This window comes from Sceloporus undulatus, chromosome 4, assembly GCF_019175285.1.
Source record: "Sceloporus undulatus isolate JIND9_A2432 ecotype Alabama chromosome 4, SceUnd_v1.1, whole genome shotgun sequence".
NCBI classification, from domain to species: Eukaryota; Metazoa; Chordata; class Lepidosauria; order Squamata; family Phrynosomatidae; genus Sceloporus; species Sceloporus undulatus.
The window spans coordinates 33,060,062-33,132,150 of NC_056525.1; the positions used below are offsets into that span (position 1 = coordinate 33,060,062).

A 72,089-nucleotide genomic window follows, 5' to 3' on the forward strand; every position below is an offset into this window, starting at 1 on the left:
TAGCAAAATTAAAAAAGAAGGACATCAACTAGCCTTGCTTTCTCCCTGCTTTTAAGCCCAGCATTTCCAGACCCATGGTTTGCAAAAACGGGGTCCAAGCCTGGACATGCTCCCTCTCTCTGCATCCCTCTCCCTTCCCTCAGTAGCTCCTTTTAACTCCAGCTGTGAGGGAAGGCTGAAGGATCTCTCTCTCTCTCTCTCTCTCTCACACACACACACACACACACTCTTGCGGAGAGAGGAGATGCTGCCCGCACCAGGACTCAAACGGGGAGCTGTTTACTTGGCCACAGAGGAAGGTGGGCACTTTTTTTATTAACCTTATCAGCAGTAGTAACCTATTGACCCTTCTTCCATAAGTCGATCCTTGATTTTGGAGTCCATTTTGGGGCATAAATTTCTCAACTTATAGTCGAGTACATACGGTAAATGCTGAAGCGTAGGTATTAATAATAATTTCTTTGTAGCTGTTTCTCAGATATTTTTCTTAATTTTGTTTATTTATATCCCACCTTTCTCTCAATATAGGGACTCAAGATGGCATGATAGACATAGTTCTATCTGCCTGCCTTTAAGTATCTCTGTTTTTTCAGTAGTGATACCATAAAAATACAGCCTTGACACAATGAGTTAGATTGATTGACCACCGAAATGGCCAATCAGTTCAAGTATATACTTTTGGGGACTCTAAATCACTGAATCCCACATTCAGCATGAGCATAATGCTGGCTGGGGGTTGTACAACTAGGAGTTGTAGCCCCAAAAGTAATTTTTCCAAGTTCTGCCACTGAACTATGGTCCTTGTCTCTTAGTTTTTTGGATACACAGGTCCAGTGGAAAGAGAAGCACAAAAGTTTCAGATACTCAAAACCTTTATTTCCACACTTACATTATATTTAATTCCCATGAAATATAGAATGACAGATTTATTGCAAAATAAATAGCTCCTAGAACCTGTGTGACACAATCACTTGAGTGCACTAATGGTCCATCTTGGTTCAGCAAAAGGATAGAAGTGTATGTGAAGTAGAACAAGAATTGTTCTTTTGACTTAAATCCAAGTCTTTTGTCTTCATCTAATTTACAACAATGTTGCTAATGTCCACTGTGGGCAGGAAGCAGCAGAACAACTCCAAAATACTGTATCCCAGAATGTTTTGCCGCCCTTCTTTGCCTGCTGTCATTTACTTCTCTTTTGCCTTTTCCATCCTAGTGCTAATTAGCAGAATAAAAATTTGCATGCTTTCTTCAAATCTCTGGTGTCTTCCCATGCAAAACATGGCCAGCTCAAACAGAACATACAGTGACTTACAAAGTCAAAAAGACTACCAAGTGATTGCCTAAGAAAAAACATGGCTCCGTAAAACAGTGCATATGAGGACACAACTCATTAATTAGACTGTTCCAAACAAGCACTGAACCTCTAAGAAGCAAAACATGAGAAAGATGGTCACATGTCACTATGTTCAGGCCAGATAAGAGTTGAAGATTCAGAAGACACAGTATTTTTCAAATTCAGAAGTATCAATGGCACACCATAAACAGCTTCAAATAAGGCACTAGACATGTCTCCCTAGAAACCAGATCTTACTGGAACTATATAAGGATGGGTAAAGCAATAGTTCAAAGAGTGTTGAAAGTGTTATGAGTAAACATAATTTCTTCTGATCTACCATCATCTCTCCTCAAACAAAATTTGCCTGTTCAGTATGAAACCTGTGATCTGAAACGATAGTGGGGGAAGTGTGTTCTCCGTGAACAACACTGCCTCAGCATATCATCTTCAACTCTTTGAGGAAAGGCAAAACACAATCACAATCTGTTTCCAGCTGTACAGAGCAATTAGACTCAGACACACACTCAACATACATGCATGTAGATTAAAGCCTTCATCTTTCAAGCACATACTAATAATGGTATTAGTAATCTACAGCCATTATCCTGATAATAGTCATCTGATCAAGCCAGGAAGTAATTATTATGCAAATTAATAACAGACTTGAACTTGGAAAGATTCATTAACAGGATGCTAACCTCTTGTTTCCCTTTCCAAAGCCTGTTGTTTTTCTGACATCTGCAATTTAAACATATCCTAAAAATGGCACAGTAGATGATCAGAAGTTATGAAAAGTGGGGAGGCCACCCAAGATCCATTTTTAATATTCAGCCAAGTTTGTCATCGACTTTAAGAATGGAGGAAACAATTCAACTGTTGAACCTCATAAAAGCACTCATCTTCCAGTGGGGAAATGCATTCATTCATGTGGCATAAACAAGTGTTGTCAAATGGATTAAGAGACTTTCTCACATGCTCTAATGAAAGTGAAGGGGGGAAGTACACCTTTTAATAGTCCCTATTCAGACAGCCTCTCTAAACACCAGGGCATTCACATCATGTGGAAATGTTGCAGGGAGCATTCACTGCCTGTCAATCCAACCAGAGGACCAATTGTTAAAGATCCATTGGGAAGGATTTTGTTCTGTATCTTCAGGCAAAATCTTCAAAGTCAACAGGAAGTAGTGGAGCTCTCCAGTAAGAGAACTGGCTGAATTCTGGACAAGCTAAAGAAATGCTCACATTGTTGCCGATAGGGGGAAAAAGGAGCTCTACCACCTCACCCAACCGATCATACCTAGAAGAAATAGGAGATATTAGATTAAAAATAGCACGCCTCTTTCTTTCATCCTCAAGAATTGTCCTACCTCTAAAGCCTTTGTGGACTTATTGGATGTATACAAATCCACACAGATGCAGGGTTTTAAATATTTTTTCAAGCTACTTCAATCAATTTTAATCAGTTTCCTTCTAACCCAGTTACATTCAGGTTTTTTTTTAGCATTTCAAAATCATTTTATGTTTACATGATTTTAAGTTGGTAAATTGTTTTTATGTTACACTGCCCTAGGATATTTAGACAGAGGGCGGGACATCAATATTTAAATAAATGAATGAAACTCACAGATGTAAGCAACCATCTCAGGCATCAGATGCTGGAAGGGAGCAGTGATAGCTCTTCCGACCATTCCACCTGAGATCCATGGCTTTTTCCCTCTGTTGAAGGACATTGGTATGTGTGCACCCTACGGCCTGTCCTATAACTTCAAAACTAGCCTGCTGCCCTGAGAGGAAGTACATCATTGCCAATGTTGAGCCAAGTTTCTGCTTCCAGTCCAATATTTCTTTACATGAAAGGACAGGGGTCCATTTTAATCTTTCCTTCAGGCAGCAAAATATCTTGAGCTGGTCCTATATACTCTCATCCACTTCCCTGGAGTATGCTTCTCCCTTTAATTTTATTAAAGCAACTAATTCAGTTTCCTCCATTCACCCTACACCCTACTTTTATGCCCTTCATTGTATTTACAAGGTTACACACTGGCCCTTGTCTCAGTTGTCAGGATACTTGGAGTCCTGCTGGATGATCACTTGTCTTCACACTCCTTTATGGTGGCAACTGCTAAGGCATGTAATTTCCATGTTTTGAACATCCATAAGATCTGTAGGTTTTTGACTGTTGAGACTGACCATTTGCTTGCCCAGGCCTTGGTTATTTCAAGCCTCGACTACTGTAATAGCCTCCTGAAAGGTTTGCCTTCTCACTCTGTTATTCCTCTGGTGTTATCCAGAACAGTACTGTTCAGGTTGTCTTACATTTCCCCAAATACTCAAATGTCTCTTCTCCTTACAGATGCCACCACTGGCTACCAGTTCAGGCCAAGTCTCATTTCAAGCTTTTGATCCTGGTATTTAAGGCCCTGCACCTTAACCTCCCCCAGCATCTGGCAGCTTGGCTAGCATGATATGTTCCATCTAGGAATTTAAGATCTACAGGCAAAGGATTATCAGCAATTCCAACAACGTTTATGGCTCTATCAATATTATTATTATTATTAAGACTGCAAGCCTTTCAGGACCTGGCTCCGTATTTGTGGAACAGTCTTCCTTTGCACCTCCAGCTGGAGGAGGATCTTACCCACTTTCATAAAGGGTTCAAGACCTTCCTTTTCGATGTCTGATTGCTGAGTTTCTGAGTGTGCCTAAGGTCATTGAGATGGGTAGTGACTGTTAAGGAGTTTATTTTCATGTATTAGCATAGTATTTTTAGCATTTTACCATTTTATAATGTTGTGTTTTATTGTCTGTTTTTGATTATATATGTTTGATGTTCCGCCTTTTGGTGGAAAGGGCTTTATAAATGTTGTTGTTATTGAAAAAAAGTCAATACGCTTTTAGTGGTGGATCAGAACTAGTGCAAAGTTTGGAAGCAAACACCTCATTCACTCAGGGAAAATCCCATCTTTGTAATGCCTGTTACTTTGGAAAATCACTCCATATGCTTTAGTAATATTGTTTTGCAAGCTTCAGCAATTACTGTACCTAGGATTGGCTAATTGCTGTTGGAGGAGAGAAAATTTCTAATGTGGAGATTATCATCATACGGCAAGTGTTCTTGTATATTACTAGGGAGATAATTATTTTTGCTATTGAAAAAGAATTTTGATTGTGTATTTTAAAAAAGTGCTAGGTATATATTGTGGCAAGTAAAGAGCTTGACATAGTACAAAAAAAACCGCTCTGAACACATTTAGTAGCTTACGTGGATTTATGGATTTTTATGAGTTCTTGTTTCAGTTCCCCCTTGGGGTTCACAGTGAATATACGGGATTCTGGCAACTCCACTTCCTTGTAGGCATAGACATCCTGCTCAAAAGTAAACCAAACAAGAGAAATGTCAAGGGAAATGCAAATACTCTAAGAATAAGACTTTGTCCCATCACCAACATCCCTGCACTCACACTTGGTCTGTTCCCAAATGCAGCATGGAAGGGCTTCCTGTCGGAGCCAAACAGATTCCGGATATCCATTAAGCAGGCAATTTTGAACACTTCTGGCTTCTTCTCAATCACCTCCCTAAAACATGGTGAGATGAGCATGTTACAATGGTGGTGGTACTCCTCACCTACCCCTTCCCTGACTAAAGATTTGAATGGCCCAGTTATAATAATGTACTCATTATCCAGTTTAACATCCCTTCATTCTCCCTACATTCTGTTATATTAGTGTGACTAAAACATAAAAGATAGTGGTGATGTCATGATGGCTAGGTAACTAGGAACTGAAGTTAGCTTCACGCTGTATTGATAATGTACAAATGTACCAATTTATTATCTCCTAGAGAACTGAATGGCTGCTATGAGTTACTATGCAAACACGTTAAATGCTGCTTTTCAAGAAATTTGTGAATGAAAGTCAATTACGGTATTTAGTGAATATACTGGAGGTATTTGTTAGTCAATTTAGGTTAGGTTTGGGCAAATATGGTAGGTATAGGGACCAATTTTGCCCTATCTAGGAATCTCAACCCCACAAATATATCACTGAAATTCAACGTAAGGAAGACTTTAAAATGTCATTAATATTATTTTTTGCTCATTTCAATAGCAGTTTGTGGCTCCCATATCAGTAGGGTACTGAATCCCCTCCAGATTTTAAAGGAGTTATCCAAAGTGCTGGATCATTTACTGTAAACAGGTTCAGGGCTTTGGATTATTCCTTTAAACTACTCCAAATCTGGTGTGGATTCACTGCCCCATTGGCATGGGAGCCACCAGCTACCACTACCTTGTTTTATATGAGATTTATTTTACCTTATTTTATTTTATTTATGCATGCATGCCCTTCATACCAGCAGCTTTAAACTATTGCAGTCAAGTTTGGGTAGCACAGCACTAAACTGTGGGGATTCCACAGGCCACAAAACAAGCCACATGCATCCCATGAGCTGTAAGTTGCTCACTACTGATTTTCTGTGGGACATTTTAACAGCTTGCAACCAAAACTCTATTTAGAATTACGGACTTCATAATTTGAAATTCTCCTACTTGCAAGCTGATGATTCTCATATTTCACATGTGTGATGGAACATGAAAATGCAGGAAGGAAAGTAGAGTCTAGCCCATAATATTTCCCAAATAAGTATCCCTGTGCTACAATCAACTTCCTGTCCCTCTATGTACTGAAGAAGATAAAGGAAGCATAGGCTCCAGTCCAATCGCTAGTCTCACTAGAGTAGACCCATTGAATCAATAGAATTTATCTGTTTGTTGACTCATCAGTTTACAGTTGTTTTAGTAAGTATACCCTAGTTGGACTAACCAACAGAATTCAGGCCAGAAATTCCTGGAAACTCTACACTGTGGTTGCACAGACCAGAAAATAACTAACCTGCATGTTTAAATGGAAAACTATACCTGTGCAAAGCTGAAAAGAGGCTGCTAGGTGCCAGCAGGATGGGCCCTTTGGGGAGCATCCATCCCTGGTCATTGACACATTCAAGATATCCTTTGGTGATGTGGGCCATGCCAATGGCCCTGGCAGAACAGTAGAGGAACTTGTATCCATTCCTACAATGGAAGAAGCAGCACTAAATAAAGCAGTACTTTTTGTTACACTCATCCCTTCCTTGTGTTCCTATCTCCACCTCCAACTTCAACAAGAAAACTACATATGCCCACATTCCTTTACTATTAGGGCCATGGCCATCAGTTGGAGGGGTAGGGAAAGTTGGAACTAGCTAGTGCTAAATTGCTTCCCAAGGACCACTTTACATCCAAGAAGATTCCTTTTTCACAGTCACTGTTCCCTTTTCCTCTTCCTTCAGTGCTCTCTTCTCCTTTGCTTAGAACTATTATCTCCATAATTAAATGATCCCAGCCAATCAGGGATCACATGGTGAATGTAATTAAGACACAATATAATACAGCCAATCTAGTTTGACTATGAGCCAGTGTCACACTCACTGTGAACAAATGAAGCTAAGTTACACAGAAAGCAAATACTTCCTTCATTGTTTATTTTCATGTGTAGGAACTGTGTAGCCATCCAGATTTCCACCCTGGATATAGGTGGAGGGCACCAGCAGTAGCACTCTACTGAAGGTATTTCTTTCCATTGCTGAAATGGGATAATTTGTAATGCTGATGAATTACCCATGACCTCATTTTCCCTTTCATAGAAAGTCGCTCTAAGTATCCTACACCATTGCTGGTCTCTCTTGCAGATTTCCAGTTATTTCTCTTCATTACCATAAGAAAACAGATAACCTCCCAAATGGTAGCAACCTGTGCTCACTACTACTTGGAACAGGTTACTTACCATCTACGGTTGATGGCAATTGTAGCCTGGCAACCTTTGGAGGGCTGCAAGCTGACCGCTCCTGCTATCTATTCAAGCCAAGTAAAATCCCAACAAAAGTGACAATTTAGAAACAATAATCTGTACAATAATGCTCATGAAGAAAGTAAGTGCAGGGGGAAGTTATGGCAGAGGTACAGAAACATCAAGAGGATACAAGCATCCCTGGAGAAGCCAGGAGTTGGGAGAGTGGCTTATGGTAAAATATTAGTTAAATTTAGGCCCTTTAGGTCTGCTGGCGCCTCTGCTTGCTCCGCGAGGGAGCCGCAGCTTCCATACTGCGGGGCTCCCTCACGGAGCAAAAAGGAGTTGGTAAAAGCGGCTTCTTTTTGCACTGCGGAAATGATGCCGCAAGGTGCCAATGGCGCACTCATGGCGTCATTTCTGCCGCGCGATGTGCGGACGCTAGGTGTCCGTGATGTCAAAATGGCAGCGCCCGTGTAGAACGGGCGCCACCATTTTATACGCGCTCAGTGCATACTAGGGTTAGGGGCGTCCGGAAAGGACGCCCCTTTCTAACCCTAGTACGTGTTGAGCACTTACTAGGGTGCTCATCTGTAAAGGGCCTTAGATACTGTTTTGCAGTAAGGGAACAAACTGAAAACTCATTTTGCAGTTAGCAGGAATAAAAAAGTGGAAACAGCAATAGTTTGTTCTTCACCTAGTTTTGCAAAAACAACAACAAATTAATATTACTGCCAGAATCTTCAGCCAGCATGACCAGTGGTGTTTTGGAAGTTTTAGTCCAAAAGAGTGGAATTGCCGAGCTGTGCTTCTCAACAATTCTAAGAGGGTCTCCTCCGATGTGCCCTCCCCAGCTGCATTAACACCTTTCTCCTGGGAACCTGATTGACACAAACATTGGCTTCATTTCAGTGCCAAGATAAATCTTGGCTTTTTATTAAAGCTTTTGGAGCAGAGTGATCATGTTTTAGTGCACATGGTTTTACCTTAACTTGTTTTTAACTTTAGAAACTTGTTTTAAGTTGTTGTTTTGCACTAGCCTGTTTAAATTTTCCATGCTCTCTGTTCCCTAACCCAATTTTTTTTTTTTTTTGATACAGTATGGGATATAAATAGTGAGATAGATAAGAGACAGACAAACAGAAAGACAAATAAATAGATAGCTTTTAATCTACTCAGTAGTTTCAGCACACATCTGAATAAGACGGTACACACTGCCCTCCAGTGATCACTGTAGTGATTCACAGGGGCTGACCAGCAAGTATGCCCTGTTCTTGCCTATGGGATTGTAGCAATCTCATTCCCACCTGAAAGCTCTCAAACATGCCCAGTACCTACAGGTGGATTTTGTGGAATAATTTAGCAATGCCTTGATGGGTCCAGTCTTTCCCCAGATGTGGTAAGATGTGACCTAGAGCATCAGACCTGGTAAGAAAGAAATGGACACATTAGAAACTATAGGAGTCACCTGAAAGTACAACTTCTGCGGTTCACCTCAAGATGGATGGTCTACCACAGAACAGCTGCTGACTATTATACATTCAGAGGAGGACCTGCACCAAAATGTTGTGATATACTATCTCTTTCTGGTCAGGGTTCCAACCAGCCAAGTATGCCTTCTTCTACAATCTGATAAACTGTGAAAGACTCAGGCAGGCCAATGCACCCTCTCCCCACCTGTTGCCACTGCAATCATAGACTTCATTGGCATGATTTGGAAAAAGATCCCCCTCCAAACCTATACAGTGGTGCCTCGGGTTACGAAATTAATTCGTTCCGCGGCCGCTTTCGTAACCCGAAAAGCCTTCGTAAGCCGAATTGCCATAGGCGCTAATGGGGAAAAGCCGCGATTCCGTGTAAAATAGCGCCGAAAAGCACCAAAAGTTTTTTCGTAACCTGAAAAAACATTCGTAACCCGGAACAATAATTCCCTATGGGATTTTTTCGTATCCCGAAAATTTCGTAACCTGGGTATTTCGTATCCCGAGGTACCACTGTATGTGCTTTCCTTCTTAAACTTTTGAAAATTTTCAGCATTCCCCAGGGCATGCAATTCCACCCTTGTTTCTCAGTGGCTTAGTCTTAGCCACTTTTGTTTGCAGAAGGGCACTTAGTTCAGGAGGAGTGGTGTCAAAGAGAGTTACCTGGTAATGGTCCCATCAATGTCAGAGATTACAACCTTGTCATACCAGTTCCATAGGTATATGGTGGCTTCACAACGGCATGTGCCCTGGTACTGAGTGGTGACACTGAATACTACTTCATTAGGCCCATCTCTCAGGTGCAGACTTTTCTACAGTGAAGACAGATTCTTTTAATCATTATTACAATCAACTACAACCACTTTTTCAACATCTCAGTAACTATGGATTACTCAACAATTACTCTGTGTTTCAGATCCTGCATTTTTTCAGAAATAAGTTGCCTAACAATCAGTGGTAAAAAAGTAAAGAGGTTTATTCATTCTCCATTTATATTTATATCCTGATAATCTCAGGAAGACATCCAAGGCTCACCTCTCTTTCCCTCTCCTGTCTCCTTTCTCCTTCTCCCTTGAGCATGACAACTCCTCTGGGGGTCAAGTGAAGATGAGAGATTAACTTGCCCAGGGTTACCCAGTGAACACAATGATTAATACATTCTACCATCATTCTTTATACTCTCAGCGACAAGGCATATGAATAGCATCCCATTCATCTACCTAGATGCTGAGTGTCTTACTTTTTTTGGCCATATCCTCAGTAATAGGCTTCAGCCCCTCTCCTGCCCTTGAGTACAAGAAAGGATGCCCAAATTCTACTCACTGCCCCCAACTAATTCAGCCTAAGGACTGGAGTGCAGCTTTGGTGTGGCTTTTGGACCCTTAGGACTCATGCATCATTGAAATACCATACCTCCAAAGTGACTCGAAGCAGCTTTATTTTGGCCTGTCTGTAACAGGCCTATATCCCTCTGCTGTGTTGCTCAAATAATGAAAGGACCCATAATTAAATATTCCATGTCACTGGGAAAAGTGAAGCAATTCTACTCCTTTGTTCAAAAATGTGTGGCTGGGGTAGAAGTCAGGTGAACTTAAGTACTTTAAAGGACATTGATTTCAATCATCTTTTAAAAAATCACATTCTTTCTCACTGACACCAAATTCTTTCCCACTGACACCAGTGGAGTCTGGAAGTATTTAACATTTTGTGCTTCTGGTGACTGTATTTCTGCATGTTGGAGTTAAACTAGATGAGCACTTGATGGTACATTCCAGCTCTATTATTCTAACAGAGATTGAACCAATGGAAAATGTTCATCTTTGGTAATAAATTTCTGTATCAACTTCCAGGATCTAAATCATCATTTATTTATTTATTTATTTATTTATTTATATACATACATGGGAGTAAAAATTGCAAAGGTTTTTCTCCCTGCTACACAGGATTGTGAGAGATTTTTAAAAATGATTCTTCACAGTTTGGGTCTTTAAAATTGAAATTATTTGCTGCTGTAGCTGTGTGTCATCAAATAATTTCCAACTTATGTCAACCCTATGGCCAACACATCACAGGATTTTACTGGCAAGAATTTCTTGTTGGGGTTTGTCACTGTCTTCCTCTGAGGCTGAAAAATGTGACTTGCCCAAGGTCAGCCAGTGGGTTTCTATTGCTGAGTGAGGATTTGAACTCTGGTCTCCAGAGTTTTGGTTCAGTTCTCAAACCACTATACTAAGCTGACTCTCTTAATTGCTTCCTAAATCATTTCCCCCAAAAACAGAAAATCAATTTTAGATGTTTACACAAACAATCTTTAGTACAAAAAAGAAAATGAAAAAGGCCTGGTTTTCTCATTTTTGTGCAGGAGTGAAAAATCTGACACTGGACTATTTGGGTGGGGTATTTCAACATGTCAAATACACTTTCAACTGAGAAAGAAAAAAGTGCACTGTTCTTTCCATTTTTAATCTGTTTATATTCTTCCACCCCCATTTTAAAAAGTATCAAAGCCTTTAAAATGGGTACACAGCAGTTCCCACTCCATGAATCTGTATTTCTCTTAGTTTGGCTTAGAGAAATGAGTCCCTTTGGACTTTGTACTCCTAAGCATCATAGCAGGATACCTATTAATAACCGAGGCAATCATTAAATGCTTAATCTACAAAAATTCACTGCTTATGGCATAGAAACCTTTCATTTGAGCAGCCACTCAGACCTGATACTTCTTAGCTTCTAAAGACCAGTTTTTAGAATCCTCTGGAGTCTGCAACTCATCAGCAAGCTGTTTGAGTTGTAATTGCAGAGGACCCACTAAAAAGGGTCAAAAAAATGTTTGGAGGCCTATCTCTCTAAATTGAAAAATATATGACTTATTCAATTTATTACACATAGTACTAAATCAGCAAAGATGGGAGAAAATCCTCAAACCCACATACAATTTGATCTGAAGAGAGTCTTAAGGATTTCTTGTAGGTTGGAAGAAACTTTTGCATGATAGCATCTGGTACAGTTGTTTCCCTTTGGCCTAAGGATATAGACTCATCACCACTGGATGAAGCATCTTCTCTTCTGTGGTACACAGGAGCAGAATGAGACATCAGAGTAAAAAGGGCACTGGAAGTGTTGGATAAGTCACATTCATTACTTGGGAGCGGGACAGAAAGGTGCAGCACTACACAGAACCTATGAATTTGGAAGCAATTAAGAATGGGCATCATGGGTATGTCCAGATGTTGGACAGCTGAGGATGATGAAAGATGATGGAAGCTGCAGTGCAACAACATCTAGGGGGTTACATGTTCCCCAGTGCCTAGATTGAAGCTATTGCCAGGAAGCATAGCAATGCCCAGATGTAAGGGATAACATATTGTTACGCAAAGGAATCTGAACCGTGAAGCCAAGATGAAATATCCAGCATCACCTGTGATCTAGCAAGCTTAGCAATGTTCTTGAAGAACAGAAGAGAAACAAAGAGAACACAACTATTCCATAAGACTTTTGATAGACCAGTTTCCATATCAAGGAATGGAAATCCCCACCCATAAACCCCACACTGAGTGATGGTTATGGGGCTGTGAAGGCTAGCCTTGCCAACAAAAAGGTTTTTCTGCACTGACTCAGTGTATTGGAGAAAGACCCTCATATCCTCATGCACACCTGCAGAATTCAGACATGCAATGCAAGAACCTTGATTGAACTTATGAAGTTACTTTGAAACCATAATTCATTTCCATGCCTTGCTATAATGTTTCAAAAACAATTCATTGCAACTTGTTTTATAACTTAATGAATTGCTCATAACACAACTCTTCTCTTATTGGAACCCAAGCATTGTCAGGCCATTTTGTGTTTTTTATTTCACTTTTGGATTTTGTTGTACAAGGCTCAGTACCATATTCATTTAGAAAACAATGACCTTTGTCCTTAGAAACTTGGAATTCTGCTTTATATCAAGATATTATGAGAGTATGACAGCTTACCTCTGAAGAGAGGAGTCCCCTGGATGTTTGCCTACTGTATCAATTTTCTGCACACTGGATTCATGCTAGGGACACAACAGATTGGCAACATTAAAGCTTTCTTAAATGCCAGTATCAAAGTAAGACTTTATCCATGCTACAAAGGATGATATACAGTGTTGTTGTTGTTGTTGTTGTATACCTTCAAGTAATTTCTGACTTAGGGGAATCAAACAATGAACCTATCGTGCAGTTTTCATGTCAAGAATTGTTCAGAGGAGGGTTGCTTTTGAATTCCTCTGAGTCTAAGAGCATGTGACTTGCCCAATGTTACCCAATGTGTTTGCAAGGCTGTGATTTGAATCCTGGTCTCCAGAGTAATAGTCCAATGCTCAAACCACTACACCATGCCAGCTCTCAACATCCTAGTACAGACACACATATCAGAGGGAAGCTTATTTTTATTTAGCTCATAATATCCTGTCTACCATATACATAGAATGTTTCTGGTTAAGTCACATAGGTAACTGGCCTAGAAAAGCTGCCTATCACGCTAAAGAAGATCTGTTTCTATTTTTCTTCCAACCTTATTAGCCACCTTCTACACTGATGGTATTACTTCAGTTAAAAAGAAAGTAAACTGGAGAGGAATGACATCACATAGAACAAATAATCTTAAAATTAAATTGAGTTTGTTGTTGTCATTTGACCCTCAGAAAATCATATCAATTTAAAGCATGCTAAGGAAGCAAGAATCATGTCTTTTTGCCTTCTCTTCATTACCATGAACACACACACTTCAGGTCCTTTTGAGTGTTGCCTCAACAGCAATGAAGAGAAAGCAGCTTTATCTCCTTTCCACATCACTGAGGTAGAGCCAGCTTCCTAAGGCACAAGTGCCATTCTGACACTAAAAAATGTACCTTGCATTACTTGCTCCTCCCACATGACCATAGGCTTTTAATTGTTTCAGAGAAACTAATGACAATCCCTCCTATGCCCATATTAAAATATATTCCCAGATAAAGCTTTCTGCTATCCACTATTGTCCACTTTCTCATCCATGCTGACCACTTGAGTTGAAACCTAGCAACAATATTTTGGTATGGGTTTTTGAATGCCACATCATGGCTTCAGACAATGTCTCAGTGCATGTACCTCCTCATTAGATAATTCTCGCCGCCGCCAAGAAAACCACCACCTGCCACCCTTCTTGGGCATCTTTTCCTTCATTAGTCTGTCAACAGTACTCTGAAAATATAGAGAAAAGAGACTCAGTAGCAAGTTATGCTCATTTCCAAAATAGCTTACCTACACTAGTTCGTTAGTGATCTGGTAGTAAGAGAACTTCTGTGCCAAGGGTCCATATTTCAGTAGCAGAGGACATGCTTTGCATGGAGTCCCTGATTATCTCCATGGAGAGCTAAGAAAGATCCCCGCCTGAGAACCTGGAAAGTTGCTGCCAGTCAGTGTTTCTCTGAAGATGCTGGCAAAACGTCAGGAAGAAACTCTCTTAGAACATGGCCACATAGCCTGAAAAACCCACAAAAAACTACGGATGCCTGCCATGAAAGCCTTCAACTTCACAATGTTGATAATATTGAACTAGATGGACTAACTCAGTATAAGGCAGCTTTCCATCAACCCTGACAAGATCAAATGAAAGGATAGAGAGAGATGGGTCGTTGTTGTTATTACTACTACTACTACTACTACTATTAATTTATATTCCACCCTTTTCCCAAAACTGGGACTCAGGGCGGTTTGGGACCGGAAGTGTTATGGACTTTGGATTTTTTAAAGATTTTGAAATACTTGCATATACAAATTGGGATTATCTTGGAGACAGGCTCCAAGTCTAAACATGAAATTCATGTATGTTTCATATACACCTCATACACATAGCCTGAAGGTAATTTTATACACATTATTTTAATAATGTTGTGCATTAAATCAAGTCTATATACACTAAACCATCAGAAAGCAAAAGAGTCGCTACCTCAGCAATCCATGTGGACAATTTTGTAATATTTTGGACTTCTAGATAGGGGATATACAAATTGTAGTTACTTCTCTTATTCTGTGATTCTTTCCTATATGAATGTCTTATTTTCTAACATTACTTTGACAAAGCCTAAATGGAACATGGTATCTCACAGCTCATTCTATAATATATCATCACTGGCATTCAAGTCTCCTACACTAGTGCATTCTGCAACAGACCTGATTTATTTATTTCTAGATGGTGCAACACAAAGCCTAGGACTGGGTTGAGCAATCATGCCAGAACTTCCAGTTCTGGAACCTGACACTTCTTAGTGGCAATTTGTTGTTTTTATTCTTTCATTTTAAGTTTGATAAGTACATTACACCAGAGAACAATGAAACATAAAGATTTGTGGTATTACACAGAAAAGAAATCATCTTGGTAGTCTACAGATGTGAGAGCATCCAATGGCATTAGGAGTACAGCTGGACCTTGGTATCCATGGGGATCTGTTCCAGATACCAAAATATTCAGACCTCAAGTCCCCTTCTCCCTAATGGCATTGCATTGGAGACAACGGGGGCTTGCTGTTCACAGATGTTTAAATCTATGTATGGCAAACCCGTGGATAAGGAGGCCCCACTGTATTAAAGATTTCGACAGAAGTATAAAATGCTATTTCTTGGAACATGAGGCTTTCCGAGAGATATTGCCAGCTTGTTCACTGTTGTAGTATTTCATGCAGATTTTATGCTAGAGTCTTCAAAACTAGGAGTTCAAATGGGATATTACATAGAATTAGAATCTCAAAATTGTTTGAACTTACCTTAGGAAGAGTCTTTTGGAAAGCTTGTAGGGAGAGAAGCATAGGTGCAGCAACTGCCCAGTTGTAATATCTGCAAGTACATATATAACCATGTATATTTTGTATATGGCTACATGTACTGGGTAGCAAGGCACCAAGTACAGAATGGCCATTAAAGCCACACACTGGAATGACATAGTACAGTATACTGAATATATTATTACCTGGAGACATATCTACACCCAACTGCCCATTAAGATTCTTCTACAAACAGAAGGCTGAAATTTCATACACACATCAGAGACTCAGGGGGAAGGGATCCAAAAATTGCCATTTCAATCAATCGCTCCCTTAGAAAGTGTAACATGAAGAAGTGTACTCCATAACAACAGCCCAGCAGATATTAAGCCAAGCAAAGCCAAACTACACCATATTTTACTGTTGTCAGTGTTGCTGAGTTTACAACAAGAGGGAAGGAATGTAGACCTGCTCTTCACACACATTTGCCATCTTTGAATCATACTGGGGTATTATTACAGTCACACCAGAGCACCAAACACACTGGGGGGGAAGGAAAATGGGGAAAAAGAAGAGAATCTTCCCACTGCAATCCTTGATGAGGGCAAAGAAAAGCCTGTTTCAATGAATTAATAAGTATTTTCTGCTTATATGAGCCTGCCCAAGTTTTAAGATTCTTAGGGGAGAGCATTCTCTCATTGTCATGTCTTTGATGGCTGCTCTCAGAAAGTCGAATTCCCTCCCATGTGAGAGTCAATTGGCCCCGTCCTTGCTCTCTTTCCACCAAAAAGGCAGAATATTTTTACTCTGAAAGGCCTTTGGCTCTTACCTGGCTGTGGTAGAAAAGTATATTATCTTTTATCATCTTTGATAAAAGATTTTTTAAGCTGTTTTAAATTTTTGCTTTAAGAGGAGTGCTTATTTAATGGATTTTTTAAAAATAAAATTTAGGTATAGTTTGTTTTAATCTTTGTTCTAATCCACTTTGAGTCTTATGCTGGAAGAAAGGTGGAATGTAAACTGAATGAATGAGCAAACAAACATATGAATGCACTCTGAAGGTACTAATGTTTATATATACATACACGTACAGAAAGCTGGTATAGGGAATACAAACATATCAGAGTAGAAAGTGACTTTTCTACTCACTTCTTGTGGATCTGTATCACCAAGTTTGGGTCCTCAAGAATTGCTGGGTTCTCTGCAAACTCTTGATAGGAAACTATATGCTTCATAAACCTCTCAGCTAGAAATGGAAGTGAAATAAAAAATACAGGCCAGTTTGCCAGAATACCCCACCATGTGAAATTATTGGTTTCTGTTACCCAGAGGACAAAAAAATGTAAGGTGTTACTTCATTTTACCACAGCAGCCATACACACACAGTCCTGTGTTTCACACATCATAAAAAGATCTATACTTCATACATTTATTGATGGCATGCTAGTTTGATTGTCATGTTTTCCCCAAGGAACCCATGGAAGTATACGTTGACCAAGATAACACAAATGCTATCAGAGCAATCTAGCTGTGCTCACAAAAATAGTTTCCTACGTGACAGCCTTAGCCAGCATACCCAGTAGTGAGAAATTCTGGGAACTGCAATCCAAGAACATCTGGAGTACTGCATAACCAAACCCTGATCTAGTACCTGGTTAGATCAGAGAACAAAAGACGATGTTCAAATCTCTTGTGATGTTTTTAAAGATAATGTTAAACAGAAGGTGATTTAGGTTGGGACTGTAGCTGTGAGAGAAATTTTTTAGTGCGCGCGCATGCGCGTGCACATACACACACCTACTTCTTCTCAAACCAAATCACCCAATGTGTGGGAAACCATACATTATCTGTATATTTTGTTTCACAGAATACATAACAACTTTGGAAATAATATTTTAGAAGGAAAAATAAGAAGATGGAAGATTAACCCTCCTTCCTCCACCTCCATGGCTTCAGTCTGTGGTAGGGCTTCCTATACTGTATTCACCGTGTAGAATCCATGGTAAATCCAGTCATAGCTCTCTTGTCATATAATCTAGTTCATCCCTCTACTTCTAAGACTATGTGGTATGGGGGGATGGCAATAATTGTTTTCAAATGTTTCAAGGACCAGCACTATAGCTGTGCCCACTGGTTCCAAATATACCTTTTTCTAACCTGGAAATTTGTCAGGGACCTACAGCTTAGGGACTGGAATTAGTATCGGAACAACTGCTTTGGGTAGCACTGAATTAGTTGCACCCTAAGCATCTTGTTACATCTCTTTCTTCCACCAAGACAAGTAGACATAATTTTAAACAGGTTTAATCTGCTAGCATTGTAGAAGATCAGTACATGCCCATGCATTCTCTCACACATAGCCCTTTGATTGAACACTCTAAGTCCCAATGCACAGTTTCTTCCATTTATTTGGACATACCATGAGAAAACTCCCCATCATCCCCAAGACCTCCGCAGACAGACAGGAGGATATGGGGTGTTTGGTTGCATGATGAGTGTTCCAACAGATTATCTGAACTGCAGTCAACAGTAGCATCACCCAGCCAAGGGGCATGAGAGAAATTGCCAGGATCAGTTTGCGCATCGCCACTCAGCTCAGCATCACTGACAACAGAAGAGAAAGAAGAACAAAGCATCGATGCCAAACCAGCCATCAAGTTACCGCTATGTCTTAAGTTATTGAGAAAAGGATGAGAAAGAGGAGAGTCTTTGATTCTTGAAAGAGCAGCAAGAAGATATCCTTTTTGTTCTAGGAAGTTATCCCTCATGTCTTATTGTTTTTGGTGGAAGCAACAGTGGTAAGGATCACACTTATTTTATAATGTTACAGTTATGCACATATTTTTAAAGAACCATCAAGGAACATCCTTTATTATAATATGCCTCTTCTAGCCACACTGCCACTATGGTGCCTGCTGTAATTCAACAGCAACAGTAGCAGCTCTCTAAAATGCTGGAGGGGGCAAGAAACCCATCCACCCCCATATTATAGAAGCCTGATGGTCTGAATGACAGAGTGTCTACGTTTCTATAAAGGCAGGCTAAGAAATCTGGGGTTTTATGCCATCATTGATTTTCAGAAACATGCTTCTGTTGATGGTGGCCCCACAGATGGGGGTGGTGACAGCAAACTGAAGCATCAGGACCAAATGTGTCGCATTGGCTACATGCTGCTCACACGTGCTTCATATATACACACACTTTTATCTATATAGGTGCAGAAACTCCTGACGTTGTGCCCATTTGGTTAATATTTTAAAATATGAATGTCACCATGTTAGCACTGTGGTCAATGAGCTGGTTTGCACACAACAATAAACTGTATATATAGATTTAGTGTTAAATATGTGGAATCTGATAATTCAGTTTGCATGTATCCCTGTCCTCTGGTGTAACCATAAAGAGACCAGAAGCATTTTCACTTTGAACTAACTGCAGTTCATCACTAAGTCCAAATTGGCATAATTAGTGCCTTGTCTTGAACTTCACTTTTTAAGAACAATGAAGACAGGAATGTGTATATAGGTGACCAAGTACAAAGGGAACCACCCTGGGCAGAGGCAACCAGGTTGGAGATGAAAAGATGAACTCAGAGGTGTAGCTATGGAGGGACAAAATGGTACTACTCCCCAATAAGAATTCACCCCCTATGGAATTTTCCTTCAGTTCCCAAATTGATAGCATTCCAGGGAGAGACACTGAAAATCAGTCATACTTAGAATTCTTGTATTTGCTGTGTGTGTCCACATTCCCTTGGACACTTTGACTGCCCCTTTGCTTCGGATGCCTAAACTCTATTTCTAAATGCTGAATTTCTAAATGCTTAATTGAAGGTTTAAATTATTGCAATGCTAGAAATTTGGAAACTGAAGAAAAAAATTAATTGGGGGCAATGTCCTCTTTTGGCCCCATCCTTCTCATAACTACAGTCCTGGTTGGAGTGAGTGAGACAGGATAGCTCGGTCAGAGAAAGAGCTGTCACACAGAAGAGGGAGCAGACTTGTTCTTTTCAGCTTCAGGTGACTGGACCAGACCAAATGGCCACAAACTGCTAAGAAAAAGCATTATGGACTATACATGGTCCTCAGTGGCTTTCTGAAGCCCCCTAGACACCTGGGCCTCCTGCCCCTACAGGGACAGCAAAATAACTCACAATTTGCCAGTCTATATTCCTGTGATCAATACACCTGAACATCCCATTCCCACTCTACTTCCAAAGCAAATGAGCCATAAGTAGAAAACAATTTAATTTCAGTTTGGCCTTTGGCTGTTTTTGATTTTTGGCCATTTTTAGAGGTGCAGCCTGGCATGAATAGGGTGCAGTGGCAAAATTTGTTCCCCTGCATTCTCTACAATTGTTTCTCCATTTTTTAAAGCTTCCTGCACTGTAGATCCTTCATTAAGGTATATAATAGAGAGGATAACCTGCAAACTCTCTTCTAGCTCTTAAATTCTATGAGTCCAGTTAAAAGTTTGCTTTCCCTGAACAAACCAGGAATATGAACAGTACCTTTTAGGGAAATAAAGTGCTAATTCCTCTGCATCCAAATTCGAGAGGTCCTCTAAGTAAATATCAGTAGGTCCTAGGTGGGGGCTTCTCTTCACATAACCTCAAAGAAATTCAGAAAGAATTATTAACAGTCCCCCCTAAATACAAGTGTTGCACCCCACTCATTTTGACAACATTATTTGCTTGATTCTCATTTTATTCCTAATTTCATTCTCTTGACAGGAAACTCTGGGTTCAGGCTGAACTCCAGTTTTTGCTGCTTATGGTTGAAAGCTAGGGATGCAGAATCTTAGCCAATTTTTGGGAATAATTTCATAAGTTTCTCCTTTTGGGGGCAAGATTACAATTGTCTTTGTACGTTTTTTGGACTGTAGGATTATTTGGCAAAAGAAAATCATTTGTACAAAAAACATTTTTATGTGAAAAAGAATAATCTTTGCCTAAGGAAATATAAAATAGGCTGTTTTATGTTGCAATTTTTTTCATTAAAAAGTTCCCAAATAGAAGGAAGGCTGGAAGGAAGGAAAAGAAAAGAAAATCTTTTTTTTCCTTTGATCTATTTCTTAACAGGGTGGCTCACTGTATCATGATACCCTCTCTCACTGAGGATGTGATAATATCCAAATGTTCTTTACATCCATGTTCAAACACACTACTCCCTTGTTCCATAACTCATTCCTGGCTATGTTAAAAGCCTGGATTTTTCCATAATTTTCCATAGATAATTCTCTATACCTTCTTAATAAACTGGGACCACTACATGAACAAGGGGCAAGGGGCAAGGAGAGGCCTGGCCTGAAGACTAAGAGCCCTCCTTCTGACCACCATCTTGAGGGGGAGAGAGGCCTGTTATGTTTGTTTGTTTGTTTGTTTTTTGTTTTACTTTGGATATTGTATTGTAATTCCTGTTGTACACCGCTTTGATCTAATTTGGAAAAGCAGTATATAAATAAACATTATTATTATTATTATTATTATTATTATTATTAAAAATGTTTTTTTTAAAAAAGCAAGACTCTCTACTTCTATGCTTTCATGCCCTCTAACATTTCACAGATTAAAAACTGGGTCAAATGTGGCAAAGTAACAACATAGGATGGTGAAGATGGCAAATGTTATTAACTGGGAAAAAGAGGCAAGCTAAGGGTGCATCCAGACTGACTGCAACATCCCACATTTTGTTCTTGTACTTTCCTATTTTAGACTGGATTAAAATAAATCAACCTAGAGAGATAGTATAAAAAGTCTCCGAATGTACCAGGAGCTGGCATAAAATATTCTGGGATGAGCAAAATGCATATGGATTTCCAAAATAAAACCATAAAAAACAGGAATAAACTCTGAGACTTTCTGGCCTTTTTAATCAATCTGGACACTAAGAGGGACTTGTAGCAGTTTGTGTTTGCCTGGACCAACAGGGAAGGGCAAAATTCTGCACCCTCCTTTCCTCTTTTCTGCCCCCCTCCTGAGTTAATTTACTGCAAACTAGATTTGCACTTTGAACTTAGTTTGCAGCATTTGAAGTAAGCTGACAACACTGGAATATTTTAAAAGAAGCTGCAAAAGTGGGATGACAGAGAATCAAATGGGACTCTCCCTGTCAAATCGGGACAGTCAGAGAGATAATGTGCTTTTCTTCTGACTTTAATCCCTAGTGAGAGTGATGGGGAACCTTTTTCAGCTTCCAATTTAGGAAGCTTCTTAGGGCCTGCATTCCAACAATGAGTAGGCTGAGTATATGGGAAAAAGTCAAAATAAAATGAGTAGTCTCAGATATAGTTCTTATCAATATGACCTATACTAGAGATGCATAAAATATTCCTAAATAGTCCCACATCAGATGAGAAAGGGTTTTCCTTAGTTCTGGAATTCCCAAGGAGAATTCATTGGTTTGACAGCTTCTGCTGAAGAGGTTTCTGAAGTTTGATTCTAAATGGGTAGGTACAGGCCACAGACAAAGTACTAATGCAATAATGACTTCATACAATGTTACATTATATATAGTCATATTATATGTTTATGTGTTGTATTTTTATCTTTAGCCCTTGAACAAAGCCAAAAGAATATATACAGGCTAAAACACATTGGTTTTTTATACCAATAAAACACCCTCCTGTTCTAGGCTGACTGAACTTCTGAATAGGAACACTACTGTTAGAATGCTGGGCCACACTGAAACATTTTATTGTGGGTTCCCATTTGTATGTTATATTGCATAGCTTTCATTCTCCTCTTACTTTGTTTATCCTGTTTCGGCTCTGGACTCCTGCAAGGCTCGTTGTTTACCAAACCAGTTTGCCCAGAAGATTGCACTTCTAAATTCTGATCCTGAATTTGTTCAATGGTTTCCTTGATTGCCTTGGTTCCTTCATTCTCTGTAGGTATTTTTATGTCTTGTACATCTTCTGGAAGGCTGGGAGTTGTCTCTAGATCACTGCAAATCACTTGAATGGAAGGACACAGCTCTTCTTTATTGGGAAGGCCATTTTCAGTAGGAAAAATAGGGGCTGGCTTAATAGGAGTGAGTGGAGAACACAATACACCATCAGATTCTACCATGTCCATGTCACTTTCTAAGCCTGCAGTGATGGCCACAAAGTGAGTTTTCTCACACACGGTAATGGTACTGGCAGTGCTGATGGGGGTACTTGGGGTGATGGCTACTGTTGTGGAGACACTCACACCAGGTTTTGTTGCATCTGTTCGGTCTGATCTGCTTACCTTAAAGAAAAGAAAAAGACTTGAGCTGCTATGAATAACAATAAAAAGCAGAAATGTAAGAGGAAGTGTATTTGGGTTCTTTTTGATGGTTAGATGGTTAAAAACAAAAAGTCGAAATCAGACCAACAAGTGCATCCATTTTACATAGCACACAAAATGGCGACACTCACCACTGCTTTCCTCTAATTATGCTCACCTCAGGCAATCTTCCCCATGACCACTGCACATGAGATTCAGAGTCACATGGTAGTTCAGGATTTCTGAGCTCCAGTTCAGAGTCACTTTTTGGAGCTGATGAGGAGTTTGGAGAAAGGCTAAGAAAGAGAGATAAAACAAAATACTTTCACTACTGGTAATGGAAAAGACCACTGACCAAACTTCTTGCAGACAAATTGCATGATGGTCACCTGAACTAAGAAACCATAACAAATGGCAATAATAATTAGAAAAAAGCAGGAAGACACCTCCATCCTTATAGACCCGGTGTGGATTGACCAGATGTTGTAGGACTGTAACTCTCATCACTCTGCACCATTGACTATGCTTGTTGTGGCTACTGTAACTTGCACTTCCACACTATCTGGAAAGCAACACAATTCCATCCCCAGTTCTGTACCATGGACATAAAAGCATGCTTCTAGACATGACACAAAAATCCTCAAGAAAAGATATCCCATTCCCAGAGCCACTTCTCTTCCTGCTTTCTAAAGCTGTCCCCTTCTCTGGAGTCCCATGGCCTTTTCTGTACTTCTTAAAGCAGTCTGCTGCTTTCAGGTGTAGTGAAGGGTCCCTATCCACTATCAACACTGAAGCAAGTTTCATGGCAAGTCTTATTGGTATCAAAATAAGACACAGCAACAGCAATAGCAATAGCACTTATATTTCTACAATCTTTAAGCCAACAAACTGGGCACTCATTTAACCAGCCTATGAAAGGATGGAAAGCTAAGTCAACCTGGAGCCTTGAAGATTGAACTCACAACGTTTTGGCATTTAACCACTGCACCACCAGGGCTCCTTGATATGATATGGGGTGGGGTGCCATCTTTGCCTTGAGCATCAAAATAGCTTGCTCTAGCCCAACAGACCTGGACACTGGGAGCAAGATAAGTAGGCATGATTGCAATCCCTGCTTCATTCACCCTAGCTGTTGGGATTGTTTGCCTTTGGCATCATTTACTATCATTGACCTCTGCAGAGGAGTCAGCTCTCCGTCAGAATAGGGGTAGGCTTCTTGAGCTTGTGAAGTCCCAGCTCCTTCACACTGAACATCCGTGAATGAGTAATAGGTTGAATTGCTGATAAGAAAAGTTACATAAAAGAAAAATTAGGTTTAACAGAAACATTCATAGAGCAGAGGTCTTATTCAGAAGTTTCATTAATAATCTGTGCCTATTTGAACAGCTGGTGTTAAGACCCAAAATGGTTCTATATATCATGGTGACTGTCTGACAATGGAATGCTCTATGAGCAGCCTTTCCCAAGATAGGGTCCATGGGCACGGTAATACAATCCCTATCAACCCTGGGAAGCCTGCCTAATGATAGGCATTATGGACTTGCAGATTTCTAAAGACTGCTAAAGGTTAATTCTTAGATCATACCTCTAAACCACTTTATTTCAAAACATCATTGCAGAATAAACAGGCCAGAAAGTTACTAAAGATGTTTGCAGGCCATGTTGGGAGACAGTGGTGGACTTTAAACATGGCTCCACAATTGAAGCTGCAATCCTATGTATATTTATGTTGGAGTGAAATTCATAGAACACACTGGGCCTTATTTTTGAGTAAATATGCATGGTTAATCTGTCAGAATAATAGATGGAAGGACTTTGATCATTTAAAACAAGACACAACCAATTAAGAAGCATGTGATTTTAAAGAAGTCATTAATTTAAAGCATAAGAATTATGGCAAGCAATGTCTAAGACCAAGACATTTCCTCATTTGCATACAGAAGAGGATGCAACTCTTCTACCTACTGCAAAATGTACACATATCACATAAAACTAGGAAAGTAGCACAGTACTTTTATGTCATGACTTGCTGCAATTTTTAGCAGAAACAGTGTTTTATAGCCAAATGTGACATGGCAGCAGTACCAATTTTCAGCAGCTCTCTAGGACATTTACTGCTCTGCTAGTTAATTTATATCAGGTGTGGCCATGATGTGGCCCAGGGGATACATGTGGCCACCTCAGGGTATTTTTGTGCCCATTGACAATTCCAGAATCCCCAGGCTAGCCTTTTTCTTGGCCAAACAAGAGGATGAACTCCTGTTCCTGGAAGCCTCCAGCTGCACCTATGCTGCAAGGCCTCCCTGTACTGTTTTAACATTTTTAAGAAAAATTCCCACTTTTTGAGAATCAGAAATGGGTCCCTGCACATTTTTTCAGTAATCTATGTGCTCTCAAGAGTTTCTCAGGGCATAAAAAGTGACCCCCTGGACCTGTCACTGTTATTCAACACTGAGCTACAATTTACTTTCAGGTATTAGTTGCTGATTCATCATCAGAAAAATCATAGAACAACCTTTCTTGAATTAACACCCTCCAGATGTGTTGGCCTCAAACTCCCAGCTAGTGTTTTCATGGTACTGGGAGATGGAAGTTGTAATCCAATGGATGTGGAATGTACCAAGTTGGGGAAAGGTAACATAGAAGGAACTTAGCCTGCAAAACAAGCCAAGATAAGTGTTTTGTTGCTGTATTGTGCTGATATTGATTTTATCTTAGATCTTTCCACTGATTTTTGTACCAAACAGATTGTTCTCAAATAAGCACCAATGTGTCTTAGGACAATATCACACTACACGGTTATAGTGCTAGTATTCCACTTAAACTGCTGTTGTTTTTTCTGTGGAATTGTGGGACTTGCAATTTAGGGAGGGGCATTTAGAATTCTTAGTCAGAGCTCTCTTAGGTCTCATTAAACTACAAATCCCAGAATTCCACAGAAAGCGGTCACAGCTATAAAAGTAGAATAATAGTGCTATAACAGTGTAGTGTGATATTGTTTTTTACGTAACAGCATGTTCTGGGAACAGCAGAAGTTATAATTGTGTAAATTTATTCTTCCTTAATCAATTGGCTGATTTAGCAATTTAGATTTCCTGACTCCATTTACAGCCAGAATAAAAAGTGTTCTCAACATGTTTGCAGAACCAACCGTCACAGATGCACAGGCTCAAGCCTGCAAATCTCATTAATACAAGGAATTTATACCTTTAGTGAATTCCCAGGATGGCTTCAACTAAAAGTATAGTAAACAATTTTTAAAAGGCCCTAAAACACCACACTTAAAAGCAGTCACCAAACACAAATAGAGAAGAGAAGCATAAAAAAGGTTACAGATTAATCAGATCAGATTTTAATTGGGAAAAATAAAAATAAAAATTCTTTGCCTAATTCCATAATGACAGCAGGTTTGATGTCAAGTAAGCATCACTGAAGAGAGCACTCCACTGATGAAGGCCCCTTTTTCTGTAGTTATCCATTATACTTTAGGTGGGATCACCCCCCCCCCCCAGAAAAAAAATCTCTGATTTGAATACAGCCTAGTAAATAGGCAGTCACACATAAAGTCTTGCTCCTTCCTGCTTGCCCAATGCCAATGCCTATTCTTCTGCCAAGGGCAAGTTAACAAAAACAATCACACACATGTTGGCCAAGCTAGACATTAAAGAAAATGCTTATTCCCAATGATTACTCTATTTTTCATTCCATGACATATAAGTGCCTCAGCAATCAGAAGTGAACCAGCATGCTGTAGCAGTCTGAGCGTTGGATTACAACTCTGGAGACCAGGCTTCAAATCCTCACTTGGCCATGGAAATCCAGTGGATGACCTTAGGCAAATCACACGCTCTCAGTCTTAAAAGAAAGCAAAAGTAACCCCCTCTGGACAAATCTTACCAAGAAAACCCTCAGAAAGGGTCACCTTATGGTTGTCATAAGTCAGAAACAACTTGAAGGCACACAACAACAACACTGTTTGCCACTGGAACTCATAGGAAAAGGAACTAGAGGCACATATAGACAATGGGAAAGTCTCTATCATAGTCAATTTTGTCCATTTAAGTACCGTTAAGGCTTATATATAAATATACATTTGAAAATAATGAATTGCTTTTAATTAATTTCAGCTAAAATTTAATATATTTTACATATATGAAGCTAATTTTAAACTGGAAAAAAGTAAACAAAAAAGGGTAGCTCTTGAGCACTTGGCCAAACTGAAAAATGGCCACAGTTCCATGGAAATTATCAACAAGTCCAGTAAAGAATTTCAAAACAATCTTTCTGGCTTTATTAACCATCTCGCATCAGACGCTCACATACAACACTATCTATGAATGTTGGTACCTGTAATCATTTCATTCATTCCGGCAGCTCAAGTTTAGATTATAGTGAACTCACTTGGAAGTCAACCATTTTCGCTTTTCCTCTAGGGATTGCTCACTTTCAGTCCCCTCTTCTTCCGATGTTGATTCTACCGACCGCTCCCTTTTTTTCGGCTTCTTCTTCCGCCATCTTTTCTTACGGAGGGCTGTGTCTGAGCCCAAGGCTGCAGGATCTGAGCTTTTCTCAGAAGGGATGGGAGATGTGCACAAAGAAATGGGAATGGTCTCCTGAAATATCAGGGTTGGGTGTGTGTGAGAGAAAATGGACACAAAATGGCTAAACATCTGAACTGAGTTAGAATAGCAGTGTCTCTCTGTGTGAATGCCTGACTTCAAGTTACCAATCAACCTTTGGAGATCCCATAACTGTCATAGTGTTTTTAATGGCAAGCAATACTCAGATGTGGTTTGCCATTGCCTTCCTCTGAAATACAGGCTACAGTATCTGGTATTCCTTGGCAGTTCCCCATCCAAATAATTACCAGTCCTGATCCTACATAGCTTACAAGATCAGTCAAGATCTAGTGAATTCAGGGTATTTAAGCTTCAGGACAGAATTAAAATTATACATCAGGCAAGTCAAAAACAAATTGGGTATTAAGGAAAGCCAGATTATGTGAATCTAGTGAAAACTGAATATTCAGGACTCCAGAGTAGAAGAGAAGCTTCTTCTTCCATCAGAAAGAGAACTAAGACATGCTGGGAGATTGCATACACTGCCTCCCAGGGAAAACGTCACAACAAGGGGAAAAAACTACAAAGTAGATTAGAAACCTACTCAGTCCCTATCCAACAGCAATATGCTGATCATGCATGTGTATAATTGCAATCTACCGTTTTAGTTACACTAAAATATAAATACAAATTAAGGGCAAACTGAATCAGATTGTGTGAGTTGCATTTTAGGTTAACTTTAGGTTAGCTTTAGGTTAGCAGTAGCTTTTTTCTCCTCTCCTCTTGCAACCAAAACAACTACACACAAAAAGCATTTATGTTTCAAAACATACAAAGTTCTAGACACCATCTCAAAGGTGTTCACTTCTTGTTGAAAATACAAGAGCAACAACTTGGGGCGGGGGGGGGGGCATAGAAAAGTCCAGGTTGGATTTCATGGGGTCAGGAAATGAGACTTCAGAGATGAACTGAAGCAGAAAGGAAGTATGTAAAATAAGCAGACATGTGCTGGTGCTCTCAGTAGTGTGACTCCAGAGAATTGCTGCCTTCTTAGACAGAATTTTGTATGTGCATACAATCATGATTCTCAGTAAGAAAATAAAAATTGTGAAGTTAGAAAAAGAGGTCAAACACCAGGCACAGTGCACCTGTAGTGTAACAACTGGTAGGTTAAGTAGTGTGGTGATTAATGTGTTCTGGTTTTTAGTCTCAACTTTTTTGTTACAATTTTTAGTCTTTTAAAAAACTAAAGGGCTGAACTCTACCCAAAAGTAGGTTCAACACCTTGGATTGCTTTAGATTTCAGACTAATTCTACAGTGAGTTCCCTACTTCCACCACCTTATGTAGAAGCCATCACCTGATGCTGCCTCTGAAACGTCCAAGAGACTGAGAGTCATGGGGTGGAAGGAGTAAGAATGGCCTCTATAGTGAGATGCAAGGCAGCAGAACTTTAGAAACAAGACAGGAACAATACCTTTAATCTACCCTAATAGCTTCAATATATACTATTAAAGAACATGTCTGAAAAACTCACAAAATGTCATCCACACTACCCAGTTACAGCCATTTAGGATCACTTTAAGAGGCATGGCTCTATTCTACAGAATCCTGGGATTTGTAATTTCATGAGGTACTTAGAATTCTCTTAAATTGTGGAACCAATTGGATTCCAGAAAGCCCTAGAGGGTGATTCTGTCAAAGCCTTGGTGAACACATGGAACACCGATCTCACCAGGGCTATTGACACAATTGCTCCCAGGTGTCCTTTCCTACCCACTTCTAATCAGAAACCCTGGTATACCAGTGAGGGAACTCACGGTGATGCCATCTACCTAGAACCCTCTACTTAACCCAACAACTGCCTGCTGTAATGCATTTAACAACTACTTTGCAGGTAAAATCTCTCAGATAAGAGCCCACTTGGACGCCAATGTTGGGGCAAAATCAACTGATGAGGTATCTAGTCAATCCATTTATAAGATTAGACTGGATCAATTTGAGCTTGTGAGTACTGATGACGTGGACAAGATCCTTGGAAAGGTGAGGAAGATGACATGCCCTCTCGATCCCTGCCCATCATGGCTGGCCGTCCAGGGGGGTGATGCCTTGATGGCATTTCTCAGACATGTCATCAATGCATCCCTTAGAGAAGGTTATGTACCATCCTCCTTAAAGGAAGCGGTTGTTAGACCACTCCTGAAAAAACCTTCCCTGGACTCCTTGGACATGAAAAAATTACAGGCCTGTTTCTCATCTGTCATTCTTGGGCAAAGTGATCAAGAGGGCTGTCGCTCTTAGCTCCAAGTGGTCTTGGATGAAGCCAATTTTCTAGATCCATTTCAAACTGGCTTCAGGATGGGATATGGGGTGGAGACTGCCATGGTCGCCTTAACTGATGACCTTCATCTAGGCATCGACAGAGGGAGCATGACCCTGTTGGTGCTTCTAGACCTCTCAGCGGCATTTGATACAATAGACCATGACATCCTCTTGGAATGCCTGAGAGAGTTAGGAATTGTAGGCACTGCTTTGCAATGGTTCCGTTCCTTCCTCTCAGGTAGATTCCAGAGGGTGATGCTCGGGGACAGTTGCTCTTCAAAAACACAGCTTAATTGTTGCATCCATCAGGCACCATCCTGTCCCTGATGCTATTCAACATTTATATGAAGCTGCTGGGAGAAATCATCCATAGACATGGAGCAGGGTGTTATCAGTATGTTTATGACACCCAAATATACTTCTCCATGTCTCGGTCATCAGCAATGACAGCAGATGGTATTTCTCCCCTCAATCAATGTCTTGCAGCAGTAATGGACTGGATGAGGGAAAACAAGCTCAAGCTGAATCCAGACAAAACAGAGGTACTTACAGTAGAGGCCCCTAAACCAGGTATTGGGCCGCAACTTCCAGTCCTAGAGGGGTTCATGCTCCCCTCAAAAGACTGTGTTCTCAGTTTAGGGGTGCTTCTCAACTCATCGCTTCAGATGAGAAATCAGGTGAATGCGACGGTCAAGAGCGCCTGCTATCAGCTTTGGCTGATACGCCAGCTGCGCCCTTTCCTGGAACCGGGGGACCTTGAAATTGTAGTACATGCACTGGTAACCTCAAGACTTGATTTTTGCAATGCGTTCTACATGGGGCTAACCCTTGTGCCTAGTCCTCAGTGGTACAGAATATGACAGCCAGATTGATTACAGGAACAACTAGGAGTGACCATATTACACCAATATTGAAATCACTCCACTGGCTGCCTATTAGTTTCTGGGCACAGTACAAGGTGTTGGTTTTTACCTTTAAAGCCCTTCATGGCCTGGGCCCAACCTATTTAAGGAATCATCTTCTTCTGTATAATCCGCCCCGTGCACTCATATCCTCTGGGAGGAATTTGTTGCAGTCTGTAAAGACCAGATTGACTGTGACCTCCCAGAGAACTTTTTCTGCAATCGCTCCCACCTTATGGAATGGCCTGCCGGACGAGATCCTTCAAATTACCAACATAGATAGCTTTAAGAAAGCTGTCAAGATGGACCTCTTCTGGCAGGCCTTCCTGGAATAGCACCCGGCCACATAAAGATCCCCACACAGACATATATATGTGATGATTCTGCCCACTATTGTTCTATTGTTTTTAGAGTTTAGTCTTTGTAATTTTAATTGCTAGAACAGTTTAATCATTTTTAATGGGGGGATTGTATATATTATTGTATTATTTTAATGTTGTGCGCCGCTTAGAATGTCGAAACAAAAAGGGGGATATAAATAAAAGTTTTATTTATTATTTATTTATTTTATTTATTTAAATTATAACCCTGAATTACTTTGATAGCATTCTCTCCTAATGAGTTCTAACTACTTTGGGAAACTAAAAATCCCAGGATTGCAGTCTTTATGGTTAAAGTGGTATCAAAGTGATATAACTGTGTAGTGTAGATACACCCCCAGTTAGATCTATCTTTCTTTCTTTCTTTCTTTCTTTCTTTCTTTCTTTCTCTGTATTAAGCTCACCTTTTGTTCTTCTGACTCTTGGACAAAAAATGCTTCACCATTGTCACCCAGCTTCATATGCAGATTGACTGGCTCCCCATTGATTTCTATGTCAACCTAGAGAGCAAATGAGAGAGAAAATTACCTTTTTAAAAAACCTAAGGAAGCCCAGAAGAGATCTTTGTAAAGTTAACAGAAGAAACATTCTAAATATTTTTTGCCATGGGAACAAGAGATGCTTAAGGAATATAATCTTTTCAAATGCTGGTACACAACAAAACTGAGACATTTTGACACTGTACAGTTATAGCACTATGATTTACCTGTAGTGGTTCCTTCCATATTATGGCATTTGTAGTTTAGGAGGAAATATTTAGAAATATCAACCTGAGAGCGCTTCTTGTTGTTGTGTGCCTTAAATTTGTTTCCAACTTATGACAACCCTACATTAAACCAATCACAGGCTTTTCTGGGGCTGAGATGTGTGACTCATCCAAGGTCATACAGTGGGTTTCCATGACCAAGCAGGGAGTCAAACCCTGGTCTTAAGTGTCACAGTCCAAAAATCAAACCAATATACCACACTGACTCTAAAGGGCCTTCAAATCATTTCTGGCTTATGGAGACCATAAGACAAGCCTATCACAGGGTTTTCTTGCCAAGATTTGTTCAGAGGGGTTTTTACCAGTGCCTCCTTCTGCCACGTGCTGTAGGCTCTATTTCAGAGGAAAGAGCTGGTAAAACCACCTCTGAGTATTGCTTCCCTAAGAAAACCTATAAAATTCATGGTGTTGCCCTAGGTCAACAGGCAACTTGAGGAAGCATGTATACACATATATATAAATGATCAACCTATTGCCACCTTCCATTTGGGTTGTCACCTTTTCTTTGTTGTTGTTATATGATATCAAGTCAGTCTTGACTTATGGTGACCATATGAATGGAAGATCTCCAGAGGTTCTGGTCATCAACATCCTTGCAGACGCAAGGATGTATCTTCCTTTTTTAAATCAATGCATCTGTAATGTAGTCTCCTGTAGTGTGGTATTCCTCTTTTCTACTGCCTTCCACTTTATCAAGCATTATCGTCTTTTCCCTCACAATGTGTCCAAAGTACAATACAGTGGACCCTTGTTATATGCTGGGGTTTGGTTCCAAGATCTCCCGTGTATAGCAAAATCCATGTATGCTCAAGCCCCATTACATATAATGACATAGCAAAATGGTGTCCCTTATAAAAAATGGAAAATCAAGGTAAATTTATACTTTTTTGTAACATTTTCAAACCGTGTATGCTTGAATCCGTGTATAAAAAATCCGTGTATAAGAAGGGCCAACTGTAGTCTCAGTTTAGTCATGCTGGCTCCTAGCGAGAGTTCTGGCTTGATTTGCTCTTAAGACCCCCTTATTTGTCTTTTTGGCTGTCCACAATATATATAAAACGCTTCCCCAGCACCTTATTTCCAATGAGTTGATCTTTCTGTCAGCTTTCTTCTCAACTCAGCTTTCACATCCATATACAGAAAAAGCCACTTCAGAGATTGATCCCACCATTTTGTTCTCCACATACACTCTCTCTCTCTCTCTCTCTCACACACACACACACACACACACACGTGCGCACACACAGAAGGGGGGAGGGAGGAGAGAGAAATGTTGATGATGATGTTGTCTGCCTTCAAATCATTTCTGACTTATGGCAACCCTAACGCAAAACTATCACAGGGTTTGCTTGGCAGAATTTGTTTGGGGGGGGGGTTGCCATTGCCTCCCTCTGAGGCTGAGAGAGGTCACCCAGTGGGTTTCCATGGCCAAGCAAGGATTTGAACTTTGGACTCCCAGTGTCCTAGTCCAACACTCAAACTACTACACTACACTGGATCACACACATTTGTACCACACATTTATTTAAGAGAATTTGTACCCTGTCCTGCAGCCAAAAAGGCTCCCAGAATGGATAACAAGTGGTTAATTTCACTGTTCCCTGCCATTAGGCTTACCCATCTAATTAAGACAGGACACAAAAAGGAAAAGGGATGACAATGGTTGAGCAGATTAAATACAGTCCGTCCTCGCCTTACGCGGGGGATCCGTTCCGGATCCCACCGCGTAAGGCAAATTCCGCCTATGCTCGAGCCCCATTGGAAACAATGGGGCTCGTGCACGGTGGCGTGGTGGCGCAACGGGCGCACGCGCCCATTCAATTGAATGGGACGCGCTGCCCCTTCCGCCCCGCGGCTTGAGCGCGTATGCTCAAGGCCGCATATGGCGCACCCGCATATGGCGCGGGCGCGCTGTATAGCAAATGCTGCCTCTTCATCTCTCCCTCATTGGCCACACCAGTGGATAGAGGGAGACCTTTCATCACTTGCTGGGGCCCTTGCCCACAGGGCAGATCATGCTCTCAAGTGACATTTCCTGACATAAATATTATCCTCTCTTATGTGCCTCTTTCATCAATGAAAGTTCCATCTTTTGAGATATCAGGAAGAAGACAGAAAGGTTAACAGACATATTGTACCTCTTTAAGATATAAATGTCAGGAATGATGTGAGATGAGATGGCCAAAGAAATAAACATGCATCCCCATAGAACAGATGCACCTTTGTGCAGTGTAGGTCACTTGGCTGAGCTATGCAGTATTGTATGTTCAACCTAAAAAAAAAGGAACTTGGCAATATGCAGATGGTACAGGTACTTGTCTCATAGTGTATCAACATTATGAAACTGGCAGCTATGTTTGAAATTCTTGCAAACAGAACTTGAGCCTCACCAAATTGTGCAGTAATTGCTTGTTATTTCGGAAACCTGCTTGTTATTTCAGAAACTCCTACTCCTGCTCTTACTCCTTGTTATTATGCACCTTCATGTCAGTTCTGACTTCTGGTAGCTCTTATCATAGGGTTTTATTGGCTAAATTTATTCAGAGGAGATTCACAGTTGCTCTTCTCTGAGGCTGAGGGAGGGAGACTTTCCCCAAATCACTCAGTGGGTTTCCACTGATGAATCATAGGTCGTAGAGTTGGAAGAGACCACAAGGGCCATCCATTCCAACCCCCTGCCATGCAGGAACTCTCAATCAAAGCATGAACAGCAATTTGAACCCTGGTCTCCTAGAGTCCTAGTCCAACTCTCAAATCACTATATCCTAACTTGCTATAATTTTAAAAATAGTCTGAATGTTGAGCATGATTCCATGTTGAATGGAACATTGATTCCATGTGGCAAGGTGTGAGTGATGAGTCCCATCTAAGGATGAGTGACAATCTTAGTCCAGTCTTTCATAAGAATTTAACAAAACATGCAAATTTCTTCAGAAATTTTAAAATATAAATCTGGAATAAAGCCCATGACCAGAGCCTTCTGGATTTAACTCTTAGAACTTAGATGCTTGGGTACGAATCCCTGATTATTCAACCATGTTTGTGGTGTTAAACATGGGTTGGTATCTCTTTTTTTCCTGACAAACTCCACAATGCTAACACCTGATTATTAGGATTACTGTTCTCTCTCTATGCTGGGAATAGCTATAACTATTGAATGTGGCCAGTGCAAAGTAGGGGAGGATTTAATTTCAATTCATATAGAATCTAACTACAATTTTGCAAATAACCTCATACCAGGATGAAAAGAACTTGGAAAGGTTTCAATAGAAGACAAAGTGAATGAGCAGATTTTCCCCATCTGTAGTACTATTGCCACACATCTGGGATCACTTACCACTTTCTCACTGGAATGCAGAACACGCAGCTTCCCAAAGCGCACATGGAAAGGTGAACAGTTGAAGGAACCATCTGGCTGCCTCACCACAATGACATCAATGCAACCTGTCAGAGTAGCTGGGTTCAGGCCCTTGTACAGCTCCTTCACAGTGCCAAACACTGTTTCAGCAATCTGGCCCACATAGTTCATTGTCTGAGACTACAAGCACAAAGAACAAGGAGAAAGACCCAGATTGAATAAACATTTGACTGAACTAAACACTGAACTAAAGAATAAACATTGGCTTTGTGATGAATAAACTACTGTATATACCACCTTCAGGCAGTAGATGCTGCTGCAACATTTACCTCAAGAAGAGTCAGGGCCTTCCACGGCTGCATCTGCATGCCAGAAATCATGCAGTTTGACACTGTTTTAACTGCCATGACTCCATCCTATAGAATCCTGGGATTTGTAGCTTGTTGTGGCACCACAGTGCTCTGACAGAAGGCCAAATATTTCACAAAACATAAAAGCATCGAGTTAAAGTGTTGTCAAACTACATTATTTTAGCAGTGCAGATGCAACCTCAGTTAGAACACCAAGGGTTTGGATACTGTTTCCTGGAAAGCTTGCTTTGTCTCTTTCCCCCCTTTTTTAACCACTTCATTGAATGGTTTTGATGTTCTTATTTTGCCAAGCTTTATGACCCTTTAACATTTGCTACAGTTCATTTATTTCTGTTTTGTTTACTCTCTGTTTTTCTGTATTTTATTGTACTGTTAACATGATTTTACTGCATTTGTTTTTCATCTCTCCCAGAGACAGGAATGGTGTAGCTCATGAGTATCTCCCTCCAAGGCTACTTTAGGAGACTCCTCCAAGATCTCTTTGGTCCCCCACCCATAGGCACAATAGAGAGAGAAAATGAGAATCACCTCTCTGGAAAGCCTCCAGGGACAGTGATTCTTATCTAAAGCAAGGTATACGGTGTGCCTGTGTAATATTCTTACATGGCCTGAAACAAAGTGAAACAGGAAAGAGAAATTTGGACCACACGTCTGTCTTTTATTATTCCCCATAATAAATTTAGAAACAATTGCCCTCATTTAAATAGGAAAAAAATTACATCTCACATAGCACAGACCTATGTGCCTATTCAGTCTGTTAGCCAGATTCTAACTAAGGACAGCTAACTTCCAGGCTGCTGTTCTTAACGGTTCTTTCCTTTAAAAAAATAAGAATTACAAGGGTGGGAAATCATGTGACTCCCAGATGTTGTGGCACTGCAACTCACAGCATTCTTCACTGCTGGCTATGCAACCTAGGGTTTATGAGAGTTGCAGTCCAGCAACATTTGGATGGCTTACCAATTTTAACTGGACAACTCTTCAGCTACTAGCAGATAGTCCTTTGGCAGCTCTTCAACCAAAAGACTGTAAAGTAAGACATGTGGTGTTCCAAGAGCTACAGTGAAGAGCATTACATATACTGTATCTTGCAGTCAGATTTAATCTCCCTACTCTATGCCTTATGTTTTCCAAGGATATCACAGAAATGGATGGTTACTGAGAGGAATGACAACCAAAAATAACAATCTAGCCAGTAAATTACTGTAGTTCATTTTCAATGGAAGAAAATGATACCTCTGAAGAAGCATGTTTTAAAGTTTGGATTACACACACATGTATTGTAACAGACATTTTAGAAGGTATTCTGTTAAGGGAAAGAAGAATATCTCTTAAAGAGAATATCTCTTAAAATGGGTGCTTACCACCTGCAGTCTTTTGAAGAAAAACATGTTTCAAAGAAGAAGAAAAAGCTCTGCTGACAGATCAATCAGGGACACATTTTCAGTTGAAACATTTTACATGTTAACTTATCCAACAAATTCAAAATAATGTAGTCTTGCAGCCATGTGCATCAGCTGAGTATCCAGATTAAGCATTAAGTATGAACTTTCTTAGCAGTGGCTCTCTCACTGCTTGGCACCTACAAACGTATACCTGAGAGGGAGACTAGAACAGCTGGAAAAATAAAAGGTCTTTAATTTCCCAGGTGTTCTAATCTCAACATGAACCTCTTTCAGTGGTTTTCAAATCTTGTTTAGCTGGTATTCTCTGTTTACACTTTTATATTCTGATACTTTTTCTGTTTGTTCAAGCTACATTTTTAATTGTTGTGAAACACCTGGAGAATTTCTTAATCAGAGGTATCCAAACCATGCAGATAAGAGACCAGGAGTCTCTTCGTTCCTAAAAGATAATTCTTAGAAGATAGGAATAAATTGTACCTTTGACTGAACAAGCATTTTATCTAAGTGGCCAGTGTTACAGCCATGTTTTTTTTTTAAAAAAAATTAGAGGTAAGTGTTAATGCATGCAAAGAAATATGACTCACACAAGCTTGCCCTTACTCTGGCAGTGAAAGACTCTTTGGCCTGTTACAGACTGCCAAAATAAAGCTGCTTCGGGTCTCTTTGGATTTATGCTGTTTAAATGATACGTGCATCCTAAGAATCCGGAAGCCGCACCAAAGCTGCACTCCAGTGCTTAGGAATGGAATGTGGCTTTGGCGTGACCTCCGGACTCTTAGGACCCATGCATCATTTAAATAGCATACCTTCAAAGAGACCCGAAGCAGCTTTATTTTGGCAGTCTGTAACAGGCCTTTGAGTCTTATAATTAAGTCACCAGACACTTCAATAAATATTCAGTGTTTTCTCAACAAAACTGATGTCCCTTGGCTGCCAGTATGCAATGTATCTTTGCAAAGGAAGTAACAAAGCACTCCGCTTACACTGAATAATATACAGGGTTCCCAAGCTTTTTGACTCATGGAGCCTTTATTTCTATGGCTGAACCCCTAAGAAGCATATCCTATACCTTACAAGTTAATGGTGTTTAGGAGTATATATAAGAATATATTCTTATTCTTTAATTTCATTCAATTCTTATTTCTTTCATTTTCCTAGAGCAGCCACAGAGCACCTGGGAATTGCACATGAAGCCCTAAAAGCTCCATGGAGAACAGGTTGGAAACCGCTGAATATATTAGATAATTGACCATAACAGCAGAAGGGTTAGGAATAGCAAGTACATTTCTATACCACTTATCAGTGAACGAACACTCTTTAAGCAGTTTATAATGTGTAAGCCAATTGCTCCCAACAAGCTGGTTACTATTTTACCAACAAGATGGAAGGCTGAGTTGATGGTGGGAGTAGTAATAGTTCAACAGTAACTGAAAGGCCACAGAGTGTTCAACTGAGATTAGAAAGATAAGAATTTGTATGATCATGCTCCTGCATGCAATGCTGTAGGGGAGCAAGAGTTTACTAGGTTGAGGTCCCAGGGCTTTTTGATGAGCAAAGTCTATGGGTGCATCTACACTGTAGAAATAATTCAGTTTGACACCATTTCCAGTGTTATAGCTCCATCGTATGGAATCCTATGATTTGTAATTTTGCAAAGTCTCTGCCAAAGAGCCTCATGAAACTATAGATTCCGTAGGACAGAGCCATGGCAATTAAAGTGGTGTCAAACTGCATTATTTCTACAATGTAGATGCATCCTATGATATGATCTGCAATCCCCCTTCCATATTCCCTTGGAGTTTAGCTCCAGTCCTCAAAGTACATAGTTGGAGTGGAAATTAATTTTCCTAGTGATATATTTGGCTACCTTGGTCTTGAGTGGGAAAGCCCTATTAGCATCCTGAAAGACTGCTAAAATTGCTTTATTTTGCACAGATCAACATATCTACCTGTTTTTAGGTTATGTTAGACCTTTGTTGTAATTTACAGTGCAAGTGTACATGCCCAAAATGAACAAGTTAACCCACAAAGCTCTCCCGGTTCTTGGCCCATAAATTGCCACTTCTGCTATCAGTCCTTTTCCGTAAAGCTCCAGTGTACTGTGAAACTGACATGCGTTTCTTTCTATGTGGGGAAAAATGAATACACATGTAATTCTAGTTCATTAGGAGCAGCTACATGTTGTTTGTTCCTCCAATACAAGAGTGACATTAGTGAAGGAAGGTGGAGCATAAAAATAACTGGCACAGAGACAGTTTCTTGAAAACAGAACTAAAGACACACTACTTCAACTGTTCTGATTATGAAGCAATACAATACAATAGCTAAACTCCCACTTAGTAAAGAATATAATATACAAGCAAGCAAGCCATACCATGATGAAATAGGGCATCATGTAAGAAGATAAAGCAGTTGCCAAAATGATTAACAGACGAGTGTCCAATCATATTTTAAAAACATCAGTTAACCCTCAATATATGGAAATTATTTTATTCTTGTCTATGTTATTTCTTTTTTATAGGCCAGTGGCATGAGTATTTTAAAAGAAGTGATAAAGGGTCAAATTAAGGGTGGTGCTATCTATATAGCCTTACCCTTCTATTTATTCAAATCCTTCCATCTCAGTCTTGCAATTAAGCAAATGCACGTACAGAGAGAAACATTTAGCTGCTAGTAAGATACATGCCATAGGAAAGCTACCCACATGGTTAAATATGAAATAATATAGACAGGTCTCAAACATTTGCCAGAAACTAATTTTCAACAGCATCCACACAAAAAACAGGTGTCCCCATCAATCACTAATGCACATCAAGAGCATACTATTTCTATGTCTCATCAAAACAAACCCATTTGCTCAGAAGCCTTAGATTTATATGGGTCTCCTATAACCCTCGAGGCCTTGACTGGTTAGCAAAAGGGCATGAATCAGGAAGCGGCTTCATGGGTATTCAACCTAAATGGAACACAATGTTATTTAGCACTGAACATTTAAGACATTACCACACATTTCCGTATTTGTGTGATTTCTTTAATGTGATTACAATAGTAGCAATAACAATATGAAAACACTTACTTCTGCATTATCTTTTAATAGCACAATAGTCTTTGTTTTGTGATTAATATTTCTGGTCCTGGTTTTCCACATAACGTAAATCATCCAGCTTCCACCCTCACTTTTTCCCCCTGCTTTGTGCAAGCATTTTTAAATTGTTTTTTCTTCCAAAATCTCGCAGTAAGATCAGACCAGTAATCACAAGATTGTTTCGGCAAATCATTTCCAATGATTCAGGATTCTAGAGTTCTGTGTTGTTAAGGAGCCCTGGTCTCGCAGTGGTTAAATGCTGGTACTGCAGCCATAAAGTTGTAAGTTTGATCCTAGAGGAGGGCTCCAAGTTCCACTCAGCCTTCCCATCCTTCCATAGGTCAGTAATATGAATACCCAGCTTGTTCAGGGCAATTGGCTTACACATTGTAAACCGCTTAAGCGGTATAGAAAAGTACTTACTATTGAGGGTGTTTATCTCTCTTAATCATCAGTATTTCACAAAACCACATATCCTGTATTCATTTATTCTGTAAAGCACCTACCATACCTTAAAAAGCAAAGACATGCCTTCCAACAGTTCACAGATGGAAGCTAGGATACATGTGGCCAAGCAACATCAGAGTGTGGTCAAAATGGCAAAAGGTATTAAGGCAGAAGAATGCACAAGCTAGAAGAGGCAGAAGCACTTGACTTTTGCCTGAGACTATTTGGATGGAGCTCAACACTAGGAAATTCTGGGATTTGTAGTTCTTCCAAGGACAGAGCCAGGGCAGTTAAAGCAATGTCAAACACCATTAACTCTGCAGTGTGGCAGCAACCTGAGACATTGTACATTAGCAAGTACAGATATATATCATTTTGAAAAGCACTGGGTTAATTTAAACTGATCTGTATAGTAGGAATAAGAAATCCTTGGTAGTGCTGGGAGCTCCCAGGAAATACTTTTGGGATGAAGTAAACATTATATGAATCACCATAAAAATTTTAAAAACACTGGTACAAAACCTGGTGCTTATAGGAGCCTAATAGGGCAACCCAATTTACGGCACGTACACTTAACCATCTGCACTCTGCCCCAGCTCTGTCCTCTCACTTCTGACTTTTTGGTACACAAATGTAATACAGTGGTACCCCGGGATACGAAAGCACCGCCTTACGAAATTTCCGGGATACGAAAAAATCCCATAGGAAAAAACTGTTCCGGGTTACGTTTTTTTTTTTCGGCTTACGAAAAAAAATTTTGGTGCTTTTCAGCGCTTTTTCGCACGAAACGCGGCTTTCCAGCGCTAGCGCCTATGGCTTTTTCGGGTTACGAAAAAAATCGGGTTACGAACGCCGCGGCGGAACGAATTAATTTCGTAACCCGAGGCACCACTGTACAGTAAAAATACACATGCCAACATCTTCAAACTGAGCAAATGAGCCATGGGCACCTAGATTTTAAATCCACTTGGTACATAGAAATTTTCTCCTCCTCCTGCACTGCTTGCCCTGAGATTTGCCTGCCTGTCTGGAAACCTGTAGAAGCATAGCAATTGCATAAAACTTTCATAGAATCATAGAATCATAGAGTTGGAAGAGACCGCAAGGGCCATCCAGTCCAACCCCCTGCCATGCAGGAATCCAAATCAAATCATCTTTGACAGATGGCCATCTAGCCTCTGTTTAAAGACGTCCAAGGAAGGAGACTCCACTACACTCCGAGGGAATTTGTTCCACTGTCGGACAGCCCTTACTCTCAGGAAGTTCTTCCTAATGTTGAGGTGGAATCTCTTTTCCTGTAGCTTGCATCCACCATTGCTCCTGGTCCTAGTCTCTGGAGCAGCAGAAAACAAGCTTGCTTCCTCCTGAATATGACATCCCTTCAAATATTTAAACAGGGCTATCATATCACCTCTTAACGTTCTCTTCTCCAGGCTAAACATCCCCAGCTCCTTAAGTCGTTCCTCATAGGACATGGTTTCTAGACCTTTCACCATTTTACTTGCCCTGCTTTGGACACATTCCAGTTTTTTAACATCCTTTTTGAATTGTGGCGCCCAGAACTGGACACAATATTCCAGGTGGGGCCTGACCAAAGCAGAATAGAGTGGCACTATTACTTCGCTTGATCTAGATACTATACTCTTACTGATGCCGCCTAAAATTGCATTGGCCTTTTTAGCTGCTGCATCACACTGTTCACTCATGTTCAGCTTGTGGTCTACTTGGACTCCCAGATCCCTTTCACACGTAGTCTCATTCAGCCATGTGTCTCCCATCCTATATCTGTGCATTTTATTTTTCCGCCCTAAGTGCAGTACCTTGCATTTCTCCCTGTTGAAGTTCATTTTGTTAGCTGTGGCCCAACTTTCTAGTTTATTCAGGTCATCTTGAATGTTGATCCTGTCCTCTGGAGTGTTAGCTACTCCTCCTAATTTGGTGTCATCTGCAAATTTGATAAGAATGCTTCCAATTCTGTCATCCAAGTCGTTGATAAAGATGTTGAATAGCACTGGGTCCAGGACAGAACCCTGTGGGACCCCACTGGTCACTTCTCTCCAGGATGAAAAGGAGCCATTATTGAGCATCCTTTGCGTTCGATCAGTCAACCAATTACAAATCCATGTAACAGTTGCCTTGTCTATCCCACATTTTATAAGCTTGTTAACAAGAATGTCATGGGAAACTTTGACCACTGTCCAACCATTACTACAAAGTCAAATTTCCGTAAGGTAATAGGTCCAGTCTTTTGTTTGCAACTATCATAGCACAATTGAATTAAAAGACCCAAAACAAGCAATTAATCAACATGTCCTACATTCTAAAAGAATGTGCCAATGCCATACACGCCAATACTCTCCCAGCCTGAATGGATATTGTTACTGAACATCATTGGTATTACATGGCACCAGCTGTAGTATGATACTGATACAAAGACAGTTCTGTTATGCTGGAAAGGTAGGAGTTTATAACACAAGAGGAATTTCTCTTAATTCTGAATGAAAAGAAAATGGGGCTAGAACGCATTCACATGAATTCACTATTTCAGTGAATTTACACAAATTCGAATTACATTCGAACTGACTTCCCATTGCCCGAAAATAGCTTGCCATTGCCCAAAATTGCATGTGATCACCTCTCACGCAATAACGTGAAACCCCATGATTGCATTCAGACTGACTTCCAGTGCCCGAAATTGCTTGTGGTAGTCTATTACACAATAAACCCCATGATTGCATTTGGATTGCCATTGGATTATACTTCCAATTTCCGTTGTCTGATAACGTCGGTAGTTAATGTTTTGAAGAAAGGGAACCCATCTGTAATGAAACATGACACTTGCATAACTATAATATTCACAGCCCTCCAAAAGGCAGTGGTGATACCACCTGAAAGAACAAACAAAGCAAGAAAATACAACTATTTATGTCCAGGAAAACTCTCACCATCACCTTATAATGTGGAAAAATTACCTTTTGGATTATGACTCCCTTTATCCCATGCTGGCCATGATTGCTTGGGGATTCTTGCAGCTGTGGTACCCTAAAAATAACTTTTTGAAGCTCTGCACTTATGCGCTCTCTGTGTGCATGCACGCTTGATTGTCACACAGAAACAACAATTGGTATCTGTTGTGTGTGAGTGCACAAAAGATTCTCACTTGTGTGGAAAGGGTCACACAGGGATGTAGCCAGGATTTTAGGAAGGGGGGGTCCAGACTAAGTGCCACCATTATAATGGGGCTTGGGCACGGCGGCACAGCAGCACACACCATTCATTTTTCTAATGGAAGGGGGGTCCGGACCCCAAGAACCACCCCCCCCTCTTGGCTATGTCCCTGGGTCACATACAGATGTATGATGCAATACACACACACACACGAGATAAAGTTGCTTTTTACCCAGCAAGAACAAGGCAGTTTGACCTTGCCTCACTTTCTAGAAAGAAACCCACCTCTGCTGAGCTGTTTGATGGAGCTGATCTTTCTCCCCAGCATCTCACAGACCCTCTGGATTCTACAAGGAGTCAAAACATCTCAGGAGGGACATGGTTCCCATTCCTAAGCAGAGAGGACAGCTCCATATATTTGGGTTTTCTATCCTATGAATGTCAATGACAATGCAGCTTCTAGAGGGGTGAGGGGAGGCCCATGCTGGCGCTGGAAGCTTCAGTGCCCCTGTCAGCACCATGCTCCATGTAGCTGAAAAAAGCTCATGAGACTGTCCCCTTGCCACGGTAACCTGCTGAGCTGAGCATTCTTCACTGCTGTTTAATTGGCAGCTAGGATGGCAAGTTCACAACCTGCAATTGCATGACTGCTAGAGCTCTTATCTCTGTTCCCTATTTTTTTTAAAAAATGATTAGGGTTTTTAGGTAATATTATAACACATCTAAAAATATTGTTCTTGGGTATGTTTGCATGTGCAAGTGTCGCAATAATGTTATGGGTAGATGTTCTGGATCATTGCAGTACAGGCAAAAGTCAGCAGGACAAAGGGTTTTTTAATGAATTTGACAGAGGCCCAAACCTTGTGCCCATAGGGAAAAATGGCAAATATAATTACGTATTTAAGGCAAATACAGGCCTCTCTCACAAACGTTTTTTAGGTCAAGGATAGGGAACGTCTGGAGCCTATCCATATATGTCCCACAAGCATCTCTCCACCCAACCAGCAAGCGTCTGTTGCAGTGATAACAGGCTGCCTAACACAGTAAGGAAAAGCTATGTAAATTTTCTTAGGAAAGCATGGACAATTGCCAAGGAAATGGGGGAAGGAAAGGTCAAACACTTTTGCCTCCTCGCCAAAATCTGTTTTGTGATTTTGCCCAAATCATGTTATATGAGGGTCACTCAAGATGTAGTTTGTCTCCATAAAAGATTTTTGTACTTGAGTTGAATGTAGTGACATCAACTGGTGAAACTTTACACAACATGAAGGTGGTCCCCAACATCCACTAGCATTCACACATCAAGGCAGCGTAAGACATAATGTCCTGATTTGGCAGAGACAGTCTCAGTTAATCCTCTACTGTCCTATTTTTATAATGTCCCAGTTTGTCTCTCCTCCTCTGTTTTCCCCATTGTACTCGTCTTACTTTAGTGTTCAAAATGCAAAAGTAGTTTATATTCTGTTAACTCAGCAGTGGGGAGCTGAGAGGAAGGGAAGGAATGTGAAGCCAAAGGCTTTCATGGCCGGCATCCATAGTTTTTTGTGGGTTTTTCGGGCTATGTGGCCATGTTCTAGAAGAGTTTATTCCTGACATTTCTCCAGCATCTGTGGTTGGCATCTTCAGGGAATCTCTGTAGATTCCAGTCACAGATGCTGGTGAAGCGTCAGGAATAAACTCTTCTAGAACATGGCCACATAGCCCGAAAAACCCACAAAAAACCAAGGGAAGGAATCTTGCTCTTCCCTGTAGACACAACCAAAAGCCAACTGCTCAAGCCTCTCCTAGCTTGTATGTTATTCCTCATTAATAACTTTTCTTCTGATGTTGTTTGGCCACTTGTTTCCTGGTTTTCATCTGTGAAATGCTGGAAGGTATACAGTACAACAGCCAGCTAAGAAACTAGCAATCCTAATTGAAGATCAGTGTTCAATGGTGGATGGGTCTGGAAAAAGTAAAATACTGCCAAGTTATAGCAGAGAAGGAGGGACATGTAATTTCTATCATTTGAACAAAGTTTCTGTCAGCATTGCTAGCATGGTCAATGATGAAGAATTCTGGTATCTGCAGTACATCAACATTTACAGCAGAGGTGAAAATCATGCCATACCCAACATTGCTGAACTGGGACTCTCAGCATTCCTCACCTTTGGCAAGGGCTGGTGGAAACTGCAGCTTCTTTTGGATGACATAGGCTTTCTCACCCCTGGCTACAGGATCTCCACCATCCAAACACCATCCAAACACAGACATATGGAGGGTAACATGCTAAAATATGGTGCTGGTTCATATGGGAAGAAAGGAAGGAAGAAGCTTTGCCCTCTGTTGTTATGAAACAGGACGATGTAGGAGGTAGAATAGCAGGCACGTACACTCACTTATCTTTGTTGAGAAAGCCACCTCAGCCTATTTGATGTGTGACTTACCAAAGAGGCAGCTGGTTATGCTATAATGAGCTTATCAGTGACTAAAGTCTCCTATCAACCCATAAATAAAAAAAATGAAGGGAAGAGTTTCAAAAAAGAAATGAACAAATACCTCTAGTGAGCTATGAGGTCACTCTGTACCACATTAATTAATGTCAGAGTGGCAGCACTTTTTGGATGGACTTTAGAATATTTCCTAGACTTCAGCAAATTGCTGTGTACCAGTCAAAAGCAGGTCAGTCTTTTAACTGGTAGAAACAGCAGATGATATATGCATTCAAACGAGGAGTATGCTCATTAACTTGTCTGAGCAAAAATAAAAATCCTCCTCCCCCACCAAAATAATAATAATAATAATAATAATAATAATAATAATAATAGTGAGGACTTTTGTTAACTTAAAGACTGACCAATGACACAAGCAAACATGGGTGGCTCTGTTCATATTCAGCCAACCATACACTTTTGGACACAACACTCTGCTCTCAATGCCAACAAAATCCCTACCATAATATGGAGGGCAACATAAAAGTGGCTACCAATGCAAATTCCTGAAGGGTATTGCTGCCTGCTCCAGATCAACAAGAAATTAGCCATTGCTTTTCTACCAGGGTTACATGACAAAAATGCAACAGATTACCCTCCAGATTACCTCCCCCTAATTTAATTTATTTTCTTCATTCTCACATGGCCTTTCTGTAGGATACAAATTATTAAATAAGGTTTCCACCCTTGTTTGGTGTTTTAATTCACTAAAATTGCTCACAAATATCTTCAAGTGACTTCCTATATGGCGTAATATGAACATAGATAAATGGCAAAAGTATGGGAGGAGAGGCCTGTCCTGTGCCAACACCTCCTATAGGAAGAATGCGCTGCAGGTGGCTTTTGCAACCTTTGATCCAACAAGCCACACAGTCAATGAGGAGGTGGTGAATAGACTTCCTGGTTTTACTGCTCATCCAGGACTGCAAAAATATGGGTCAGGTATAGGGTTGCCATAACTGTCAACCTCCAAACCAGGACAAATGTAGGACAAAATTCAGCCCCAAATGTAGGACATATTTTTAAATGGAGGACACACGGAAAAATTTAAGAATTTTAAAAAGTGTTAATATAAACACATGTTTCTTAGGCATGCTCAAAATGGAGGACATTTTGGCATTATTCCTAGACAGATGGATGAACTCCTCCTGCTTAGCCACTCACCTCGGCCAAAGGAGCGGCCGCGCGCAACAGCAACAGCAGCCGCCACAGTGGCAGCCTATCTGACCCGGGGCAAAGCCGGGTCAATGAAGAAACCAGGACAGGACCTCCCCGCCCAGTTGAAAAGCGGGAATGTCCTGCCCCCAGGTGGGACATGACAACCCTAGTCAGGTAGTAAGCAGGCCCCAGTACATATCTTGTTTCTGTAGGCTAAGATATCCAGAGCCTTGAAAAGCAACTTTTTGGACTAGAGTCTCCAAAATCTCCAGTGGCCATTTTTGTAGTTGGAGTGTCAAAAGGTAATTTGCACACCCTCCAGCTGTCCCTAGTTGGCAGGATCAGTTTCAACTAATCATCTGCTTTTTTTCAGCTGCTTTAAAAATGTCCCAGTTTCCTGGTCTCCCAGTTTCTCCTCCTTCGAATTTTCTCTTTTGCCCTCAGCTTACTTCAGTTGCTGCAAAATGAATTTAAAGTACAAAAGTAGTGTGATCTGAATTAACTCATCAGAACAAGAGAGGAAGTGTGGAAATTTGCCATTCCTAGTAGGCTCAGGCAAAAGCAAACTGCTGCAGCATATTCTAGCTTGTGAGTTCTTCCTCATTAATAACTTTTGCTTGGCCACATATGTCTCCCTGTTTTCATCTGTCAAATGTTGGAGGGCATTTTCCCAAGCTCTCTGTATCAATTTATTTACATTGCAATCTGTAACAACAGTGAGAGGTGTGTTCCTTCAAGTTATTTCTGACTTATGGCCTACTTTAATACAATGGCATTATCTGAAACTAGTCTAAAGGTGGGTTATACTGTGACATGGGAGAAGCAACCTTTTCTAGGTGTTTTTGAAGGGAGGCAATCTATCTGCATAGCTGAAGCTAGCATTAATATTGCAGAGGGGAACATAATAAGATGCAGTGAGACAAGACAGAAAGGCTGTGTACCGGAAAAGGATTCAGGCTAAAAGAGAGGTAACTCAACAAGGTTCAGACATCACACAGCAATTCACATCTTCCCACATGCCAGTGCAACAGGGAAAGAATGAAGAAGGAGAAAAGTATAGGTACAAAAGAAATTTCAAATTCAGACTGAAAAATCAAAAGTTGGAGGGAGATGAAGAGGATTTTGTGGTCCATTTGTTTGTCTTTGACCATCTACAATATCCTTAGCACTCCTCTCCAACACTGCATCTCAAATAAATTTATTCTCTTCCTTCACTGCCCAGCACTCACATTCATACATAGTGATGGGGAATACAATGTCTTGGGCAATTCTAACTTTGGTGCTCAGTTGTATATCTTTACACTTTGGGGTTCTGTCTAGTTCTTTCATGATTGCCTTTCCCATTCCTATTTATTCTTATTTTTTTACTGCAGTCTCAATTCTGATCAATGTTTGATCCAAGGTAAGGGAAATCTTTAACTATTTAGATTTTCTCATTGTCTAGGTTGAATTTGTGTATATTCTCCCTGGGCATTATTTTTGTTTTCTTTATGTTCATCAGTAAGCCTGCCTTTGCACTTTCTTCTTTTACCTTCCCTAGTAATTGTTCTAAGTCTATGATGTCTTCCACTAGCAATATGGCGTCATCCACATATCTTAGATTATTAATGTTCTTTCCTCCTATCTTCACTTCACTTCTTCCTCTGAGCCTAAACCTGCTCTTTGTATTATACTTTCTTTGTACAAGTTGAACAAGTAGGGGGATAAGATGCAGCCTTGTCTGACCCCTTTTCCAATTGGAAACCATTCTGCTTCTCCATATCCCATTGTAACAGTAGTCTCTTGTCCTAAGTACAAATTTCTCATCAAGACCATCACATATAGTGGCGTTCCCATATCTTTAAAGATGTTCTATAGCTCCACCACCTCCCTACTCACTTCATCCTACACAACCACTCTGTGAATAGGTTAGATTATGGAAAGCTGGTTGGCCTAATATTTGAGGCAGAAGATGGAAAGTTGTTTTTACTATAACTCCCAGAATCCCTCAGCCAGCATGACCATTGGGGAAGAGTGGTAGTCCAAAAAGTAAAACTTCTAAGCTCAGCTTTAAAGCTCCATTGGTCAACCGTGGACCAGATACTTTCCTTCAGTCTAACTTATCCCACAGGATGGTTGTGTGATGACAAAATGAACACAAGATATGTATACAACTCTGATGGGTTTTTTGTAATGCATGGATATATATATATATATATATATATATATATATATATAGACAGAGAGAGATTTCAATAAAATTATAAGTATTTCCATAATTACTAAACAATTATATAGCTTTCTACCTAAAAAATTAAATCATACAGTCCTTTAGTCTCACTGGCATTAAGAGCACTCCAAATTTTCTAATAAAAGAAACTTTAAGGCCTAATAGAATGGTACCAAATTATGCATAGGAGAAAGATACCCTAAACTAAACTACTTTCTCTTATAATATACTGGAGAACACAGTGAAATACTTTCTACATACACAAATCTAGCTCCTCAGTCCACACATTGCACTGAAGCATTTCAAAGAAGAGAGCTAATACTGATCACACTAACAGTCTCTAATGACTACATCTGAACATACAGACAACACCTCAATAAAAACATTGCATTTGCTGCTACTTGCCATTTAGCTGAAATTACCTGGAATGTTTATAATCTCACTTTAGCAGTTCCTGGACTTTGAAGCAGACACGGAGTTTAGTTCCAACAAGCTACTACCTTACAGATACATCTTTCCCCAACTCCACCCACTTACCTGATGTTTCCTGTTTTCCTCATACCTGAATGAGAGGGAGGAGTCCGTACAACAAGCATCACCAGGTTGCTGCACTCTGAGCCTATGGAAACATCAGGAATTTAGGCTACCTTTGGTTATAGCAGGCAGTGTGCCTGAGAGGCAGCTTTTCGACACTTTAGCTGAATTGGGCTGCCTCTACATTGCACGATTAATACAGTTTGACATCACTTTAACTGCCATGGCTCAATGCTATGAAATTCTGGGATTTGTAGTTTTCTAAGATAATTAGCTCCTGTTAAGAGAGCTCTGGAGTCACAATGAACTATAAATCCCAGGATTCCATAAAATGGAGCCATGATAGTTAAAGTGGTGTCAAACTGTATTAATTCTGCAGTGTGGCAGCAACTAGTGTTTCTATATGCATACACATCAGATCTAACAAATGTCACTACTTTCTAAGTGAGAGGCTCCCTAATTTTTTTAAATAATTCATTTTAAGTAACAGAATTTTTTAAATGCAGCTTTTAGGAGCTAGAATTTTAGAAGAAGCACCAAAATTACTAGCTTGAGACATCGCAAGGTGACACAGAGTGGTCTGTCTATCTGTTGTTGTTGTATGCCTGAAGTCTTTTCCAACTTGGCAACCCTATAATGGGTTTTGGTTTGGTTTTTTGTTTTGTTTTGTTTTGTTTTGCAAGATTTGTTTGGGGTGGTGGTGGTGGCCTTTGCTTTCCTCTAAGGCTGAGAGAGTGTGACTTGCCCAAGGTCAGTGAGTTTCTGTGGCTGAGCAGGGATTCAAAAAAACTGCCTCCAGAGTCATATTCCAACATTCAAACCATTACACCATGCTGTCTCTCTGTCTGCCTTCATAGAATCACAAAGATAGTTTCTCATGATATCTCTGTCAGAGATAGACTAATTTCTATGAGGAGTGCAATCTTATGCTTGTGCACTCAAAAGTAGATGCCACAGAGTTCAGGTGGACTTACACCCAGGCAAGTGATTATAATAGGAGTGGGAATCCTTCCAGATACTGCATCCTTCCAGATACTGTAGGACTGCATGTCCCAGCAGCTCTAGTCAATATAGGCCTGTTACAGACTGCCAAAATAAAGCTGCTTCGGGTCTCTTTGGAGGTATGCTATTTAAATAATGCATGGGTCCTAAGAGTCCAGAGGTCGCACCAAAGCCACATTCCATTCCTAAGCACTGGAGTGCAGCTTTGGTGCAGCTTCCAGATTCTTAGGATGCATGCATCATTTAAACAGCATACCTCCAAAGAGACCCAAAGCAGCTTTATTTTGGTAGTCTGTAACAGGGATAGTTAGGTGAGGAATACTGGGAGATGCAACCTATCATTATCTGGCACACCACATAATTCTACAGGATTGCACCCTGTTGCAAGGAGGACTTGATATCCTATTCCATCAAGCAAGAAGGTACTTTTTGTTCCATTTCATGGAAAGGAAAAGGATCAGCATGCTGACAAGATGGGAATGCTGGCGGTGTAGGTTGCAATTGCTACCTCTTTAATTTTCTTAACATGGTAACCCATTGAAATATAGTGATAGAAGATTGTTCGCTCATTTAGCATCACTGAGAAAAGCATTCACCTGTTTAAATTTTGCAAGACAAGCAGCCTTTAAAGTCACAGTCACATGAACAGTGTTTTTAAAAAGGGGATGACAGTTCAGATACCACTTCTGCTGCTTTGGTCCAATTTCTCATTGACCGTGCTTCTATTGTTGCTTCTCCCTATCTAGATTTATCAAGAGTAGAATACAAATTGAACCTTGTTTGGGATGCTCATTCTATTCTGTTCTTTGCCATTCTTATTCTTCTTTAATGTACTGATGTTATGTCCATAAGCCACACATTTATAAATTACTCAGAAGCCCTGTCAAATTCTGTGTGAATGAAACCCAGACAAAAGAAGACATGGCCAGTCCATGAACTCATGTTCTATATGTGTATCCCTAAGTTAGTCAAAATGGCACCATCTGTGTGCGAAAAGAAAAATATCAGTGTGTCAGAGAAACAACAAGGTTCATAGAAGTATGTTTTTGAAAGAGCAAATAACTAAGGTGGATGAACTCTCAAACTAGCCCAGTGATGTCTAAGCATGGATACTGGTGGCAAAACAGTAGAAGTTGAATAGAATGGAGTACTGTATCCCGCAAATGGCATGGCAGGCTGTCTTACTCTTAAACCATGGGAAGAGGTGTTTTCAAGCAGCTCCTATTGCTCTTCCAGTGTAAGCTAAAATTGGAATTCTAATTGTGTGGCAATATGGCAGGGGAAATGGTTATTTTATTTATTTGCTGTAAGCATTTATTTTCTTTTATTCAGTTCCATACAGATGCCACATACCTCTTTTGAAGTATGTGCTTCCCTGCACCCTTTTAATACTCTGATGTGTATATATTTGAGGAGGGGTGTTAATTTTTAAAAGAGTGTTTGCAGACAAGTGGATTTCAGCTGTGCTGCTGAAAAAATATAGCACTAAGGTTCTAAATCCAGAAATACGTGTATAGTTTTACAACCAACCTAGGAAACTGGTTTATTTGCCTGGTTGTTGTTAGTTTTTCTCTAGAGAATTTCAAACTTGCCCCCTATTTGTTCTGGCCATTTTTTTAATCAGACTGCAAAACTGAAAAAAATGCTGTTAATACCCCACAAAGGGGTCCTTAGAGCCTACTCACTGAAATCAAGACAGACCAACTCGGGACTGTATTATGAATACAAAGTATTGAATCTATTCTCTGAGTACTATTAAATCTGAATCATTGTTTTGAAAAGCTGTTTCCACAAAGGGAGGAGAAGAAAAGGAAGCTGTTGAAATTGATGAGAGATGTGTCAATTTCACCCCTCGCCAGTTGACAAAATGTGTGCCACTTTTACCTCCCAGGTTTCTTTATAAAAGAAATCTTGAAGTTTTAGAATGCCTCTGTTACACCAAATGTACCCAGAGGATTGAAGTCTGACAACCAGTGCCTAAACGTTGAATTAGAAGTAAACAGGATCTCTCCCTGCCTTGAAAGTTCAGGCTAATTTTTGAAGGGGTAGCACTTGCTTTTCAGGACATGAATCTATAACTGAAAATTGTGGCAGCAATTGAAATAGCCAAAGAAAGGAAGGACATCCCTAGCAACCTTGTCCACTTTTCCCAGAAATAATATATTCCTTTCCTGCCTCGCTGGTACATTTTCCTGCTCACATATGCTGCAAAATTGTTATGTTGTGTTCTTATTAAAATTTGAGGTGCGTATGAATAGATCATGTAAAAATCCATGTCTTTGTAAAAATTCATGTCTTGTACAGGAAGAATATTTACAGAATAAAAAGCCTCCTCTGGAAGTATCTCGGATATCCTTCTTCATATTGGAATGTTTTCTTCTTTGTTGTTGTGTGCCTTCAATTTGTTTTTAGCTTATGATGAGGTGAACCTATCACAGGGTTTGCTTTTTCTAACAAGATCCAAAGAGCAAACTTTTTAAATGGATGAGGATAAATTTCATTTTACCACAAGATGGCAGCAGACTGTTTCTACTTACGTTCTCCATTTAATTACTTTTGTGAATTTTTTTTAAGGAGGAACATGAAGATCTGTAGCCATTAGCATTGTTTTCCCTTGTTTCATCCTTTAAATCCTTTGTTATATGCCCCTCTGTTTTACACTCACTCATGAGTCATAGCAAAATCCATAATTTGGGCCCCAAAACCTGCCCTCAACTTATTAATGAGATCAAATTATAGTCAAGTATATACAGTAATCCTTTGTCATCTCACTTTTCAACTGTTTTTAAAACATCTCAGTTTATCTCTCATCTTCCCACTTTCTCCCTTTGTCCTCAGCTTATTTCAATTGCTGAGTTCAAATTACAAAAATAGTTTACACGCAATTGACTGCAGGTGAGAGAGGAAGGACAGATTCTTGCCTTTTCCAGTGGACTCTGGCAAAAGCCAACTGCTGCAGCCTATCCTAGCTTTTGGTTTCTTCCTCGCCTTGATCACATCTTCCTCATCTTCCTTCCATCTTGACCACAGTCTGAAGTTGCTTGGCCATATATGTCCCCATTTTTATCTGTGAAATGTTGAAGGGCATGTTTCAGTGATATGGGGCTCCTGAAGTATTTGCGGATGTTTTGAAGTAATTCACATCTCAAGGGTCACTTTGGAGGCTAGAGAATTCATGTTCTGAGTGAGAGTATTGCTAATGGCTTAAACCTTTCTTTATCTTTACTGCCAACCTACTTCTCCCTTCTGTAATACCCAAAGAGCAGGGGAGAAAACAATAAAAGATGTAGCACCTGTCCCTTTCCATTCTGTACAGAAAATAACAGTTGAAGGGAAATGTTGCAATGTAAATTGGGGAAAGGATGCAACGTGTTCTTCCAAAGTTCTCTTTTTTCAAAGTAGTGGTGCAGAGCTGCTAAAACGTCAAAATACAATTTTTCACACAGCCTGAGTTTAATTACATTATCTCACATCATGCTTACTTTGGACTACAGACTAAGAACAATAGAGCATAATTTGCTTACCATATATATTTTTTCTTTTTATTTAAAAGAGCTAACCTCTTAAGCAATAATACTTTTCAATGCACAATTGCATAGCAGTAAGTCATATTGAACTTGTAAGCGGACATGAACCAAGTTTGCAAGTTTGCCAATTCTAAAGTAGACATATGGTGAGTTCTTTCCTGCCTCTATACAAGGCAGTCCTCCATGTTTAGCATTGGACCAAAACTCCTATAATCAGATAGGATCTTAGGGATGGAGGTGCACATTTTGATTTGAATATAAATAGTTTTGCATTTTTAAATCAATATGCACAGTGAAATGCAGTTATTCTTCAGAATTTACATTTTCCTATTTTGGTGATACAGTTTAAAATGCACTAAAGTGTATATATTAGAGGTAGCCTTTACATACATACATACATACATATATAATGCTTTGTTATTGTTGTGTGCCTTTAAGTTGTTTCCAACTTATGGTAACCCTATCATGGGGTTTTCTCGGCAATATTTCTTTAGAGGAGGTTTGAAAGTGTGTTTCCCTGAGACTGAGGGCATATGACTTGTCCAAGGTTACCCAGTGGGTTTATGCAGCTGAGGTGAGAATCAAACCCTGGTGTTCATAGTCCAACAGTCAAACTACTACACAGTTTTAGCTCTCTAAAATAAACCTAACAATCATTATAGTAGAGATATTTGCTTGCAAAATTGTGCACATCAGTCAAAATTTTATGAAAATGCATATTAGGTGAAAGGTGCACAAACTGTTATATAAATTTTGTTTTTAAATTCTAACAGAACAAACCAAATATAAGATTGGAGAAGTGAGGAATGTTAGAGGAACAAATATTGATACAGCTAGCCATTCCTACTACAGTGGTACCCCGGGTTACGAAATTAATTCGTTCCGCGGTTAATTTCGTAACCCGAAATACCTTCGTAAGCCGAATTCCCATAGGCGCTAATGGAAAAATAGCTCTCTGCTGCCCTCCGGTGGCGGAAAATAGCGCCGCGGTTTTTTCGTAACCCGAAGAAACCTTCGTAAGCCGAAGCAATAAATCCCTATGGGATTTTTTCGTATCCCGAAAAATTCGTAACCCGGCGCATTCGTATCCCGGGGTACCACTGTATAAATGATTCGAGTCTAGTTGGGAGGGCACTAGGTTAGAGAAAGCTGATTATAAGCTCCGTAGTATAAGATGAATAAAGTTTTAATAATGCTTTCCTTATTTCTCTCCAACACTGAGACAGAATCACACACACCTGCCAAGCCTGGGTGTTTCAGCTGAGACTGTGAGATCTATGGGTTGACAGTGTTGGCTTCAAGCTTTTTGGGGATCCACCCTTACCCAGATAAGAATCATTCTCCTGAATCAGCTGTATTTTAATTAATTTATTAAAATGTTTATTTGTTGATTTGTGCCTTCCATCTTATGATGACGTGACAGAATTTACTTTGCTCGATTTGTTCATAGATTGTTTGCCATTGCCCTCATCTGAGGCTGAGAAAGTATGACTTGCCCAAAGCCCCCAAGTGGGTCTCCATGTCCAAGCAGGGATTCAAACCCTGGAGATCTTGTCCAACACTCAAACTACTCTGCCACATTTGCTCGTGAAATATTTCTACCTTGTCCTGTATCTAAACATCCGAGGGCTGCAGACAATGAAGTTCAACTTTTTAAAAATTACTTAAATTGCAAAAACAGTTTAAGAAAGATGACAACTTGGAAGAGATGAAAAACAGATTAAACAAATTCACATGTTAAAATTAATGTTTGAAACCAGTTAAAATATTTTGAGACTACAGTGGGCTTGGTATCCACTGAGGTTTGATTCCAAAAACCTAGTGGATACCAAAATCCATGGATGTGCAGATCCCATTATATTCAATGGTGTGGTAAAATGGTTTCCTTTATATAAAATGGCAAAATCAAGGTGTGCTTTTAGAAATTTTTTATATTTTCAATCCATGAATGGTTGACTCTGTGGATATGGAGAGCCCGACCGTATTTGAAACCATGAACATGCTCAGATCTTTCTGGAATTAAATAGGTCTGAAATGCTTTAGTAAAAGGTTTGAAATACTTTAGTGGGCCCTTGATATTCGCTAGGGTTTGTTTCCAGGATCCCCAATGGAGGCCAAAATCTGTGAATGCTCAAGTCCCATTAAATACAAGGGCATACTAAAATGGTATTCCTTATATAAAATGACAAAACCAAGGTATGTTGTTTGGTGTATATATGTGTGTGTGTGTGTGTGTGTTTAATAATTTCAAACCATAAGTTGACCTCATGTATAAGTTGAGGGCAGGTATTGGGGCCAAAAATATGGATTTTGTTATGACCCATGGATAAGTCGGGGGTAAAACTTAGGGGCATGTAATGAAGGATGTAAAAGGATGAAGCAAAGGAAAACAAAGAACTTACAAAATTCTAGCAGCCATAACTATTTGCGCTCATACTAAAGGCTGGATGGATGAGAGAATAGAAGGAGGTCAGTACTTCCAGAGCAGATTAAACTCTTGCCATTCAGCAGTGGATAGTTGTGTGTGTGTGTGTGTGTGTGTGTGTGTATATATATATATGTGTATGTATGTATGTGTATATATATATATATATATATATATATATATATATTATTATTATTATTATTATTATTATTATTAAAAGTACAGTACTTACATTGAACTGTGGATAAGTTGAGTCAGGGTTTTTTGGGGTCAATTTTTTAACTTAAATTTCTAGACTTATACCAGAGTATATACAGGGATGTTGAGGAACAACTGCATTTTACAGAATCCTTATTAATGGGGTTTTTTTTTGTACAAATTTACTCATAAATCGCAATTCCCATTTATCACTGAATACAACGGTAATAGTTGTGATGTAAATAACTAGCAAAATTAAAATTATACCTTTAAATTATAATATCAGACACACAGAATAAATGTGTTTACATATACATAGTTTCATGTGGTTAAAGTAAAATTTGGTAAAATGTGATGTTTTTAAAGAAAATTTATTTTTTTAAAAATAAAATAAAAAATAAAAAATAAATTTTGAAATTTTAATTTTAAAAAAAATCTGGGGCTTTTTCTTTTTCCTCCCACTGAGCCTCACTCCACGCACCCCATTTATTCAGCATTTTAAAGAGATACAGGTGAATGCCACCGTCTGTTTCTGACCAAATGCAGATGTTTGAAAAGCAGTGATGTCAAATTTCCCCTCTCCTAATGCTCAGCAAACATTTTGAATCATTGTCAAGGCCACATAGAATGCAATGCAGTACAGTATTCAGGAAATCACCAGCTCATGAGCTATATGGTCAGATTGTCCCCAGCCAGGAAGAATCATAGCTGGTGGGCCAGGACGATCCAAAGTCCTCCTTTTTTTGGACATGCCATACATTTCAGTCTTATGTTGAGATGTGGGAGGAATTGCAAAGTGTCATCTATTCTGAACCATAAAACCCATCTTTTTGTCATTCCCAGCAGCTGCTGCAAAGGGCTGTGTTCCTGACTATGTGGTGATTTTGTTTGTTTTTCCTGAGGGCAGTTTGGAAAGGAAAGGAGGATCTGGGTTGCTGAAGCAGATGCGGGAGGCAGAAGTGTACACTTTGGGTTGAGAAAGAAGCAGGAGGGATGAGACACCAAATAGGAAAACTAATTAAAGTAACAATTTAAATGTAGAGACAGTCAAGGGTTTGTTGATGGTAAAGTACAATTTTAAGAATTCTGATGTGTGATGCTTCATGTTCAATTTTATTACTTTTTGTATTATCATCTAAATGCTATAATACATTCATTTTTATTCTTTTTACCCATTTTTGTATCTTAAACCTGTGATATAGATTTTTATGATCAGTTTTATAACTATGTTTCATTTTTAGGTACTATACTTCTAATGTACTTATATTGTTTTACATTTATATGACATCCATATGGTACTCTATATACAGTACATTTCAGATTCTGTGTTATTACATTTTAGCTCTTTTCTAATTGATAGAGAATTTCTATAGGATTTTATAGTGTGTTTTACATGTTTCAGTGTTATTTTGTATTATTTTGAAATGTCCTAAGGGCTAATCAATAAACATTTCTACTACAATTTTAAGCATTTGTTTTGCTCAGAGTTCTATTATATTGCAAGCCAACAAGGCATTTTAATTAAAATATATTCATCAGAAAAATATGGTTGAGTAGATAATAAAATACAGTATATGTAATTATTTACAATATAGCTGAAAATAATTCCCATTAAATGAATTTATATTTATATTAGTGTTTTTAGCTTTAATTTGGTAACATCCTACATTTTTCTTGAATGTCCTATATTTTGCAGTGTCTTGTTATGGCAAGTTGCGACATCTGGACAGCTTTAGTAAAAGCTAGTCTAGGCAACACAAGCCATGGAATTCACCTGGGCCTCTAGCAACAAGGATGGAGCCAAGTACTCCCCCAAGCAACACATCTGCCCCTGCGGACAGACTGCAACTCCATCCAGCACTGGTCACTTGTTCAGTTCCTTGATCTGGGAGTCACCAGTCCACAGACTCTCAGGGATAGCTTTAGTTCATTTGCTTTCATTCAGCACATTAAAGTATCCAGGCACTAGTATAGCACCTTGCCCCAGTTCACTGTGACAACAAGGGAAAATAAAGCTGACTGTTATCAGCATACTGATGCCAAATTATTCCAAATGATCTCTCACCCAGTAATTTCACACAGATAAAAAAACAGAATGGGAGATAGGCCTGAACCCTGTGGCACCTCATAGCTTAGCAGCCACCGGGCTGAACATGAATCCTTTAATGATACAAAAAACTGTTGAGAAATTAAGTGAGGATTTATAAAGCAGCAGTCTCTCTTTTTCACCCAGAGTAAGTGATCAATCAGAACAACTAAAACTTGGACATTAATGAAATATGCCTCACTGAGACTGTTGAGAGAAGCATCCTCTAGAAAGTGCAGTTGGCCCTCCATAGCCACAGATTCTGCATCCACAGCTTCAAATTAAAAAAAAAATCCAAAAAGCAAACCTTGATTTTATGTAAGGGGCACCATTTTACTGTGCTATTGTATGTAATTGGACTTGAGCATCCAGAGATTTTGGTATCCATGGAAGATAGGGTGTCCCAGAACCAACCCCCAGTGGATATCACTGCATTGGTAAAAGTAACTGCATTGTGCTTCTCCCAGTGTGCTTCTGGTCTGTACTGATGATGCTGACCAGTAGTACAAAAGGTAGTAGAAAATAATGTATTTAGATTATGATAATTAATATTCTACTTTCCCCAAAAAATTGGACTCAGGGTGGCATACCATTTAAAAGAACAGTACAATTAAAAACATAGAAAAATGTTAATTGTTAATAAGATTTTAAAAATCTTATTCAATTACACCTGTAGTTTAAGAAGGTACCTCATGAAAGAGAGACAGTGTGGTGTAGTGGTTTGAACATTGGATTATGAGTGGAGACCAGGGTTTGGTTCCCTGCTCAACCATGGAAACCCATTGTGTGACATTGGATAACTCACACACTCTCAGCTCCAGAAAACTCTGTGATAGATTTGCCTTAGCATCACCATAAGTCAGAAATGACTCAAAGGCATGTAGCACCAACAACAACCACTCACCAAAGCACAAATCACAAGATTATGTAGCCATGACAATTAAAGTGGTATAAAAGGGCTATGGGACCTGAACAGGGCTGTTGATAAGGTGTCTTGGAGGTCTTTTATATTCACCATAAATCAAAGCCAGCCTGATGGAAATTAACAACAAAACTGTTATGACAGTGCAGGGGAGATTGCACCATAAACCAGAGTTGTGTACAGCCAGAGGGAGGTCCAGTACAGCCTAGGAGGCCTCTCACAACCAATCTTCACAATATTTATAACATGGAGTTTTCAGGCTTCAACCCTTTCCTTGAGAATAGAAAATGCTGTTAGAGTCCTCCCTCCACTCCAGTATTCATGATATGAAATATTGGTACACACACATTTTTTGGGATAGGGCTCAATTTTGAATTTTGCTCCAGAGTAGCATATTTGACTCAGTCAAAGGAATTGCCAAATATATGTGTACTCACCTCGCTAAATGTTTTTGTATTATTTCACTGCCTTGGGGCTCTTTGTTCCCTCAGACACTGTTGCTTCTTCATTCCACTTTCCTTCCCCTTTTGTGCTCCTACAGCTGTTAAATCTAATTGGCTGTGATGACCCACATGGCTGTTGTTTGTTTTGGAGGATCTCTGAAGTCATGGCATTGAACATAAAATTGTGGCATCGTTGTGAAATTCACATGAGTTGTTACAGTTAGTACAGTTAAAAGACAGGGTGGGGCCACTGATGGTAAAGCCAAAGGAGAAGGAAAGCTAAACTGAGAACAAGGGCTGAAAACATGAATATTACTAGAATGGGCTTTTTTTAAACAATTGTAAAAATGAGCACAAGACAATTTGGCTCAGCTCTAATTCCAAGATACACATATAACTTCTTTCTATATTATGTAAAAAGCATCTGGATAGTGCTGGGAGCAGAATTTGGAGGACTACATTCATCTGTGCAAGATCTTGAGAAGTTCTGGAATTTTCCCACTATAAATCTGAGAATCTACCAGCTAGTGTAGCCGGTGAAGGATTCTGGGAGCTGTAATCTGTCAAAAATATTTCTTTCCCATTTCTGCTCTGCACAATATCTAAGAAAGAATATTAGCAGGGAGGATTATGAAGAAACAGCTAATTGGATTGGGGCCCTTTCAAACCACACAGTTATAGTGCTGTATTCTACTTTAACTGCTATGACAACTTCCTATGGATCCTGTGGTGAGCTCCAAGGCTGGAAAACCTGTGGTTTTCCAGATATTAAAGAACTACTACTCCTATCATCATAATCAATGACTGCATAGCTCATAAAAAGCTATGGATGGCTCTTAAGGACATGGAAGTGCCACTACACCTGATAGTCCTGATGAGAAATCTGTACTTGGAACAAAAGGCTATGAGTAGAAGAAAAATTGGAAAAACAGATTGGTTCCCAATCGGCAAAGAGGTCAGGAAAGGATGCATTCTGTCACCCTACTTGTTCACCTTGTATGCAGAAAATATTATAATAGTAGGTTTAGACTCGGAAGAAGTGAAGACAGGAGGAAGGAATGTCAGCAATCTTAGATATGCAGACTACAACATGTTACCATCAGAAAATATCACAGACCTGGAATAATTACTAAATAAAGTCAAAGATGAAAGTGCAAAGGCAGGTTTAATGTTGAACATAAAGAAAACAAAAATAATGACCATGGAAGAAATACAGTCGCCCTTCCTAACTTGTGGACCTCAGATCCATGACCCTGAATATGCACAGAGGGGCGACCTCCATTAATTGTAATGGCACGCACAGGGATGTGCCCTATTCAAGCCTATAAGGCTTGAATACGCACGAGCCTCCCTTTTTGATGGGGGGGGTCCGGAATGGATCCCCCGTGCAAACGGAGGGCCAACTGTACATAAATTCAAACTAGACAATAAAAAATTGAAATCATTAAAGAGTCCCCATACCTTGAATCAGACATCAATCAGAATGGTGACTGCAGCTAAGAAGTAAAAAGATGACCAGGAATGAGAAGGGCAGCTATGAAGGAACTAGAGAAAATCTTAAAGAATAAAGACATACAACTGAGCACTAAAGTCAAAATCATCAAAATCACAGGATTCCCCATCACCATGTAGGGATGTGAGAGCTTGACAATGAAGAAAACAGATAGGAAAAGAATCAAGTCATTTGTGATGTGGTACTGGAGAAGAGTGCTCAGGATACTGGGCAGCCAAAAAGAAAAAGAAAAAAAAAACCAAGAAAAACGGGGCCTTGAACAGATCAAACCAAAAATCCTCTTGAAAGCCAAGATGACAAAACTGGGACTGTCGTACTTGGGCCATATCATGCTTAGAAAGGTGAGGGCAGTAGAAAGAGAATCAGACTACATGCCAGATAGATAGAGTCAATCAGGGAGGTCACAAGCATGAATCTACAGTAGTGGTTCCCAAACTTTGGTCCTCCATGTGTTTTGGACTGCACCTCTCATAATTTGTGACTGTTTGCCAAGGTGGTTGGGGTCTTTGGGAGTTGGAGTCCAAAACACATGGAGCAGAGCACTGGACAATGGGTAGGCTTGGAGATGTCTCATAAATAGAATCTCTATGAATCAGGGCCAACTCAAGGGCAATTAACAACAAAAAACTCCTTGCCACTCATCAGGCTGGGTGTCATGCTAGGAACTAGAATCTATCAGGATGTACAGAGTTACAGATAAAAACAAAAATCCATCAGTGATACCTTTATTGGCCAACAGAAATGCACAATATACTTGTTGCAAACTTTTGAAGCTCCATGGGCTTCTTCACTAGGTAAGATGTTACAAACCAAATGAAAGGGGGAAGAAATAATTGAAGATGTTAGTGAGATGCCTGCAAGTTGTTTCAGTCCTTAGTAAAGATGGTATGCTGGGGAGGGTATGTTTTACAGGCAGGCTCCTCCTCCTTCAGTTACAGATAGTTCAGTCATGCCTTAGATATTTATAGAATCACAGAATTACAGAGCTGGAGGAGACCCCACAGACCATCAAGTCCTATTTCTCCCCCTATCAATACAGGAATTTCAGCTAGAGCATCCCCAACAGGCACCTTTTTAACAGCAGAGAGAATAAGAGATCTGGATTTTCTGTGTGATAGCAGACTGGCGACCACAGAAACAAAATGCCTTACTTTAAATTATACTGCTGAAATGGAAAAATACTAGGAGTTACCAGGAGTGGATTTCTGTTTGGCAGGATTGTGAATTTCATTCGTTTCATTAGCCTATAGAATTAAACAAATTGAGAGCCAGTATTATGTTGTGATGCTGGTCTGAGTGTTGGACTGGGACTCTGGGAGACCAGGGTTCAAATGCCCACTTGGCCATGGAAATCCACTGAGTGGCCATGGGTTAGTCATATTCTTTCAGCTTCCGGGGAAGACAATGGCAAATCTGTGAACAAATCTTGTCAACAAAACTTGGATAGGTTTGCCTTAAGAACTGTACTGCAGAAATAATCCTGGTTGACCCCACTTTAACCACCATGGCTCAATGGTATAGAATTCTGGGATTTGTCATTTGCTGTGGCATGAGAGCTCTCTGACAGAGAAGGCTAAATGTCTCCCAAAACTACAGTCTCTAGAATTCCATAGCATTGACGCAGGGCATTTAAAGTGGATTATTTCTGTAGTGTGGCTGCAACTCCTTGCCATAAACTGGGAATGACTTGACGGCATCAAACAACAACCAGATATGAATGGAGTTCACAGTCCTTCCACACAAAAAGCCACTCCTGGTGGATCAAGAAAATCCAGTGATAGGCTTGCCGTGGGATCACCATAAGTAGGAAATGAATGAAAGGTGCACAACAGCAAATTAAACACATTCCTTCGGTTGATGCTTCCTCATTGCTGCGATATAAGGAAGCCCAGCTGCTTTCCACCCCCACCAGGAATTGCCTCTGTGTGACACCCTCTCTCTTTCTCTCTCTCTGTTTTCTCACATCCCTTCAGGTCACAGGGAATCCCCATTGAGAAGAGGGATTTTTTTTTGGAGGGCTTTCCCAGCCTGACCACTCTTTTCCCCTGGAGTGATAGAGAGCCTTTTAAGAACTGTAGAGAAGGGGGAGGCAGAGGCGCATTAGGAGGAAGCTTGTCAAAGGGTGCTGTTTCCTGTTTCTCTTTCTCAGCTGTTCTGTTTGAAAGGGAGGCTGATTTTCTTTAGCAGATCAACAAAGAGTCTTTTTTCAAAGAGGTGATTCAGCAAATAGTGACACAAGGGAAAAGCAGAGGTAGAAACTCCGAGTCAGTCTTTCCCAAGAATGTACATTTCGTTCAGTGAAAACGCAACTTTAGAGAAACTGGGTGGATTTTCTTCTTCTTCTTCTTCCAAGGGTGACTGTAATTTCAAAATGCCAAGACAGTGATCACATGCTTTGGATGAAGGAGAAAAAAAACACCAGGTGCTTGTCAACAATGTTTTTCCCCTCCTACAGCTAAAGTTAAATTAGACTGGATGGGAACATTTGGGAATGGTCAAAGATCAGAAAATAGTTTTGCACTGAGCTAAGAATAAAGAAAGCTGCAATTGTACACATGCTTACCTGATGGGATAAGCTCCATTAAACTCAATGGGGATTACTTCTGAGTAGGCATGTATAGCATTGAGTTGTAAAATTGGATTACTTGAAACCAGTAGGAATTTTCTCTAAGTGAGGGTAATTGGAAAAGTAATGTTTAATGCTTCAATGTTCTGATAGTTAAATTAACCAGTTAAAAACATTTCATTGACTAAAAGGAGTGGCAGTGAATCAGTCAGCAATTTTAAAATTACTACAGTATTTTTAATGTAAGTTCTTACAATTCCTTTGTAAGTTAATTTGTAGATGACAAACATACATATACATCTTCCTTGCTTCCTTGCTTCTTTCCTTCCTCTTTCTTTCATATGCTGCTTTTCTTTCAAGGGTCAGACCCAAGGTGCCTCCCAAAAATAATCAGCTAAAACTTAACAACAACATTTAAACACAATTTAAATATCTTCACATTAAAACCACAGGCCAGAATCCTATTGGGGACTTACGTTTTCATAAATGGCCTTACATCTGTGGGAATTAGAACTGTATAGTACAGTATATTTCAGAGGATCCTCTAGCCCATCAGTGGAGAAGTTGTGGCCCTTGCAATATTGCAGAACTCCAATCCCCATCACCCTCAGACAGTGTGGCCAAGACTAATGAATGATGGATGTTCTAATCCAACATGTGCTAGATCACACAAAGCCCCACCTTTATTGTAAACCTATTTCAGAAACAGCAACCATACAACCATACAGATGTTGCCCAAGACTGACATAATGTAATTATACAAATGCACTCATCCTTTATTGCCACTGGCGAGATAAAGACTAAGGAGTTTATCAAACAAGGGAAATTGGAAGTATAATCCAATGGCAATCCGGACACAATCATGGGGTTTCACGTTATTGCGTGATAGGCTACCACACACAATTTGGGGCGATGGGAAGTCAGTCGGAACGCAATCATGGGGTTTCATGTTGTTGCGTGATAGACTACCACACACAATTTCTGGTAATGGCAAGCTATTTTTGGGCAATGGGAAGTCAGTTTGAACGCAATTCGAATTCATGTACTGTAAATTCACTGAACTAACGAATTCACGTGAATGCGTTCTGGCCCCACTTTCTTTTCATTCGAAATTAAGAGAAATTCCTCCCGTCCCGTGTGATAAACTCCAGAGCCAAAAATGCTTTTACAACAGTTTGCCATAGCAGCTGAAAGAGTATCAGGATTCAAGGGAAAATTCCACCAATCCTTTACTGGACTTTAACAGTGTTAAAAGATAGGAAAAGAATTAGGTTCCTTTGCCTTGTTTATTAGGGAGTAAGCTGCCACTTTAGGTGTACCAGCACATGCTACTGTTTGTACCACTGTATAAAGCAGATCTTCAGGATCGGGCAGTTAAACACCATCGTCCAACCAAAATCAATGGAAGCCTTTCCAGTGACTCAGGAACAGAATAAAGACTATAGCTGGGTGTGCACAAATACATCATTAACTAAAACAGGTTGTGCTGGGAACACATTGTCAAATGGAAATACCAAGGATGTGGGAAGCATATTGGCTCATGGCTTTATTTATCAACTCCCACTCATATACATGAAACAAGTTTATGTTCTTTTGGTCTGAATTCTGAAGATTATCTTTTTAGAAATGGTGGATACATGGTTTATAATAAATGTTATGGTTTGTAAACGGCTGTGTTATTTTGCTGAAACTCTTGGCTTCTTTCAAAGTGTTGTCAAGAAAAGGAGTGTTATCTCCTGACACTGTATTTCACTTATTTCAATCATATGGTGCAGTGTGTTAATTTAAAACAACAACTGGGGTTTGTATGCCAAGTGTGTACTCACCTGGAAGTCAAGCTGTATTGAACACAATGCAATCTACTTCTGAGCAAATGTACACCGTTTTGCACCGGTGAATTAGTTATCCTTCTTTCTGAGAGACTCTATGAGAGAGGAATGCCACAGGAGGACAAGAAATCCAAAATGTCATTTGCGAAACTGTTCTGGGGATTCTGGTCCAAAACACAGTGCAGAAATAATCCAGTTTGAGACTGCTTTAACTGCCCTGACTCAATGCTAGGGAATTTTGGGAACCGTAGTTTTGTGCGACATTTAGCTGTCTCTGTCAAAGAGCTCTGGTACAATAAACTACAACTCCCAGGATTCCCTAGCGCTGAGACAAGACAGTTAAAATGGCCTCAAACTGGATTATTTCTGCAGTGTGTTTTGGAACTATGTTACTGGATCGCCTCTGTGTCTCCCCATTGCCAAATATATTGTATGATCTTATTACAGAAAACTAAAACACACCTGTCTCTTAAGAACATGCGGCCTAGACTCCAGTCCTATACACTAGGGGTGAGAATTGCATGCCCTGCCATATGTAATTGCACTGCAACTCCCAGCATCCCTCACCATTGGCTAGCTGGCTAGGGCTGCTGGGCCTTGGAAGCCAATAACATCTGGAGGACTGCAGTTATCAGCCAGTAAATTTCATTAAAATAAATGTGATTGCCTTCTTTTGCGGGCCACAATTGGGAATATCCCTGCATTTGATACTTTCCTACTGTTGAATAGATATGCGTATTTTCGTGTGTGTGTACATATAACATATACACTGTGTGTGTGTATAAACATGAAATGATTGGTGAAAAGCAGGATCTTAAACTCCAAAATAACAATAATAGTAACCTAGGATTCTGTGATTCTAATTGGTGAGAAGGGGGATAGTAAACTCCAAAATAACAATAATAATCTATGGTGTTTATCAGACGAGCTCTTAAAGAGGTACTATTCCAGTGTGACTCCTCTAGCTGCCTCCTGTTGCATGCTGGGATTGGCAGTTTTAAGGAGGGGTATTTAGAATTCTCAGGCAGAGAAGTTCAGCTCCTTAAAACTGCCAATCCCAGCATGCAGCAGGAGGCTGCTAGAGGAGTCACACTGGAATAGTAGCTCTTTAAGAGCATAGTGTGATAAACATCTATGATTCTGTGATTCTGATTAACTGTCCTGGCTCAGTGCTCGGGAATCCTGGGAATTGTAGTCTATTGTGGCACCAGAGCTTTCTGACAGAGAAAGCTAAATGTCTCACAAAACTACAAATCCCAGAATTCCCTAGCATTGACCCAGGCCAGTTAAAGCAGTCTCAAACTGGGTTGTTTCTGCAGTGTGTTTTGGACACTAGTCGCCCTGGCTGCAGTGGCTCAGTGCTATGGTATTCTGGGAAGTGTGGTTTGCAGTGAGGCATTTAAACTCTCTCTGCCAGAGTCCTGGCGCCGCAGAGCGCATGCGTGCAACCCGGGTGACGTCACCGCTTGCCCTCCCCGCCCGGAGCTTTGTCACTCAAGAAGATTACAGCTTCGCAGGCGGCGCTCATCTGTCTGTTTTTTGCGCCCGCCCGCCCCTTTTCCCCCGCACGCATCCACTTCCCAGCGCTCTGGGCTGATTCCGTGGCCCCCTCCTGCCTCCGCCACGCAGGACCCACCCGCGAAGGGGAAGGGAGAGCCCTCGCGGCCTCGGCAGCCCCTTCCTTCCCTTTCCCCCCTGAGCAGCTCCCGCCCGAGCAGGTGAGTCCTGGCTGCTCCTGAGGGGGCCGTTCTGGGTCTCTCTCTCTCTCTCTCTCGGGGTGTGTTTGCTGGACCCTCCCTCCGCCTTAGGACCCCTCTCCTTCCAGCCCCAGGAGGCGCTCCTCAGGGCCGGCCAAGGCTCAGCCCTAAAGCCACTTCCTGGCCCTTCCACTCTTTCTCACACGCCTCCCCCAGTTCCCCACAGCTCTCACAGAGCCCAGTTCCCCCAGTTCTCGAACCTCCTCCCCTCAATTCTCAGCCCCCCAATTCTCAGCCCCTCCTCAGTGCCCCTTGCCCCCTTCTCCCCCTTCTCCTTGCCTCCATGCACCTCACCCATAAACCCTTGACATTCTCTCCCCTCCTCAGTTCCCACAAAGGATCCAGAGGATTTTAAGTGGTGAGTGTTTACAAAATGTGGGTTGTTGTAGGTCGTATTTGTCCTTTTAAATGGAGATGTGTGCTTTAACTGATATCTTTTTAACTGGTGCTCTCTGTGGGTTGTTGTTGTTCCCCATGATTGCCATAGGGAGGGGGCCAAGAAACAACAGCAACAACAACATGATAATAATAATAATGGCAACAGCAGAATAACGTAATAATAATAGCAACAGCAACAAATAACCAGTTAAAACACACATCAAATTGTTGTTGTTGTTGTTGTTATGCCCCCTTCCCTAAGACTTTATCTCTATCCATCTGTGTCTTTTCCTTCTCCCTGCCTCGTGTGACCCCCTTTCCCTCTCTGCTTTGTCCCGTCCTTTCTCTTGACCCTCTTCTTCTGCCTACCATCGCCACCCTCCTCTGAGATGCCCACCCCACTTCCTTTGGGGTGTCCCACTTTCCTTTGGGACGTCCACCCACTTCTGGGCACTCCCTTCTGGGCTCTATTCCAGGTTGTGCCCCCCACTCTAGCATCCATCTCCCTTTATCTTACCAACGCCAGCACCCCCATACAAACATGGACCACCACAACCCCTTTCTACAGGTGTCTGTGCCCTCCTCAGCCCACCCCTTAACAGGATTGTGTCTCCCCATCTACCGTAGCCTCCTCTGTGCTCTTTGAAACTATATTCTCCCTTGTTTCATGTGTCTCTTCTCACCTAGGCCCTAAACTCTGGCTATACTCTTGCCATCTTCCCCCTGTCTATCCCTAGTGTCTTCCTGGGAGCATTCTTAACTCCTGTCTGGCTCTCTTCTTTCTTTCTTTCTTTCCACCTCCTCCACACACCACTGTGAATTTCCCAACTCTTTTCTGCCCAACTGGAGAGACAGCTCTTCATTCACTGCTCTAGAAATCTCTTTGATTTGCGTCGCCTGTCCCTGGTCTTAAAAAACAATATGCACTACTTTTGCTCAGCTTTTTGACGTCTCAAACTTTTGTGCCTGTTTTGTTATACCACGGTTTTTAGTCGTCCTGGTTTCCTCACTTCCAGGACTTCTTATTTATATCCTCCACTATGGATCTTCATTTAATTTTTTTTCGCCCTTTTTAGGTTCAAGGGGTGATGTCCTGTCTCTTTTTACCTGCTATTAAGGTTTAGGATAACTTTGTAGTTCTTCTTCTAGTAAGATACTAATTCATCTTCAAAAGATGAAAGCAGAAATTTGAGAGCAGTTTAATCTTTGAGCATACATTCCTTATAATGAAGGTGGGAGTGTTAATAGCTGTGGGCGAATCACCAAGGAGTCCTCTAGTACCTTAAAGACTAACTCATTTAGTCTTATGCTTTGCAGACTAGTGTCCATTTAATGTGCATTAATTAAACTACATTAAAATTTTATTCTTCAGTTAACATGTGGATTTTGTATGTTTTTCTGCACACAGTTGCAGGGGGAAACTGTAAACAGTGTAATGTAAATAATGGCCATGAAATGCAGAATGTAAAGTCTGACAATCTTGCATTATCTATAGTGACCCACTCTAGACATAGAGGGGTAATCTGTCATGCGTCTGATAAAGTGGACCCTAATCCATGAAAACATATGCTGTAATAACCCGGTTAGTCTTAAGGTGTCACAAGACTCTTGGTATTTATTTATACAGAGAGGTGAGGCTCTAGCCATCCCTGAGGTTTTTAGAAACTGATCTGGGAAATCTTAATAGAGAAGACAGTGTGGTTAAATGTACAGACACATGGTGCAGAAATGTCCTGGGACGTTTTACAGACCAGTGTTTATTGACAGGGTTATATTTGCTGTTTGAAAGGAGATCTATATTTTGTGCAGAGATTGCCTGTATTATGCTCTTAGAATATAAGTAAGTAAATCATCATGCATTATTTTGCTTTAAGGTTTCAGGGTTTCATAGCTTGTGATTGATTATTCCTTCCCCTTTCCCCACACTATGAAATTTCTTGTACACATTTCTACAAACTGGCATTTTAGACATGAAAACTGAGATTCCCCAGTGTACCATATTTTTGGATGAGACTACTTTATCCATTTATTAAATTTAAATGTTGTTCATTGCTTTTTAGCACTTCATCCTCACAAAGCAATGTTCAAGAGGAAATGTGAGAAACAAGGAAAAACACTGCCATATTGGCAATGGCACAAAGAAGTTGGTCTTGGGTATTTGTGTTAATTACACTGAAGGGAGCTTTGAAGAGGAAGATCCTGAAGCCTCACCTGAATACCACCTATATACAAGGATTAAGGTGTAGGTCAGTAGGAAGGGAGTTTCCAGTTCTAGAATCACCAGTTGTGGAGATCCCCAGTTTCTAAGGCACCTTTCTCTTCTGTATGCCAGACTGATCTTAAAGACATGCAGCTTGGATTGTATGGGTGAAAGTGATCTAATTCCAAGCAATGTAAAAGTAAAGACCAGCACTTTACTGGAGTGTCTGTCACAGTACCATGGGATTGCATCATTCCACAGTTTATATTTATTTATATATCTACCTATCTGCATGGTATCTTTTTAATGAACTCTATGTCTTTTTGATAGGCAGTTGACAACTCAGTCCTTTTTGCATGGTGCTTCCATCAAGTGTGTGACAGCTATTTTAAAAAGTACTGTAATTTTGTCTTAGATCTTTCTCCTGAAAATGAAAAGTAAACATTAGCTACAGTACTTTGTTTAATATCGATGCTTAAAAATAACCAAATGGTTTTCTTCCAGTGCTTTATAACTGTTCACTTATTACGAGTTGCCTACAAATACTCATTCCACAATACTTTTTGTCTCTGTTGCTTAGAAATTCCTCTAATGGGCAGCTGGCTTAGAACTTGACTAGCATGGCCACTTCTTTTTCTGCGGACATTATGATTTAAGCACAAATAAGAATTTGTTTTTCCCAGTGGAATTTTCTGCAGAGTCCAGTTTCATGCTGAAAGTTAAGAGTTCCTCCCCAGTTCGGTTCTTGGAGCTTTGTAAGCCACGTCATGGACTACATAGAATCGCGAGTCACATTTCCTCTCATGGTGTTGTTTTTAAACCATGAAGAGCTGCAAGAGGTTGCCATTTTAAGTGGAGGGCCTAGAGTAGTATGTCTGACTCTTTTCACTAAGAAAAGTTGTAGGAATGTGTATGTGGTTCCCGCAGTGATAAGACAATTGAGAACAATATTGAATGAGACAAGTAGTTGGCAAAAGCAGGGTACACCTTGCCCCCTGTTTTTTCCTGCTGCCAATTGTGGCTGCTTTCCATTAAAACCAAAAGAAAAATTGTCAGAGGAAAGCTGTGTGCAGCTTATTCACATCAATTATGTATAAAGAGAAGTTTGGCCATACTTATCTAAATTTCATATTTGCATGATAGGAATGGTAGCTACTTACTGTGTAGGTCAGTTTTGGTGATAACTAGTAGTACTGATACTTTAATTTTTTAAATGTTTTACAAGGGTATTTGGCTGAACTTAGTAAATTTGATTTATTTCAGCCCTCCTCTATATTGGTCTTATAAAAATATGTTAGGCTAAACCCTATAAAATTATGAGCTGGCAGGGGCCGTACTGAGTGCTAATTTAGGCCTTGGATTTTAGGAAACGCTGATCCATGTGGTTATTGTGATGGCACGTACACAGTGGTTCATAACTTCTAAAAGTTATTTCCAGAGTCACGTAACCAGC

General features: G+C 40.1%; 2 protein-coding genes across 5 annotated transcripts in view; one reads left to right on the forward strand and one right to left on the reverse strand.

Annotated features, from left to right (window-relative positions):
• Window positions 1-863: 863 nt before the first annotated feature.
• LPIN3 (lipin 3) lies at window positions 864-60,486 on the reverse strand. 2 transcript variants are annotated; one of them, XM_042466067.1, is made up of 21 exons: window positions 60,388-60,486; window positions 49,794-49,875; window positions 34,921-35,121; window positions 31,222-31,317; window positions 27,057-27,268; window positions 23,828-23,935; window positions 22,834-22,951; window positions 22,154-22,637; window positions 19,917-20,016; window positions 17,826-18,010; window positions 16,556-16,652; window positions 15,410-15,479; window positions 13,755-13,847; window positions 12,618-12,682; window positions 11,574-11,706; window positions 9,304-9,452; window positions 8,498-8,584; window positions 6,253-6,405; window positions 4,798-4,912; window positions 4,599-4,702; window positions 864-2,633 (listed from the first exon to the last, which is right to left on the reverse strand). In XM_042466067.1, exons 3-21 carry the CDS (start codon window positions 35,110-35,112, stop codon window positions 2,489-2,491), a joined length of 2,706 nt encoding a protein of 901 aa, XP_042322001.1. In that variant the 5' UTR covers window positions 35,113-35,121; window positions 49,794-49,875; window positions 60,388-60,486; the 3' UTR covers window positions 864-2,488. The 2 variants fall into 2 exon arrangements, with proteins under 2 accessions (XP_042322001.1, XP_042322000.1); XM_042466066.1 differs by having other exon boundaries at window positions 23,780-23,935.
• A 7,359-nt stretch (window positions 60,487-67,845) lies between these two features.
• ZHX3 (zinc fingers and homeoboxes 3) overlaps window positions 67,846-72,089 on the forward strand; it is a 68,971-nt gene continuing 64,727 nt past the window's right edge. For 2 of the 3 annotated variants that reach the window (XM_042464867.1, XM_042464863.1), the window contains exon 1: window positions 67,846-68,019. The gene's annotated coding sequence lies outside the window, so the exon portion shown is untranslated. Of the gene's footprint in view, window positions 68,020-68,051; window positions 68,417-72,089 lie in introns of those variants that run through there. The other variant, XM_042464864.1, reaches the window with a different exon arrangement.

What these genes read in the sequence shown, in the direction of transcription:
- LPIN3 (XM_042466066.1), bottom strand. Translation starts at nt 35,112, where the DNA reads ATGAACTATGTGGGCCAGATTGCTGAAACAGTGTTTGGCACTGTGAAG. An exon ending in CGAAAATGGTTGACTTCCAA is followed by an intron (nt 23,936 to 27,056) that starts GTGAGTTCACTA and finishes TTTTCTTATCAG; the next exon opens with CAATTCAACCTATTACTCAT. An exon ending in GCCGAAACAGGATAAACAAA is followed by an intron (nt 20,017 to 22,153) that starts GTAAGAGGAGAA and finishes AATTTCTTTGAG; the next exon opens with GTTATGTGAAGAGAAGCCCC.